Below are 72,089 nucleotides of genomic sequence, written 5' to 3'. Positions count from 1 at the left end.
ATTTAATATTCCCAATCTAGTGGAAAAATTTTATGGAATTGTAATATTTAAGGTAAAGTCAATTTCCGAATTGGTAATACTAATTAAAATAATTCATTATATTATACGAATAAGTATTTATTACCACTAAAAGAATACCTGAAATATTATACAAAAGGACATAATTCTGATGAGGATTTTATTGCCAAAGTACAAAAGAAAAATCTTTTATTAAGGGTAAGATGGACATTTCATCCAAGGTCGCAAGTGAGGTCGCTGGTCGAATTAGGTTAGGGTGTTGATAGCTAGGTTGGGTTGCTCGAGCCTGACCCGTAAACTGATCCGGACAGGTACAGCGACGAGGCAATGCTTAGTCAATGCATGAGGGCTCCAGAAGACGGCACGTGTCGGGTTGTGGACTTGGTTAGGTCCTATAAATACCCCAAGCCATATTGAAAGGAAGTAACTCGAGATTCCTTATCTTAAGCTATAGATTGAGATCACACTATTTTTCTTCGACCGCCAATTAACTTAAGCATTGGAGGGTCGTAGTCGGAGACGTACCCGACTAACTTAACCTATCTGTTTTTATCCTCAGGCCCTATATCAGATTTTGGGAGGTGACGTGGCTTAGATCGTGGTCATTGATCAAAGTCGCACACAATCGAGTCGGATCAGTTTGGCGCCATCTGTGGGAATTTGAGGATATAGCAAAAAGTAGATATAGAAGGAAATTTAAGAGGAAATGTGCCAGAAATTGAGGGTGCACCAAGAACAGATGAGAGAATGATTCAATTAACGCAAACAAAGTTACAGCGAATGATGGAAGAGGCGGGAAGGAATGTTATCATTGCATATGAGCGGAAAGCTACTACACCTGCGGAGAAGGAGACTACAAGGAGAAGAATAGTTAAAGAAAGGGAGGTAGAGAGAATATCGAAAGACATAAGTAGGAGAGGTCTAGAAACAAGACGTATAACAGCTTCTTCAGAGGTGGGGTGGAGTAGTTAATGTGGAAGTCTGCGATGAGAACTTGTAATCTTGCGAGCTGAAGTTGATAGTGTGGGAAAGCAGATTCGAATGTTGGGAAAACAGATCGACGAATTGAAAAGAAGTGAAGAATTAGTGTCACACAAAAAAAATTCCCCATTCTGTAATAAAATATTAAAGGAGGTGGTAAAAACAAACTTCAGGATGCCTGATCTTCCAAAATATGATGGGACTAAGGATCCGCAGGAGCATGTTGCTGCTTTTGATTTAGTGATGAACCTGTATGGACAATCTAGTTCCATTAATGCAAAGTTGTTTGTCACCACACTCACGGGAAAGGCTCAGGAGTGTTTTACCAGTCTACCGCCCAGTAGCATAGAGTCAACACAAACAGTTGGTACAGAAATCCACCTTTCATTTTGCAAGCAAAAGAAAGCAAAAGAGATCTGCTACCTACTTATTCACCATCAGATAGAAGGATAATGAGACGTTGAAAAATTTCATGGGAAGGTTCAACAATGAAACCTTGGAGGTGCAGGATTTGAGAATAGACATGATGGTTAGTATTCTGATCCATGGTCTGAAGAAGGGGCCGTTTGCCTTGGCATTAGCAAGAGATCCGCCGATGGACGTGGAGCAGTTGATGCGGTTGGCATAGAAATATATTGATGACGATGAAATGAACGCGATGAAAGATGGATAATGGCAAGGCAATGCGGATAGGGGTCGAGATCGAGATCGCTTGAGAGGTGAAGGAGATAGGAAGTAAAAATTTGACAAAGCAAGAGATCTACCTTATTAACCGAAGTATCACAAGTACACCCCGCTTAATATGACCCGAGCTAAGGCCTTGTTGATGGTAGAAAAAATAGATGTCTTAAAATGGCCTCGACATACATTGTTCACACCCGTGAAAAAGTACTCTAGTAAGTACTGCAGATTCCATAAAGAGCAAGGTCATGATACGGAAGATTGCTTTAAGCTAAAGGACGAGATTGAAAGATTGGTTCGCCAAGGATATTTCAAAGATCAAATTTTACCAGCTCGTGAGATAGACAGAGAAGCTCGTAAAAGTGGATCAAGGAGTAGGGAAGGAGGACAGGATAGAGAAAGAAATGAAAGAAAGGAACCAAACACGCGAGATAATGCACCGGCGAAAGGTGTAATTCATACTATCGCGGGTGGTCCCAAAGGAGGAGATTCAAGAAGAACAAGAAAGAGAACTGATAGAGAAAGAATAGAACATAGGGGTCAATTTGTGATGAGTGTGGAAAATGAGGAAGAAATAGTGTTCTGAAGTAAAGATGCCGATGTAAGGGTCGGGTCGCAAAATGACCCTAGGGTGGTTAAGATGGATCTTGCAAATTTCACTATTCATAAAGGACTGGTAGATAACGAAAGCTCAACTGATATTATTTTCAAGGACGTGCTAGTTAAGACAGGTCTGGATAATGCAGAGTTAGAACCCGTGCGAACACCATTGGTGGGTTTTGGAGGTACAAAGATGGAATCGCTAGGAACTATCGAGTTGCCAGTGTCGTTAGGAGAAGAACCTAAGCAGAAAATGTTGATGGTGAAATTCTTGGTCGTGGAAACTCCCTTTGCATATAATGCCATTTTGGGGAGACCAGGGTTTAATTCTTTCCGGGTAATTATCTCAACGTACCATCTCAAAATGAAGTTCCTTACCAAAGGTGGAGTAGGTGAGGTCGTATGTGATCAGAAAGAGGCACGAAAATATTATAATTTATCTTTGAAGAAGAACGATTGTAATGATAAAAAGCGCAAGTTAGAAGATTCGGGCGAAGCTAGTAAGACTGAAGCAAGAAAGCTTGACAGAATCCAACCGGTAGAGAGGCATAAAGTGGTGGAATTGGTGCAGGGAGATCCCACTAGAACGACTAGGATTGGATCACAAATGAGCGAACATCTTGAAACCGTGGTGATAGCATTGTTGAAAAGTAACACTGATATATTTGCTTAGAGCCCATTAGACTTTAAAGTGATAGATCCAAAAATGATAGTGCATCGCTTAAATATTGATCCAATCGCGCGACCGGTACAACAGAAGAAGAGAACATTCAGTTCGGAAGGAGAATCAGATCATAAAAGTGGAAGTGGACAAACTAGTGAAAGCGAAATGTGGTAGTGGTCCCTAAGCCATCAAGTATGGCGTACGTGTATTGATTTCACTAATCTGGATCGGGCTTGTCCGAAAGACCCTTACCCGTTGCCCCGAATTGACGTTCTGGTGGGCTCAACGGCAGGATATGAGTTATTTTCAATGATGGACGCCTACCAGGGATATCACCAAATCTTATGGTAGAGGCGAATAGAAACAAAACGTCATTTGTGACTAAATGTGGAATATATTGTTATAACATAATGCCCTTCGATTTGAAAAATGCAGGTGCTACATATCAAAGATTGGTGAACAAGATGTTCAAGGAACAGATCAGGATATGAATGGAAGTTTATGTGGATGATATGCTGGTGAAGAGTTCGAGATCAAATGATCACCTGCTGTATCTTGAACAGGATTTCATGATATGAGAAGTTGCGGGATGAAGTTGAACCCAGCCAAGTATACTTTCAGGGTAGCTAGTGGAAAATCCTGGGGTTCATGGTTAGCGAACGAGACATAGAAGCGAACCAGAGAAAATAGAGGCAATCCTGAAATTAAACTCGCCAACAACGATCAAGGAGGTCCAAAAACTCATGGGTAAGCTCGCGTCTTTTAATCGCTATTTCCAGATCGACGGATCGAAATTTACATTTCTTTAAGGTATTGAGGAAGGTCAATGAATTTAAGTGGACCGAAGAATGTGAGCAGGCTTTCCAAGATCTGAAAATTTATTTGCGTTCGCCACTATTACTAGCTAACCCAAAGGAAAATGAGACACCATACCAATACTTAGTTGTTTCCGAGAACACGATGAGTTCAATTTTAGTCAGGGAAAGTGAAGGTGTGCAGAATTCGGTATATTATGTGAGCAAGATGCTACAAGGGGCTGGAAAAAGGTATGTTGAGATCGAAAAGATGACACTCGCGCTGGTGGTAACTGCTTGAAAATTGCAACCATACTTTCAATCGCATCGTGTAGTAGTCCTGACGAATCATCCGCTGAGAAATGTATTGGCGTGATTGGAAGTGTCAGGGAAATTAGTGAAGTAGGCGGTTGAGTTAGGAGAGTATGACATAGAATATCATGCAAGGACGACTGAGAAGACACAGGTGTTAGCAGATTTTATGATTGAGCTCTCAGGTGAACTAAGTCAGGAGACAGAAAAATGGATGTTACATGTGGACGGATCTTCCAACGGTAGCAATGGTTGGGCAGGAATTTTGATTCAAGGACCTGCTAGAATAGAAATTGAGGTAGCGGCAAGGCTATCGTTCCTGACAACTAATAATGAAGCTGAATACGAGGCTTTAATCTTGGGACTAGAATTAGCAAGAGAGGATGGAGCAAAAGTCTTGGAAGTATACACCGACTCACAGCTTGAGGCACTGCAGATTGAAGGGACTCACGAGACCGAAGAAAGAACTATGGTATTATATCACAAGAAGGCTAGGTCGTTGATGGCACGGTTTAACAAATGTTTGGTTCATCAAATTCCCAGATGCGAGAACGATAAAGCAGACTCTTTGTCGAAATTTGGAGCCATTCTTTCAGGAATCTGAGATCGGTAGATCACTGGATGGTCAGGGATAAATCAACGATCGCAGAGGAGGTGGAGGTGAATACAATAGAGGAACCATCTACGTGGAAGGAGGAAATAGTAAAGTACTTGAAGGATGGAATTCTACTTAGCGACCTTATGCATGCGAGGAGACTAAAATGTAAAGCAGCTCGCTTCATGCTGATTGATACATAGTTATATAAGCAAACGGTAGAAGGACCGTTATTGAAGTGTTTAGATGGCGAAAGAGCTAATTATGTCATGAGGGAGATCTATGAAGGATGTGGGAATCATTCTGGCGGTCAATCTCTAGCTCAAAAGGTGATAAGACAGGGTTTCTTTTGGCCCACCATGGTGAAGGATACTAAGAAATTTGTATGGAAATGCGAAATCTGTCAAAAATTTGCATCTCAAATACATGAACCTGGAACCCCGATGGAACCTGTTAAAGTCACGTGCTCGTTCGACTAGTGGGGGATAGATATTTTGGGACCTTTTTCCCGGGCACGAGCGCAGAAGAAGTTTATTATTGTTGCGGTTGAGTATTTCTCTAAGTGGGCAGAAGCAGAAGGCTGTTGCGAAAATTTCAGAGGGAGGAATGATTAATTTCATCTGGAAAAACATCATATGTAGATTTGGGATTCCGAAAATCATAATCTCGGACAATGGTACACAGTTTCAGGGGAAAAGGATCATAGCATAGTGTAAAGAATTAAAAATTCAGCAAAATCTCACAGCTGTGGATCACCCACAGGCTAATGGGAAAACTGAAGTTACAAATAAAACAATCCCTTCAATACCTAAAGTCTAGATTAAGTTCAAAAGGATCATGGGTGGATGAGTTGCTAGGAGTACTGTGGGCATATCGAACGACCCTGCGATCATCGGTAGCTGAGACTCTATTTTTCCTAGTTTTGGTTCTGAAGCTTTCATTCCTATAGAGATAGGAGAAGAATCCGAGCTAGTAGCAACTTACGATCCAACAACTAATCTTGAGAAATGAAATTTCGATCTGCTGGCGGTAGAGGAAAAATGGGATGTTGCGTATGCAAGGATGCTCCACCACAAAGGTTTGATGTGAAGAATTACAGCAAAAAACTCAAGCCAAGACAGCTGCAGGTAGGAGATCTAGCGCTAAAGAAGGTAGAGGTCTCCAAGTATGTGGGCAAGCTCGACCCAGGATGGGATGGACCATACAAAGTGGTAGAGTTCAAGAGTAGGGGCACCTATCAGCTTCAAGATATGCAAGGTGAAGATCTCCCGGGACCAGGAACCTCAAGAAATTTTACACTTAATCATGAGCCTGAAAAAGGCCGCGTAATGTAAATTGGTTTAGGAGTATGGTTTTCTTTTTTATGGAACCTGTGAAAGGTCATAAACATTTTGAACCTAAAAAAGGTTGGATGTGAAGATGTATTTGGAAAAGATCATGTTTATATTGTAATATAGTGTTGCAATAATTTTTAAGTACTCGTAAATTACATATTATTTAATTTGCGAAGCATAGTTTAATATGTGAAGGATAACAAATATGTGAGAGACCATTTGATCTAAAGAGATCATAGGATCTAGAAAAGATCACCTGATCAACTAAAGACTGTAGGATTTGTGAAAGATCATTCGATTTGAGAAACATCGTAGAATCTGTAAAAGATTATTCGATTTGTGAAAGATCGTAAAATCTATGAAAGATCATGCGATCTGAGAAAGGTCGTAGAACTTGGATACAAAGTCTTAACAAGTAGTAAGTTGATTTCGAAAGGAACACCGTATATAGGCTAAGTCAATCACGGGAACATTTGCGAAAAGCCACAAGTCTTCTAATAGATCGAAAACCGTCTAACAAAAGTTCAAGCAAGAAGATATTCGATCTACATCGTCAAAAATCAGAATAGAAAATTCAAAAACCTAATTGTCTAAGCTTTCTATGTACTCAAGCAGACTTGCGAATTCATCATTTTTAATAGCGGGCTCCTCCCCTGGGGCGTAGGCCTCAAGATTTTCGTCCAAAGTGGGATCGAGACGAGTCTGATCAAATCCTTTCGCGAACCCTTGCAGCTTGTTGGTCTGGGCCCAGCACTTTTCGAAGCCATCACTCAGCAAGGTCGTTGCTTTGATCTCTAATGCAACCTGGAAGGTGGGGGCCTTCAAAAAGTCACGAGCACTTTGAAGTCAGGTATCACGAACTCGAGCAGCGAATTTCTCGGAGTTGAGGAACTCTTCACGACCCTCTATGGCCCCTTGGATCTTTCCAGCGGCATGCCCAGCTAAAAAGCCTATTTCTTTGCCCTCTAACAGTGCTACCTCGCGAGCCTTCGTGACCTCAGAAGACAGCAGCTCTTCAAGTTCTTTGTTGCGAACTTCCAAGGCCGCTTGTTCATTCTCCCAGCTTTCCTTCTATCCACTGAGGTCTACAACTTTCGCCTTCATATCATGATTCTTGCATCTGTCATCACATGTCTCCTATGAAAGCCTGTGCACTTCAGGGAGAGGGCTCGCATAAAAGCTGTTGTTTGGAAGGAGATGAATTAGCCCGAATACAAAATGAAAAAGAACCATTAGGAGGACAAGGAAGATACCTGCACCAAAGAATGGGTGCCGTGTTCCTCAAGTAGAGTATGTGGGGTCGTTAGAAGGGCTGCTTGGTCGCGGGGTAAGCAGCCCGCGTTGAAAATCTCCCAAGAATCCTGGCCTGCATGCGTGTTCAGCACATTGCTAAGGTCGAAGATCTTCCAGTCGGGAATTTCACCCCTTAACTTAACAGTTAGGTGGCTGTCATTCCGCACCTCGTTATGATCGATCTTTCACCACTCTGTGATTTCTTTTAGTAGAGCCAAGTTTTTTTCTTCTTCTGCTCGCGCTGTAGCTGCAGCCTCTTCTTTTGATCGCTGTGATGATCGCGATCTATTGTGCTTGGATCGAGATGAGCTTTTGCTGCGATGCTTTTGTTTCCTCGACCCACTTGTGTCCGCAGCTTCGACCTCCCTTTGCGGAGTGTCATCCTTGGAGCCCATTATGTCGATGCCGGGGGAAGGGTTCCTTACTGCTGGGTTGCGAGAACGAGTTTCTCCACTTACGACTTCAATTAGGGTGGCAGCTCTTAGGATTTCCAGGGTGGGGGTCGCATACGTATCTGGCTCAGGTCGAAGAAGAGTGGCCTAAGCAGCTGCAATCTGCTCTCTCTGTTCGCGCCGGTTCTAAGGCGTTGGGCTGTGCGAGCTTGCATGACGCGATTATCTGCGAACAAGAAAAGGTAGAAAATTGGAGATAAAGAATTCAAGGAGATAAGAAGAGAAAATGTTCACCTAGTGAACCCCTAATGTGGAGGGGTGTTGGAGAGAGATGCGCGAGCGAAAGCACTTCTTTTATTAGAAGTTTCTTAGGGTCGTACCGAGTAGAAGTGAGGATGTTTATTTGATCTCCTTCCAGCCCCCCTCCCTCATTAACTGGCTCTGATTTATCTATACTCCATTCGCATTTGAAAGGCCACTTTTGACCCAGAGGGGGTCGCACAAATACAAACTTTTGTTTCCAAGGACCTACATTGGACTTAAGGGTATTTAGGAATCTACAATCCTTTCGAGCAGAGAGATAGAAAAATCCTCTATCTCTCGATCTCTTAGAGGTGGTGAAGGAATACAAGGACCAAAAATTATCAAAAGACGGGTCGAATATGTGAACTTGTATTATTACAAGAAAAAGGATGATATGGTTGATATAGTTGGGGGACAACTGTATAAGGTTTAATTGCAAACCTTAAGAATGTTAGCTACAGGTGGAGCTAAGGGTAATCGTAGTCCAGCATCAAAATGATGGAGTGATAGCGAACAAAATCCTCTAGTAGGCATATGCATGCAATCAAATGAACGGGGAATAATGACCTCAAAATCATTGGGAATAAAGTATTTTTCCTTTGTGTGATGAATTTGTAGTTTTACATTGCTCACTATATCGGCCCAAGCGTTGCGATCTAACATCATTTGGAACTTAACATGCCTAGGGATTTGGTCGTCTGATGATACCACTGGGCGATTCGACCTTAACCTAGACCTAGAACTAGACTTAGCCCTGGATGGACCCTCTGCAGGAACATGGGTCGCACCCTTTACAGGGGAAGTCGCAGAAGCAGAAAAGAATTAGAATTAGAAGAGTTAGAGGAAGACATGGTACCTTATAGAGGTCGAGAGGGCACATGCATCGATCTCAGCAGGAGGTGGAGTCAGTAGAAATTTTTTTAAAATGGGGGGTATATATAGGAGGTGGTTTGGAAAAGCGCGCTTGAGTAGAGCCTTCGGATAGACGACACGTGTCGCCTCACAAATCGAGGAGATCAGCGACACGTGTCACCCTACGAATCAACGCGACCGTTGGATCTAAAGAAAGCAACTGTTCGACTCCTAGAGAAACCCTAGGGTGACAGTGGAATCACGAAACTCAAGGCAACCACACAATCTCGATAGGTGAAGTTGTTCGACTTCTCCCAAGGTAATTAATTACACTTGAAAAAAGTTGGGAAATTATGATGAAGATTTTATTGCCAAAGTACAAAAGAAAAATCTTTTATTAAAAGTAAGATAGACATTTCATCCAAGGTCGCAAGTGAGGTCGCTGGTCGAATCGGGTCAGAGTGTTGATAGTCGGGTCGTTGCTCGAGCCCGACTCGTAAACTGATCCGGACAGGTGGAGCGACGAGGTAATGCTTAGTCGATGCATGAGGGCTCTAGAAGACGGCACGTGTCGGGTTGTGGGACTTGGTTAGGTCCTATAAATACCCCAAGCCTACTGAAAGGAGGTAACTCGAGATTCATTATCTTAAGCTATAAATTAAGATCGCGCTATTTTTCTTGGACCGCCAATTCACTTAAGCATCGGAGGGTCGTCGTCGGGGATGAACCCGACTAGCTTAACCTATCTGTTTTTATCCTCAGGCCCTATATCAGATCTAGGGAGGTGACGTGGCTTAGATCATGAACGTTGATCAAAGTCGAACAGAATCGAGTCGGATCAAATTTATTTGTCACATCATTATTTAATTTTGGCAGAAGTGCATCAATTTATTAGTCCCTCCTTCCTAATGTTCGAGTCAATTTTTATTTGTGAAATTGATTTTGAGCGTCATATTTGAATAAATACAACAATTTATTAATTTTTCAAAAGTGATTCAATAATTTTATATATTTAATTTTTGCATATAAATTCTTTAATCCTAAACCCACTACAAGAAAATGAATCAATATTTTACGAAATCTTTTTATATTAAAATCAATGAAGAGCTAATTATCAAGTAAATTCTTCGTTGTTAATCTATATTATTTAATATATATTTTTAAACAATTCCTTGGTAAATTCATTACTGGATAACTTTTCATTGCTGAATTCATTTACAAACAAATTTTTTGTATTAAATAATATAGATTAACAACGAGAATTTTACTTATAAATTAGTTTGACGCTGATTTTTTATTGTAGCTATTAAACTATTTTCTTATAGTGACCTTGAGTATAAAGATTTTCTTGTTCATATTTTGTATTATAGTCACATTTAAAGAAAAAGATTACTGAATTTATTGCCCGTCTTTTATTTATATATTGATAAAAAAAATATTTACATTAAGATAATTTATTATTTACTTAAATTTTTTCTTAAAAAATAAATAAAATTTGTAAATAAATTACTGAATATAGATACAGGAAAATCAAATTAAATGAGTTAGGTTGTTAGACTTAATCAACCTCTAAAAAATTGACAAAATTGTACCGAAACTTGATGAATATCACACGTAGTTAACGTGCAATCTAAATTTATAGACGTTTTTATTGTTAATTAAGTGTGAGGGGTCTATAGTTTTTATTGGTTGGTAATATGTGTGGATTATATATGTTTAAGTATACTTATTATTCAGGGTCTATTTGAAATTAATTTTCTATCAATATTTTTATTTTGCACATATTTAAAGTTTATTTGATTTTATCTGTTTTAATTTAATTAAATAGATATAGAATTTAAATACATGGATCGAATATGATAACGTTGGATATGCAACCAATATAAATTGTATCACTTTCACAAGATTACATCTCAATAAAAAAATTTTATGTACTCGAAATCCGATAACCTAATATACAATGACGTATGCTTTTATAAGTTAAATTACGAGATTTAATCGATTTAAACACGAGGTCGCTTATGATAGTGGACTTATGATTTGATTGTGAGGCGTTATTTTGATTCATTTTGCATCTCGATGGGCCTGTGTGACGAGCTTATATTTTGGGTAGTAATTAAAGTATAGATGGAATATTTCACAGTGATGCAAAACTCTTACGGTCACACTCAAACAGGATCGTTGCATTGATCGTCCACTCAAAAATAGCTATGATTCGAATCGAATATTCATTGCAAAACAGATTTCTTTTAGTCCCACTCAAAAGAAGTTGATATGTTGATAATTCTTTCCATCATCTTGTCCACCAAAACCAAAAAATGCAACACCGACGGCGTGCTCGTACACCCAACTCACGCCGATACCCAAATTTGAACATAGGACCTCTCGAATAAAATCTCAAACCCAAATCTTTGGACTCTCCCCAAGGAACTTAAGCATTAGTCTAGGGCATGATTATAGAATTCCGAACCACTGTAATAAAATTTAATTGTTATTATTACAAAAAAATATACTCGATATCACAACTCTATTAAATTGACGATTACATAAAAAAGTCCATTATAATATGTGATTGATTCAGGAACGACTATTGTACAAGGACCACGAAGCCCAACAATAAAGATAAGCAATTAAGAAGTATTAATAAGACATGATAACTAGTAGTAGATACTTGTCTATAAGGTTTTATATATTCATATATCTTATAGAATGTTTTGAGCTTATAAAAAATACTAATCTTACTTTAAAATAAGCTATCGAAGTATTCATATAAAATAAAATTATAAAATTTATGATACGCCACTAAAAATAAATATATAATAAATTTAAAATAAAAAAAAATCAAATTTTAAATTTTTTGAAATAAGTCTGAAACTCAATATTTCTTTTAAAGCAACTTATAAGTATTTTATTTTTTTAAATTTTTATAAGCTCATTATTTTTTAAAAAAATAAAAGATTATCAACACTTTGCGTCTTATAAGATTTTTTAAAGAGCTTATAAATTCACCCGACACCGTCTCGGAGGTGGATGACACATAACCCATACTTATATGGACCGGAGTGTAATTACCCTAAAAATTTGAGGTAGTTTTGAGATTTTTGGTTGGTGAATGTAAGTGGGGAGGTAAATTCGGAGAGTCTGCATTTGGGGGCTATGGATGGAAACAAAAAAAACGAGGAAATGATTCTTTCTTTTCTCCCTATAAATAAACCAACTCCAACGGCATAAGGAGGACATCCAGCCAGCCAATTTTTCCCATACTCTCTCTGTTTTTTTGCTTCAATCGCACCTCGCTTCTAAGAATTTCTTCAATTTTTTTCCTGGTTTGCGGAGATTAAAGGGAGAGAGCCTGGTTTGAGGGTTGAGAAGAGAACTCTGTTTCTCGATCGATCTCCCTTTCCAGCATTTCTTGGAGTGAAGTGGAGGTGAAAGAAGAAAGTAGGAAGAGAAGAGAAGAGATGGCTTCTTCACAACCCAAGAATGTGGGGATTCTCGCAATGGAAATCTACTTCCCTCCCACTTGTATTCAGCAGGTAAACGTTTTACATGAGTTGAACCGAAACGTCGAGCCCACGTGTGCAGGAAGTTGGCTTTTCGTGCTGCTTTAGCTCTTTTCTGTTTCGTTGTTTTTGGTCGTTTGTCCATCTGGGTTTTTGGATAAATTCTGTGAGAAAGAGGAATGGTGTAGAAAGGAAAAGAAAACCAAGAATTTTGATGGGTTTTCTGAATTTACGTGTTTGATTTTTGTTTTTTTTCTGGGTTATAGAATTTTGTAGAATGGACCCACCTAATGATTTTGATGTTCTGTTGCATGGAACCTTGACTCTGTATGAGCGCTCAATTTGTAGTTTAGCTTCTTTCTGATTTATGGGTTTTTTTCTTTTAATTTATCTCAGATTCAGTTCGCAAAAATCTTCTTTCTTTTACGTATTCTGCTTTTGTTGCAATTCAAAGGAAGCATATTTTAGCACCTTTTAGTACAATTTGCTGTTGGTTTTTACAGTGAAATGTTTTAGATTTATGTGTCTGTTCATTTGGAATTTTCTCTTTCTCAATGGATGCTGAATTTGTGCTGCAGGAAGTGTTGGAGGCACATGATGGAGCAAGCAAAGGGAAGTACACAATTGGGCTGGGCCAAGACTGCATGGCCTTCTGTACTGAGGTTGAAGATGTCATTTCCATGAGGTAAATTCACTTGATACTCTTTTACTGTAAATGTTTGTAGATTCTCCGGAAAAGCCAGAGGAAAGGGGAGATTAAAGAATCTTTAACACTGCAGAGGTTTGGTGGATTGCATGTCAAGCCTATTGATGTAGTTATCTGCAGAGATTGTTGGAATCTTTTGTCTGCACAAAATTTTTGTATAATTGCTCAGTTAAATTGTCTGTTTTTTATATCTGATCCATAATTTGACTATCTAAAACTTTTTAAAATGATCTGAAATAAGTCCTTTGAGTTAGGTGATATAGACCCGCAAGGTTTCTGCCAATATGAACTTCATTTTTCTGAACTTTGGAAGATAATCTGTCCTATTTACTTTAGTCATTAGTCCATGAGATTTTTATCAATTGCATGCTTTGTATTTACTCTACAGTGTAAATACTCCTGTGTGGTTTCGGGCCGCTTCTCCGTTTCTATAGATGTTGTTTTAAGGCTGTGATGCTACGTGAAATCCTAAAACTAATACCCCTACCTTTCATTTCATTGTAGTTACTCAATTTATCTTTACTCACAATGTATATAGTAAGTGCTTACAAGTTTCTTTCCTTTTTTCACCCCCCGAGCAATTGTTAACTCTTTGATTTTCAGTATGACAGCTGTCACTTTGCTTCTTGAGAAGTATGGGGTTGATCCCAAACAGATTGGTCGTCTGGAAGTTGGAAGCGAAACTGTACTTGATAAGAGCAAATCCATTAAGACATTCTTGATGCCAATCTTTGAGGTATTGTGGTGTTTGCATTTTTTTTTCTCAGCTCTTCTGGGCTTATTGTCCATTTCTGTCTGTAGTGGGTTTTATCCCGAAGCTTTATTTAGCAATGATTGTCGTAATATGATTAACTCATAGTAGAATTCACTGTACACTTGTTTTTGCTAAGTCTTGAAATTATGATTGGTTCTCTCCAGTAGGCATGCTTATTTCGTTTACTTATCTCGCTCAAGTGCAAATCACTCTGTTATGTAATATTCAGAGTGACGCAAGAGCTTCTTTATTGTGACATAAATTCACATATGTTACATTGATGGCTATCACACCAGCTTATCGGCTGTTTTCGAAAATTTAATTAAACATTGTAACAGATAATTATTCTTCTTTTTGTGAATAACCAGAAACATGGAAATACCGACATAGAAGGTGTTGACTCAACCAATGCGTGCTATGGAGGTACTGCTGCACTATTTAACTGTGTCAATTGGGTGGAAAGTAGTTCATGGGATGGACGATATGGGCTCGTTGTCTGCACCGACAGTGCGGTATGACATCATTTTATATACTTCTGTTCTTGTAATTAATGTTCTCTGGAAACATGACGTAAGCGAACTTTCCTCATTCATACATTTTGGAACTTTACTTTCTGAGCTGCACGGGAAGTTGGAGCATGTAATCTGTCTTCTTTCTGTTGATCAAGCTGGATCTTTCTTTTGTCTTGATTTAATTAAAGTATAATACATGCCTAATTTCTGAATTTCTTGATGGAATTCTTTAGTCTTGCGTTCATTAAAGTGAGAGTTAATTAAAATTCTACAAAAGCTTCTTTCCGTATCTGATTCCTCCCTAACTAGCTTCATTTTCCAGGTCTATGCCGAAGGACCAGCTAGGCCTACTGGGGGAGCTGCAGCTGTTGCTATGCTAATAGGGCCAAATGCTCCTATTGCTTTCGAAAGCAAGCTCAGGAGCAGTCACATGGCTCACGTTTATGATTTTTACAAGCCTGATCTTGCCAGTGAATATCCAGTAATCCTCTTAACCCATTAGATTTCCGTCTTTGTTGTTTCTTACAAATGCCACAAAGCCCTAGATCAAGTGGAGCATATGCTTAATGTTTCATTAATAGCTACAATCAAGATCTAGAGTTTCGGACATGTTATATATTGCTACTTACGTGGTATATTTGTGGCGTTTAGGTTGTTGATGGCAAGCTTTCTCAGACTTGTTACCTCATGGCACTCGATTCTTGTTACAAAAGCCTATGTCACAAGTAAGCTCCTCTTGGGAAACAACTACCTTTTGTCTCTCTAAACTTTACCATTGGGTTTTCATACTCTTTTTCATGGGATAGGTATGAGAAGCTAGAAGGAAAGCAGTTTTCAGTTGCTAATGCTGACTACTTCGTATTTCATTCTCCATACAACAAGGTAATTAGCGTGGAACAGGAGCACCTCACAGATATTATTGTATTTGAGTGTTCCGCTATCTCCACTTTAAATATTTGATGTCAGATTTTTGTTAACATTGTCCTTGCAACTTGCAGCTTGTACAGAAAAGCTTCTCAAGACTCTTATTCAATGACTTTTTGAGCGGTGCTAGGTGAGTATTCTCTTCATTGTTACAGTACTAGAGTGTTAAAAAGTGTTTCCACTAAATTTGTCTTTTCTGGTATTTACTACAGCTCCATTGATGAGGCTGCTAAAGAAAAGTTGGCTCCTTTTTCATCACTAACCATCGATGAGAGCTACCAAAGTCGCGACCTTGAGAAGGTTACTTTTTGAAATATTTTTGTTCATCCAAAGTAACTTCTTTAATGCTGATAACACGTCGATTTGCCAATTTTTTGATAATCGTTATAGTCTATATCCATCAGTATATGGACTAATTTATTTGAATCTACAGGCGTCCCAACAAGTTGCGAAGCCACTATATGATGCAAAGGTGCAGCCATCTACCCTGATACCAAAACAAGTCGGGAACATGTACACCGCCTCACTCTACGCTGCATTTGCATCCCTTCTTCACAATAAAAACAGCACTTTGGTAAAATTCTATACCTTGTCATTTCAGTTTTTGGCTTTTCTAACGTTGACGAGTCTAAGGCTTCCGGTTTTCTGAACGGTATTTTCCCGCTTCCTTCAGGCTGGACAGAGGGTGATATTGTTTTCGTATGGAAGTGGTTTGACAGCCACCATGTTTTCTCTTCGTCTAAACGAGGGTCAGCATCCTTTTAGCCTGTCGAACATTGCAACCATAATGAATGTTTCCGAGAAGTTGAAGTCAAGGCATGAGGTACATCGGTTTTTGTTCCCCATTTTCTTCTTCAGTTGATAATAAATATTTACTGCCACTAAGCAAAAACGAAATAAATAAAAGTTTAGAGTTATGCTGTTTAGAGGTGTAAATCAATCGAGGCGAAACGAACATACTAATTGTTCAAGCTTGTATGAATTTTTTGTTGGTCTTCAAAGATTATGTGAACTTGTTCGAGTACTAATTCAATCAAACTTGAATCAGCTTTAATTGAGTCGAACATGAGTTCAGTTTGATTCTCTCGCTAATGAGGTGAGCTTGAGCTGAGCTTCAAAGCCTACGGAACAAAAAATTGTGTTCATGTTCTTTTGTTATACTCAACCGATTAAACCTCGAACAAGCTTTTATGTATCGACCTTGACTTGAGTATCAAGTAGTTTGATACTTCTGTTTGGATTCCACAACATACTAGTTGGATTCATTTCTTCGGTAAAAATGACCATTTCAAATGTTCTTCTCTACAGTTCCCTCCAGAAAAATTCATCGAAACAATGAAGCTGATGGAGCATAGGTATGGAGGAAAGGACTTCGTGACAAGCAAGGACTGTAGTCTTCTAGCAGCCGGCACATACTATCTAACCGAAGTGGATTCCAAGTACCGAAGATTCTATGCCAAAAAGGGTAATGAGAACGGTACTCTCGCAAATGGTCATTGAAGTTGGTCTCCACCATGACAGTGCTGTGAAAATAACTATGTTTTTCATTGTCTAGCATAAGCTTCAAGTTCTTTCCGGCGGATAATTCTTGTCTGCAGTCTGTAAGAATTTCTCATTTTGGTTTTCTGTATGTCGAACAGAAGAATGTTGTAAAAGAAATCATGGCTGCATAGCCCTTTATCCTAAATCGTAATGAAATTGTTGAGCATCTCGCCCCGACAAAGTCCCACAATTCTTATTAGGGAAAATTGCATAATACCCCCTGTGTTATGCTAAAATTGCACAAAACTTACCTATGTTAAATAAATAGCCATAAAAGACCTTGTGAATTTTGAAACCCTGCAAAAAAGACCCCCTCCGTCCAAAACTGACGGAAGGTGCTGTACACGCGGTGGAAATGAGAGTAGGGCTTTTTTTTTATCCAATTTCAGCTTTTTTGATAGTACAATAGTCCAAAATACCCTTCTCCTTCATTATATATACAACTAAATATCCCCTCACAAACATACTACAAAAATAGGATTTTAAGTGAGCAAATTTTCAATTTGTCCCTTTTGTTTGAATATAAATAAAAATCATATATTATAAATTAAATAAAATTATTATTTAATTTAATATATTTTCATATTTATTTATAAAATATACTAAATCAATATAACAATCCTACAATTATATCAGATTTTCTTAACTTTTATAAAATGTTATATCATTTATCAAATTAAACTATTATTTAATTTAAATGTATTTTAATATTTATTTTAAAATATACTAAATAAATATAAAAATACCTAAAATTTATATCAATTTTTTTAACCTTTATAATATTATATTAAAACTATTAATATATATTTAAATTAAGCATTTACTATTTTTTATTATTTTAAAATTTTATTAAATTAAATACTTTACTAAATTATTATTTAATTTAAATATATTTTAATATTTGTTTATAAAATATACTAAATAAATACAAAAATACTTAAAAATTATATCATTTTTTTAACTTATATAAAATATTATATTTCAATTATTAATATATATTTAAATTAAACATTTAATATTTTTTATAATTATTTTTTTATTATTTTTAAATTTTGATAAATTAAATAATTTTTATTAATTTTTATTTATTAATTCTTCTCCGTCGTCTTCTCCGACGCCGACGAGTCGCCGGCGGTGATAAAAATGGGCAATCTTGGTCTCATTGGAATCGTCTCGATGAGAGGAGTCGAACGGTGGTAGTTTCAGGCCGTGATTCGTCAAGACGGCGGCGAATCGACGCAACAAACATCACGGCAGAAATAAATTTAAAAGTTTTGGATCTCAGCAAAAACTTGATGAAAATGAGAAAGGTTGGTCTCGTTCGAATCTTCACGTCGAGGCGAATCTATTGGTGGTGGTCCCAGGCCAGAATTCATCCGGACGACGACGAATCGAAGCCAAGAAGCTTTGACGGTCGTGCTCAAAGCCCAGTCTTTCCGGTCGATGAAAGTTCAAATTGATGGTATGGATATCTTCGTCTTGAGGAGAGGATTCCAATGGTATAAGCCATGGTCGAAAATTCTTTCAGACGAAGATTGAATCATAGAGAGAAGATTCGGAATGAAATAGTATATATAATATATATACGATATATATAATGTATATATAAATAAATATAAATAAAAATATATTTAAATGACTTAAGATCTGGACCGTTTATTTTTTACATTCAAATATTAATGGTTGTTATAAGAAGGGTATAACGGTCAATTTAGCAAAAATTTAACGCTGTTAGGGTTCATCTAACGGAATGGGAGAGTATGCAACAATTTGAAAAACATAGGGGGTTTTTTGCCTATTCTTTTAACACAGGGGGTTTTTAGCTAAATTTTAAAAACACAGGAGGGTTTTATGCAATTTTCCCTTCTTATTACAATGATGATGTAGTGTTTGTTGATGAGCATAGCCTTCAGATGGGACAAATCTAGGCCTCTACAGGGAAAGATTGGATGGCAGTGACAAGTCCATAATGCTAGACATTACTTATCACTTATCACTCCATTGGTGGAGCTGCGGTAATCAATTTCGGTAATATTTAATCGGTGATGGTTAAATTCACTTAGTTGTGGCTATTTTGGGTAATATTTGATCGGTGACGGGTAGATTCACTTAGTGCAATAGCCGCAAGGAATACATTCCAACTTAATTTTGGTGAGGAAAATGAAAAGGTTGGTAGGATACAAAACTTAATTTAGTTATAATTTAAATATAATAATAACAATTTAAGGGGAAAATAGAACTTAGAGTTAGAGATGTTCACAGTTCGATTAAACTGGTTGAACCGAACAGAATCGAAAATCGAACTGAAAATTTTGGTTTGATTTTTGTTTTTTTTTTTAAAAAAAAATTGGTTTTCAATTGTTTTAAAATAAATTGTTACTTTTTATTTGTTATTTGTAGTGTATTCAAATGTCAAATGAAAAAAGAAAGATTGGAGGATAAAGGGATTTCAAACACATCTCAACAACCACAAGAATCACAATCACACCACAAGAATCACAATCACACCACAAGAATCACAGTCAGGGTAATATTGTGTATCACGTAAGTCGTAAATAGTGATTTTTTTTTCATACACTCTTATAATTTTATTTGTCGTTTGTTTTATAATTTTTTTTTATTTTGTTTCTTAGGTGTAAGTTGATGGTCGATGCTCAATGGCAGAACTTTAATTCAATTCGCTATATGTAGTATTTGGATATTGAATACTGTAGTTGTACTATTAAATTTGAATTTAAATTAAATGAATAGGTTGTTATTGTGTTCTTTTCTTTTGATTTGAAATTTTGAATTGCATTTTTCATTATATATTTTATTTTTTAGATTTTGATACTTTAGTACATGTATTTTTGGACAAAATTAGAAAAATACTAAAAATTATATATATATATATACATTTAAAAAAAATCAATTTTTTCATGTAAAATACCGAACCAGTTCGATTTTCAATTTCTGAAAACGGTGAATCGAATTTTCGATTGACCGAACCGAAAACCCCTACTTACAATTATGCTTCCTGAGATACAAACAAAATACTGGATGTACTATAATTTTATAAAATACTAGGAGTGTTAGTGTAATTAGATCTTAATCTCATATAATTTACCGAAACTTATATAGTCAATGTTTTTGAAGCAACTATCTACCACAGAGTGGAAAATGCTCATCCAAATTGGATTTTGTTTGATCGACTAAATTACATGACAAATATAATTACAGTTTTACTATAATAAAAAAGTTAATTATACTTGTGTTGGTCATTCTTTCTTAACTGTACTTACCATGTGTTTGCTGGAATTAAAATTAGGAGATACGGGAGATAATTAGATGAGATTTGGTAGGCATTATTCGTTCTGAATTGTTAGATCTATTTAAGGATAATTACATGTATACTCCTAACTTATGATCTATTTACAAAAATTACTCATGACTTTTGAGAATTACACACATCCACCAAAAGTGTCATAAATGACAGATTACCCATATTTTTAAAAAATTATACATACAATCCTAAAAAACTGCAATGTCTGATAAATGAGTATTGCATCTTAGTGAAATCAATTGAACTACAAAGTTGGCATCACATGTACAGCAGTGGCATAAAAGGAGAAAAAAGTGAATAAAACTGGCCAAGAAATTCAGTCAGTTAGAAACCTCATAAGTCATAACCATGTTAAAGAGAATAAACTTTTCAGACAGAAAGACTTCAGGCAACATTCCACGTTCCATTAACATATATCAGGACAACCCTTAGTATGTGCAGCAAACTCTCAAGTTCGTTCAAAATGAAGTGATAAAAGGATATGAAAAGGATTGAGGTGGGCTGTAAACACAGTAATGTAACATTTCTATCTCATTTATTCAATGTTGCAATTAATACAATACAACATTCAGTACACAAAAAAAAAAAAGGAAATCATGCATGTAATATTGGAACAGAATTGCGTGAGAGAAAATGAGACGGTCCACATGAAGGAAGACAAGAAACCGTAACAGCTGGTGAAACTAATCCAAACCTCTGATATTTTTAGGCTACAGGGGTCTTTCGGTTGGGCTTGAAGACGTGCTCAATGAGAGAATCCTTGATGGACAAGAGTTCAGGAAATTCTTGCTTTAGTTTGGTGGCATCGAGCTCGTTGTTACTCCTTGGGGCAATTATCACCTTAGCCTGCTCCTCAAGAGTGAAGTTTGTCCAAGTGAAGTTTGGGTCTATATATTCACGATACATCTCTAAAATCTCGTTATGGCTGACGACTCCCGGATTTGTGAAGTTCCAAATTCCAGTGAGATTTCTCTTAGCCATCTCAATGGATATGGGAAGAAGTTCATCTAGGATTGTCATGGAGTTGGGTATGTTGACCACCTTTTCATACCTCGCTATCTTTGTGATGAAATTACGCGGATTGGAAAGATCGGATGAGATGGGCATCCTGACTCGCAACGTGCAGACATTCTCATAGTTCTTTAGTAAATCCTCAACCTGACAACACGACAGTAGAAAAAAGTACAGATGAGGACTCACCAAACGAGAAATGTAGTACATGAACACAACACCACTTCCTTTCACCTTGTCTACACAGAAAACCAACCCACCACCAAACCATCTAGCAATTCACGGATACTTCCAATAGAGGAAATAACCTCATAGGTAGTAGCAAAAGCCCACTAAACGAACCTACATGCAGCTAGGCAAGCACATGAACAGCAAAAGGGTGATCTTGACTAATATTAACAGTTGCACAAAAAAGGAACATTTAACTTGATTGACTCCTTAAAGCATCTCAGATACAAATTCTGAAGAGAAAATGCTGCTACATAGTCATGCAAATTTTATTTCTTCACATCATATAACAGCCATAAGATCTCACATTGCTAGGAATGATGAATCACTAAATCACAATTAGCATAGTTAATCACCGCAAATATTCTCGAGTCGTTGAAACGTTGCAATAACAAAGAACAAACTTCACTCTCATGTTTGCAAGATTTGTAATCTAGATGCACAACCAACGACAAATCATCGACAGGCAATAAAACTTTTTACTAACATTCCTTCCCGTATACTTCCACAAGCTCTTAATTAAGTAGGTAAAGATTTCGATGCCTTCATTTACCATTTCCTCTACAGAAAGATACTTCACAAAATATACAATGAAATAAGCACACATTATACTCAATTTCAAACTCTTCAAACCAATAACACTAAATCACATCATTGTCATCATCAACAACATTAAATACTACAAAGTAGACTTTGACACAAATCAACAAACACTAAACAAACAAAGATCTACCACTATTACCACCACACTCACACAAATGACAAGATTAAAGAAAACCCACCATTGCTTTGGTCTTGGAGTAAAAGGATCCGATGAAGTTGGGCGTGTCCTCCTCCTTGAACCCGATACCCGACCCGAGAGGATGCGCAGCATCGTACTCAAAAATACACCCCGTGGCATAGTTAATCAACACTAGACCCTTCTCCCTACATACGTCGGCAAGCGTCAGCGTGCCGACAACATTCGTGCGGATGGTCTCCACCTTGTTAGACTCGCACCAATCGACGTTGGGGCGGCCCGTCACCCCTGCGGCATTGAAAACATGCGTCGGCTGGGCCGATTCGATGTCGGCCTCCAGTGAAGCCCGGTTCTGGAGCCGGCCCGACCCGTATACGTAGTCGATTTTCTGGGCCTCACAGAGCTTGCCGAGCAGCCCGCCAATCCATCCTGTTCGACCATAGATCAAGAACTTGAGAGGTTGAGCGGCTGACCCGTTTTCTGTGGCGCCCATAGTAGAAATTCAGTGTGTGTTGTGTGTGTGTGTGTGTGTGTGTGTGGGAGAAATGAGGAGTAGTGGGTGTAATTGCTGCAGTATATAACAATGAGCTCTCTTTCTTTCTTTCTTTCTTTTCTCGGATCTGAATGTAATTTCTTTATTTTAATGTATGCACAACTTTTTTTGTCCCCTGCACTCTTCTTCATACCTGAATTGACCAAATCACCCTCACAAATTTCAAAATAGACCATATACACTCTCTCCCAATAATCCTCGAGGTAACATTCACCCTCCTAAAACTGATAACTGTAACGTCTACTCGCTACGACTAAATATTTGGACAAAATTATCCATATTTATATATATACATATATAGTATAAAGGATTTTTTTTAATTTTGCATTTGAAATTCAATTATATATATATTTAATTAAAGAAAATACATTTTACTTATAATAAAAATAAAATATAATTAATATAGTTAATAGTTCAAATTTTATAGACTAAAAGTTAAGTGACGAATGGATGCAATAAATACGCAAAACACTTTAATGTAAAGAGTTATTATTAATTTGGTAAGAAAAATAACTATTTATTTTTTTTGGATAAAAATAAGGAATTATATATTTTTTAAATATAGTTTCTTTTGAAAAAATAGCAAAATATATTTATTCATTTTTTTTTTCTAAAAGTGTTCAATTTTGGGCTAACTTTATTGTCAAGTTATTTTCCAAAATATATATGATATATGTGTTGTGTATCAATTATATTAACCTATTACTTTGATTTTATTTAGAATCCATTTATTAAATATTTTTGTGTATGTTAGTTGAAAAATACGTTTTTAGTTAGAAAATAATTTGACGATGATTTAATGTGTAAAAATACTGAAATATACAGAGAATTATATAATCGTTCATGAGGGGTAATTTTATCCAATTAATTAAATTTAGGGAGTGAATATTACAATTATTAAATTATCGAGAGGGCAAAGTGTATTTATCGATAAAATTATAAAAGTTTATTATAATTTTTAATTATTTCAATGAAATTATTAAATTTTCACTTAGTGGGATGGAGATGAAATAATATAATTTGGAGAAGAAGAAAAAAATATGAGAGACAGAATACATAAAAAAGAAAAAAATTAAATGTGGTAGAAATTATGTAAGTCGACATAAATGAAAAGAGAAAAAATGGGTCTTAGGTTGGAGTGGTGGGTATATAATTTATTTTTAATAGAGGTGTTATGTTTTATTATTTTTAGTTGATATATTTGTTTATTTAAAAATATTAATTTATTAAATTAATATTTTTATTTGAATGTATTGGATAGTGTAAAATGATTCGATTTTATAAAAAACTGAAAAAATTGGAAAATGTATAGATTCGGGTGGTTGATCGAATTCGATGCAAGAGAATTTAAATTTGTGAAAGGGTTAATTACATTTTGTCACTCGAATTATAGTTGTTTTTATATTTTGGAATCTAAATTTTTTGTGTCAATTTTACTATCTCAACTTTACGAAATTTTGAATTTTACTATTTATAACTATTTTTTAACAAAGTTTTTGTCGAAAAAAAATCACATGCAGTGTAAATGTGATATTTAAAAGTGATGTGATGTGATATTTTCCCAATACGTATAGCATATGATGTTTTTTTAGGTAGAAAAATTGTTAAAGAAAAGATCGTATAGGGCAAAGTGTAGATCTTACAAAGTTGAGATGATAAGTTGACATAGAAAAAAAAAATTCAAACGGCAAAATCTAAAAACAGGCATAATTCAAATGACGAAATGTAATTTACCCTTTGTGAAATTTTGGGTCTTTCTAGAATTCGATTCAATATTTAACTAGTAATTAAGACTAGATTCAAATATACAAAACAACAATGCAAGTATCAAAAATTGTTTTTTTGAGTGAATCAATTACAATTACATTATAAATTTTAATTAAAATAATCATTATATGTCAAGCGTAAATATAAAAAATATAAAATTATCCAACAACTACTATTACAGTAGATAAAATCCACACTATTGGGGGCCTCGAACTCATGACCTCTTAATTATAGAGCCTCAATTTCGTCAACTAAACTAAGCATCATTATCAGCATCAGACATTGTCGTCAACAATAATTAGTTACTTAAATAACTACACTTGTTTTTTGTTCGTTTTTTTCCTCAAGGAGGAATCGTAATTTCAAATAATTCGTCCAATTACTAAGTCTAGATTTTCTTTTTTAATAAAAAGAAAAAAAAATCTATAAGAAAACATAATATTCGTTTGAACGATATGTTAATAGCTTGTAACACTTTGTATTTTAAACTGATCAAATCAATTTAAACTCGACTTCTTCCAATTCAGACCTAAAACCATTTATTTAATTTTTTTTCTTAGTAATTTTTCAAAACATTTACAACTAAATATATAAACTAAAAAGAAAAATATGCCCAAAATTAAATAAATTTTTTTTTTTTGAAAAATTACGAAACCTTTCACAAAAACCATTAAAGATTTTAGCAGAGGTCAGTATAGTCCATAGACAAAGAAATGGAGTGGCAAAAGCAGGAGATGGAGTGGAAATATGAGTTTTGAAGAATTTTATATGATTAGATTGGATCTAAGGGTGTGGGGGTGGGGACTGTGGAATTTGAGGTCCATTTTGCTCTCCAACTTCCAAAAAAGAGGGTAGTTGCACTTGCACACTTCTCACCTTTAGGGTGGTAAGTTTGGATAGTGATGGTTTGCTCACCGTTTTTTATTTATTTATTTTTATTATTATATTTAATATAATTATAAATATTTTTTTATTATTTAAAAAATTATTAGTATATTTTTAATTTAATGGCCGTCTCACTAACAATTAGCGCAGTCAATGAGTCGTTGTTAGGTTTTCATCCATTTTTATGGTGAATTGACCAAAATACCATTGTGGAGTACGGATTAAAATTTTTTTATGGATCAAGTATATAATATTTTCACAATTTTTCAAATTTTTCCTTTTTTTAATAAATTTTTATTTTTTTAAATATAAAAAATACAGTATAGGGTAAAGTTGACAATTCCATACCCTCATCCAAGAATTACATAATGTCATCAAACACCAGGAACGCATTGTAATTTTTCAAACAAAGGGTATTTATAATTATGTCAAAATTATTGAAGCTCGTCGTATTTTATCATTTTTTAAAATTTTTATTTATCTTTTTTGATAATATTTAAAATCATAATAAATTATGGCATTTCATGACACAATTTTTATTTTTTAACTTTATAATCTTTTTTCAGTAGAAATTTCAGATCGAAACCTAATATAAGTCTGGCTCTAATTTGTGTAGTACATAACTAAGAAAAAATAATTAATCGACTAATATAGCATTTTCAGAATAATTTTTTTTAATTTTTTTAATTTAAATGTAATATTGTATTTGAACTTATAAATTTAATTTAAATTTTCAACTCCTATATTGACTTAATATTATGTTGGATTTAAAGCCATTTAATATAAAGTCATATGAGATCGTTGGTAATTAAAGACGGCTAATAGTGATTGCAACAACCGATCTTCATTAAGGTATGTTTAAAATTTCTTCGTCAATCATAAAACATAGTACACACTTAAATAATCAATACAAGCGTCAAATCAAAGAATATATGAATAACGAATATTTAGGAAAAAGTATAATTTTAGTCCGTTAAATATGCCTAATTTTAATTTTAATTCGATAACTATGTCTATTTTTGTTTAAGTTCAGTAACTTACGAAATTGCTTACTTTTAGTCCTCTGGCAGATTTTCGGATAATTTTACCACTATGCAACTTTTGAAAGGCAGTTTTAGTTTTCATATGCACTCATAGTGGTAAAATTATCCGAAAATTTGCCAAAGGACTAAACTGGACCTAACAAAAATAGACATAGTTATCAAATTAAAATTAAAATTAGGCATACTTAACGGACTAAAATTATACTTTTCCCGAATATTTATGACAAAAAATGCAAGCAACTTTTATGTGATATTGCAAATAAGCAAATTATCCCAATAAAAAAAGAGCAATTTGCCCCTATGTTTTTTAAATTGAAGCAATTTATTAGGATGGTGAATTGCTTCATTTTAAAAAGCACAGGGGATAACTTGTTATTCTTTATCATATAAAAAATAATTTATTCATTTGTAATATTACATATATATATATATATAAGGAAAAAAGTTTAAAACATGTTACATTAAACACGTGAAATCAGTCAACGGATGTTAAATTTGTTCATAATCATGAGCACAACTGTCGGAATGTGACTGCACTACCTAAAGTTGTGTTGCATAATATTGATTTTTTTTTTTAATTTTAGTATATATCTATGCTTTAAGATTAAATGAGAGCACCCTTTTAATATTTTATTTTTTTGGTCTACTTTTTTTTTTTTGGTTTAGGATTATTTCATCAATTTTATTTAATTTTTTCCCTCTTCTCATAACCGTGAAATAGTTCACTCTTTGCAACTTTAGCTAACTTTTTAACTTCTTCAAACTTTCTTATTTTTTAAAAATGTTTTTAATTTCTTTAATTAAAGCAAAATATAATTTTAACATAAAAAATATTTTTTGAAGTTTTTTACTTAATTATGAACACTCAGTTGGGTGTGCCACACACATTATTTAATTATTTTTTTTTATGTACGTGCATGGTTAGTGCCACGTTCAAATGGAAGAACGCACCCAGTACACACCCAAGGTTCGAATACGAAATTTTTCATAGAAAAGTTTTGTACTCGAATCATTGGATTGCCTCCTTTGAGGACTTTTTATGTTTTCGACTATTGAAAATACGCCTATGTTTAAAGGATAATTACATTTATACCTCATAATTTATGGTTAATTTATATAAATTACCCTTATTTTATGCATAATTAAAGAAGCCACCCTAACAACAAAAAATATAAGTATTTTGTGTAATGATGCTGATGTTTTTGGAGGGTATTCTTGCAATTTTCTAAAAATAGGGTTGATTTTATATAAATGATGTTAATATTTTGGGTGAATATACGTGTCATTATTCCAAAAATCATAAGAGTTGTTTGTGTAAACCTAATCATAAATCATGGTGTAAATATAATCATCCCTTTTCTATTTTAATATATATAATTTTCGACTAAGGAAGTATCCCATAAGGAAGAGTTGTTGATCATCTATCTTGTGAATCCCCTAATTGGATATTATATTGCTAACCAACTAATTAAAGTGGAAATAATATCATAATTGAAACTTTAGAATTTCAACTTTTTCTCATATTACTAAGGGATAATTCAACTTTTTTGCCTAATTAAAGTTTTGGTCATAGTGATTGATCGATGAGGGATAGATTTTCTAAATCGAATCAATAGAGTAAACGTGTTCGAGTTTCAAGTATAGTTGCCTAGTTAATGATGGGAACCATCGCCCAATTCCATGTCTTAGACTAAGGCCCCGAGATGATTGACAGTAGGACTGTATTCGTACGGATTCGAAGCCTAGATGTTCACACCGCTATTCACCTAGTCTATAATGCCATGGACAGTTGGTAGACGGTCATCCAAGGTAACAAGCTAATTTCGATTATGGGATAATAGAAAATAATTAATTAATTGGGCACACACGTCCAGTTCTAGCTAAGCGTGAACCTATAGAGTCACACTCTACCACTATAATGGGATGCAATTAATTTGGAATTAATTCTAGAAGATTCGGGTTAATTTAATTAAATTAAATTAATTATTAGAGAGAATAAATAATTGGATCATTTATTTAGACCAATTCATTGAATGAATGGCTTGAAATTTAATTAATTGGATTAATTAAAATTTTAAGTTAACTATTAAAATTAATTAGATTAATTTTATTGGGTTTGGTCCGATTTATAAATTGAATTTGATAATAAAAGTCTTGGATCCTTTAATTGCATTAAAGAATATTTTAATATTGGGCTTATAAATTCAATTAGATTTGATTTAAGTCCATTAGATGTGCACTACAAAAAAACACGAAATATGGGATGGGTTTTGAAACGATTTTCAGAACACAAAACTTATTTGGAGCAGAATTTGGAACAATTTTGGAATGGATAGCAATTTGTCCTTACAGTCGGTGTTACAAAAATTTAGGAATGATTTACAAAAAATTATTCCAACTTGGAATGGTAACTGTAACGGTCATTGCAAAAGCGTTCCTAATGTCGAATTTGTCCAAAAAATTTTTAATTTTGGAATTGGAATGGTTAGAGACAGTTTTTGGAGCGGATAATTTATTTTTATCAATGAATTTTTGGAACGGACTTTTGTAATACTCGTGCATGAAAAATCGTTAAAATTTTATAAAAAATGGCTATTTTTTTAAACAAAAATTGGGAGTTTATTTTTTTAACGAAATTGGGGAAAATTTTTGTAAGAAAAAATGGGTGAAAAAATGAAGAAAAATGTTGAAAAAAGAAGAAGAAAAAATGGTGCAGGGGGAGGTAGAGAGGAGGAAGGAGGGACTTACCTCATTCTTACGGTGGTAGAAGATGGTAGCGGTTGAAGAAGGCCAACGGTCGCGCAAGGAAAGAGGGAGGAAGAGGGAGGAAGAAAGAAAAAAAATATGCAAAGTGTTTTATATATATTGATTTTTGGAACGGGCTTTGGAACGGTCATTTTTAAAACAACCGTTTCAAAGTCCGTTCCTAGTGATCAAAATGACGACGTTTTTATTGACGGACATTTATTGAAAAACCATTCCTATATCATAACTGTTCCAAAAAATCGTTCCAAATGAAACAAAATGATGTCGTTTTTGTATAATCTTAACTAGACCGTTCCTAATAATTACAAACTGTTCCTAATTGTGTCTAAAAATTATTTTCCCAAAAAAATCAAAAAAATAAAAATATCCAAAAAACCGTCCCAGATATATTAATGATCAGAAAAAAGTAGAGCATCAAGTAATTAAGGCCATAATGTTACGAATAAAATTGATAAATATTGAAAAGATCAAGTATATTTGTATGTACAGAATTATTAGTCTTACATAGATGTAAATAACATCTTATACTGTTGTATTGGATCGCGTAATCAGACCGTTAGATATTATTAAATCGATAAAATACTACATTCGATGATGTTTCACACATTTTTATTATATGGATGCCAAGATATCGTATCTAATACACAATTATCGATGTTAAAAATGATGCAACTGTTCATCAGACCATTTGATTTTAGATCAGACCGTTAGATATATTCACATATGGTAAGTATTGTTATACATTTAAATTTAGGATTAATCAGGGTCTCGGATGTAGAGACATTTTTAGGGACGGTCACTGGATCAGATTTAGGGACGTGAAGAATTAATCATTTTAGGAACAGATATATCGACACATTTAGGAACGACTTTTTTAAATTTCAACTTTTGGAATGGTGAAAAATAGAAAACATTTCTAAATTAATTTTCCCTCCAGTTTTCCTTTTGGCACGTAATTAAATTTGTTGGAACAGTTTTAGGAATGGTCAAAATTAATTGACCGTTCCTAAGTTTTGGTTTTTTCTCTTTTTTTTTTTTTTTCAAAGTATCCATTACAAATAGGAACGCGTAGGAACGATTTTTGAATTTTTGACCGTTCATAATTAGAAAAATATTGTGTTTTGTTTAAAATAAAAATAAGCTTGAAAATTATACTTCTTTAAATTGCATAAATTATACTTCTACTATTTTTAAAAATACGGGTGCAAACATTTGATACAGAAACGCTAATTAATGTCAATCATAATTACTGTTTTCTTCAGTTTCGTATTCCTCGTCAAAGCAATATTCGTCAGAGCCGTCATCAGATTCACAATCCACCGATCAGGATGTACCTATTCTTTATTGATTATCAACAGAAAGATCAACGGCTAATTGAATACCATTTGAATCATGCAAGTCATAATTATGGTTGTCCGTTGCAACTTGTGGAGTAGGTATTGACTCATCCTCTTGAAACGCAACTTCGGTCCACCGCGTTTCATCAATGACTCTTCTGGCTCTTGTTTTGCAGACAACCATCCAGTCCATTTTGTCTCTCTTCATGCTAGAGTACTCCATGTAGTAGACTTGTACTGCTTGCTGTGCCAGGATGAAGGTTCGTTCTTTTGGTATACTTTCTTGAAGTTTACATCAACAAGGTGATAACGAGGATGTACCTTCGTACCATTCAAGGGGTCGACCTAACGACATTTATACAAAACAATCTGCATGTTCGGAATAAGTGGATAATCCAACTGATTATCTTTTCGAGATTCCTATAGAAGTCGCAACATGTCTGTACATGATGAGCTTTTAACACACACCCCGCAGTTCATAGGTGACTTGCCTTGTGCACCTCAGTATGGAAATTGTAGCCATTTACAAAGTAGCACGGGAATATTGTGACCTCAACTGTAGGACCCCAATAGTGCAACTTCAAAAGCTCGTTGTCCGTGTAATTCAATTTGGATTTAACCTTTGTTGAGAATATTAGAGAAACCATTTATTGACAAATTACAGTTGACACAATTAAAAACACACAACTTACACGATGTTTGAACCAATTCTTGAATTGAGTAGCTACTAGCTCATCAATAATAGCGTCATATGTATGACGGTGCATGTAAAGTTCATTAAAAAAGGACCTATTCACATACAAATCAATTATACATAGGTTAAAAGTCCAAAATAATAATGTGAATACAGTATATAGATAAAATTTACACTTACTCGTAGTGTGGCGTGACTACTTCACAGTTGGTCAATATATATGTCTCAATTATGTGGTGTTCTGATCCACTAAGATATCTCTTCTTTTGATGCACCACTACCTCGACTAGAGTAGTTGAAAACAGACTGTTGGATACTAGTGTCGTTATTTCTGCGTGGCCTGTTTCGTTTATAAGGAATCTGGGGTTTAAAGTAGTGAGAAGTAAAGAGACTGATTTCTTCTACAAGGTAAGCCTCTACAATTGACGCCTCGGCTTGTGTTTTGTTTTTTACCTTCATTTTCAAGTCTTGAAGAAATCTGATAACCGAATATTTATTGAAACATAATGACACTACAACTATTTTAAAAACTAGAATACCTCGTGTAACAATCACCTCTCAAATGGATACATCCACCTGTATTACACAGGCCCTCCCACGCACGCTTCATATGGCAGACGGACAATTAGGTGCTCCATCAAGTCGAAGAAAGCTGGCCGAAATATTTTTTCAAGGTTGTACAAGATGGTTGCGACACTATCTCCAATTCTTGTACCTTTTTCACATTGAGCGTCGCTGAACATGGAATCTACAATAAAAGGCTGACCTCAGTCAATGCACTCCACAACGGCTTAGGAAGCATTTCATGAAAGGCAATCGGTATCAAATTCTGGATGATATATGACAATCTTGACTCTTCATGCCGTGAAGCCTCAGTTCCTTCATGTCAACACAACGGAACAAATTAGATGCATAGCCATCAAGAAATTTCAGATGGCTAATCCATTCACATATCCTCCTCTTCTGCTCTTGGGTTAGGGTATATATGGCTGTGGGCATCACGTTCGGCTTTCTATCGTCCACCTTAACCTCTGGTCCATTACATATGATCTTGAGGTCCTTCCGTGCATTTAGAATATACTTTGTTTTTCCTTTATATCAGATTGTGTCGTATCAGATGGGTCGACCAGTAATCAAACTCCCAAAAGATGTTTTTTTTGGTCCACTTATACTTTGTACCGTACCCGTCCGGGAGTGACAACAACATCTCAACTGCAGGACTAAACTCTTCAACCCATTCACGGACCTGTTCTCCAGTCAATCTTGGCCGGCACACCTTCCATTCTACTCGATTCTTAGTGAATGCTTTCTTGTTCCGACGGTACGGATGGTTTGGGGGGAGGAATTGTCTGTGGTAGTCAAAGTAGCATGCCTTCCTATCATTCTGCAGGTAGAATGCACATGTGTCTTCCATACAAACTGGACGACCCATAACACCAGCGAAACTCTATCCAGATGCCATCCCATAAGTGGGTAGGTCGTTCACAGTCCACATCAATGTTGCGTGCATTGGGAATGACTCATTCTTCGTACTGTCGCGCATCAGTACACCCACATGTCACAAATTCTGCAACTCCTCGATTAACAGCTCCAGGTAAACATCGATGAGTCATCTTGGATTGGTAAGACTTGGGATCATCATCGTCAGGAATATATACTTAGAACTCATGCACATTTTCGGGGGGAGATTGTACGGGGTAAGTATAACGGGCCAACACTAGTACCTATGAACGTACACACAAACCCAGTCTAACATTACCATGGATCCCTCCTTCGTCTGATGAACATGCCATGTCATTTGCTCGGCAGTCACTTCTGAAGCATACATCCTTTGCAGGCGAGAGGCAATCAGCGAGTACCTAAGAATGGCATATGGCGTCTTCTTGTAATTAGGATTTTATTCCCTAGTCGGCTTGTACCAAGCTTCTCCACAAAACTTGCAGTAGTCCAAATCAATGTTGTCCTTCCAGTACAACATGCAACCATTGTTACACGCATCAATCTTCCCAACGGGTAAACCTAAGTCTCTTATCAATTTCTTCGTACTATAGTAATCCTGGGGCAGGATGTGGTCGTATAGCAATATATGATCAACCCAATGCGATATTCGATCATATATATGCTGAGAAATATGACCCTCAACTGTGATATTCTTTTCGGCAGTATGCACTACATCGTGAATCCGATCTGCCAGCCCAGATACATCGTGAAACCGATCTGCCAACCTTTCATAAACAGGATCTGTGATTTTGAAAACTTCATTTTCGCACTTTCAAAAAGAACACTTCATTTTCTCACCATCCATATATGCATGTTGAGATTTTACCCATTCTATAAGTCTAACAACACCGTCCTGAAACTCCGGAGTAAGACTCACCCTATTTGAAAGGTTCTTTTCATACATCCATCTCCTCAACTGTCTGAACATGATGATTAGTCCTACACAGACACACACACACACATATATATATATATATTATTATAACATTAAATTTAATTAATTAACAAAATTACAATAGATATAATCAATTGACAAATAAAGAATTAAAGTTGTTACCTGATCAAAATAACTCTAAATATCAATGAAAATTTGAGATAAAATTCACGAAAGAGTACAAAAATATTAGTAGGATAGTGAGAGATTAAAAAAGTTCGAGAAAAATTGAGAAATTAGAGAGAAAATAAAAAAAAATAGAAGAAGATAGTGAGACTAAATGGAAAAAGAGGAATACATTTATATAAAAAAATTTGGAACGGTCTTTGGAATGGGTATAGGAACACATATCTAACCGTTAAAAAATAACCGTTAATTTAGACTTTCGTATGGAACTTGAAATATTTTTGGAATGGTCATCTAGACCGTTGAAATATAAATGTTGTATATCATTTGGAATGGTCTCAGTAACACAAAAAAAATAAAAATAAAAAAAAATCGTTCTAATTTGCACCAAGTATTGGACGGTTTTAGAAACATATAGCCTCTTAAATAAACTCATAATTTCGAACGATTTTTGGCATATTTGATTAAGAGTGTACAAGAATCCTTCCAAATTGTACCTCATTTTTTAAATAGATTTTCAAACTGTCATTTTTGGAATATATTGCAACAGTTTTTTTTTTCGGTAAATTTAAATTTCATTAAGAAAAAATATAGTCGTACAGTACAATAGTGCTCAATGTATGGTTTCTCCCTCGATAGGCCAAAGGATAGCCATAATCTGTATAACGCGCAAGAGCTAACAAAGCGAGATAAATCAACACTAAGTATCCTCTGACTAACATCCTCCACAATAATCAAGGCAAGTGTGTTTGCCGTGCATTCGGAATGCTCAAATCGCCTCATATTGCGCTCTCGCCAGATATGATACACACAAAAAGTCAATAGTGTCCGATATGCCATGTTAATGACATATTTTCCCCTCCATTTAGTTGTTGCCGAAGCAATATCGAGTGGCCAAGTGCGGTTAGGCCAGGCAAATCATACTAATCGTCTTATAGCTTGTGAGCACATGCGAGAGTAACTACATCTGAAGATTAAATGATTGTGGGTTTCAGTCGCTCCATCAACACATAAGACACATTTACCAAGGTAAGAGAGCCATGGTTATTAGCCATGGAAAGCTTCTCCAGGATGACGAGCCATAGTATGAAGTTATGTCTCAGAATCTTAAAGGGACCCAAAAGTAGTGAAGACCAGCCTACCTTAGGTCTTGGTGGGGTCTAGATATCGAAAAATAGATACTACAATAGGTAGACAATACTTATAACGCCATATAATAGAATCATTCCCTCCATGGATTGTAGGTAGCGCCTGTAGGATTTCCAAATACTCAACATAACGCGGATTGATGGGCCGGTGCCATTACCCATCCTGAATAATGCGGCTGAGTTTCTCCAGAACGCCTACCCAGTAAACGCGACCCTCGTGAAAATCGGTGAATTAAAGGCCAAGCTCATGCCACAGATCCTGCCAAAGATAGACAGAAGACCCATCTCCAATATGATATTCCACCATCAACCTCAATAAGGAGGTATCGAAGGAGCTTCCTCCATCCCCACGAACCCCCATGGTCTAATACTATCCAAATGGACGTCTCTCTTAATCGTCCCTGGTTAAGCCATTCCACCCAAATGGACGTCCTATTACCCCGGATCACATCACAAAGCTTTTTGCACATTAATCCTCAGTTTAAGGTAGCAAAGTTACGTAAGCCCTGAACTATTTCCTCAATTGGCCTACATACATCTCGCCACGCTACTTGGCATAACCACTGTTCGTCGTACCTTTCCACAGAAAGGCTCTCACTCGCTTCCCAATTTCACGGACAACTCCCCTGGGCAGAATAAATGCTGAAGCCCAATATACACTCAATACCGTGAGGGCATATTTGATGATCTGGATACGTCTTGCATAAGACAAAGCCATACCTTCCTATCCCATAATACGTTGATCAATCCTCAATAACATAGGCTGGCAATCAACTCGGGATAATCTAGCATATAATGCAATAATTATAGGAACAGTTAGGTTGTGACCATTCCTAAATCTAATATAATGTTTCAAACTGTGTTCCAACCTTTCTTCGTTACTATTTTGGCACGGACTTTGGAACGGGTTTAGTAATTGTTGTGTTGGAACTCTTCTTGCAACGGTTTGACCATTCCGAATTTATTAACCCAAAAAAAATATTGCACCTGATGTCATGTTTCAATATTCGCTCCTGAAGTGTTCCAAAGCCCGTTCGAAGATGGAACGGGTTTTGGAATGGTTGGTCTGGCCGTGTCAAATTCCGCCTTTTTTGTAGTGGTGGGCTTGATTTAATCTTAATTAATTAAGTTCGGTCCATTAAATACAAGCCTAAGGCTTTGGTTAGACCTTGGCTAAGTCTAAGGAGGATGTTTTTGGGGAGTGTTGGCTGATTTTTCTTTAGGAAATTTAATGCAATAGGGTGTATGGTTAGGGTTTTTGATGTTTTGAGTTAGGATTCCTTGTCTATGATGTATGACTGGGTCATATATATATGTACATAAAACCGTAGCCACACACAGAATACACACTATTCTCTACATTTTATAAAATTCGTCTCTCTGTGTTTTCTCTCTTCTCCCCATCTCAAAGTTCTTCTTATGGTCTTAGAGATCAAAGAAAAATGGTAAGAAGATTAAAATACATTAATTGATAGCGGTTGTTTTGATCTCCACTCTTTCGTGGTCATTCTTACCAGCAAGAGAAGGCCACGTCCTTGTAGTTGGAGTGTAGACGATTTAAGAGAGTCTCATCCTTGAGATCTACCCGTGAATGGATCCAGAGATAGGAATCAACACTTGTAGCCCTACGAGAAAAACAACGAGGGTAGTTTATATTTATATTTTCGTCCCTTTGTTTTTCTTGTGATTCTATGGCCATGATTTATTTTATTTGTATACTGAATGCCCATAAAAGATCAAGGGTACACCCCTTTATCGAGATATTGCACGCTTTAATCGTATTTTTTTTGCGCTTCTGTCGCACTTCCCTGGCTGATCCACTCCATTCATTAACATGGTTATGATTAAGTTTGAGGTCCCATGAGCAAGTTTGATTTCATGGATTTGAGTTCTATGGGATATGTGGTACTTTTATCATTTTATGTGAGTTATTGTAATTTTTTATCGTTGTTCGTCATATTGATGAATTGTTCAATGTATAGAGATGCGTTATTGTAAGTTATTTACCGTTTTCAGTAATTCATCGTTATTTTATTTCTATATCTTTTTTTAAGGTAAGTTACAACCACATTCTTTGAAATTTGGCATAACTATAAATAACTCCTTATTATTTAAAAAAATTACAAATACAATCCTCATTTTAATGACCCTCTGACAACGAGACCATTTCGTTACTTTCGTTGGATTTTCATATATCATTTTTTTTTGGTGAACTAACCAAAATTCCATTTTGGATGAATTATAATTTTATATATTTTTTAGCATTTTCTAAAGTACCCTTATGTACTAGTATTCCCTATGGATTATTTATTTTACCCACTTTTAATTTTTTTTTATATTTTTTTGAATACATATTTTTATTTTTTAATAAATTTCATAAATGGTAAAGTAGTAATGCCCACATCACCGTCTAGGGGCTATATAATTATTTTTTATTTGATGGAGTATTGTAATTTTTAAAATAACAATGGACTATTCAAAATTATGACAAATTTTAAAAGAAATAACTGTAACTTATCCTACATTTTTTTCAAATGAAAAAAATAAAAATAAATTTGTACTATTTATAAAGTACTAGTTCCCTATTGGTATGTTTTCATTTGATATTCTAAATATATCCTCGTTATTTTCTATCAGTTACACCGTCACAAGGTTTCATAATTTGTAAAGGGTTAAATAGGTTTTACATTGCTAAAGTACGTAATCCTCATCAATTAACCCCCTAAACTAACTAAACTTTTACATACCCTTTCTCTTTGAGTTAATCTTTTAAATTAAACGAGAATGAACAAAAGTACTCTTTATTATTAATAATATTATATATTCATTTTAATAGCCTCCATATTTAAATATGTCTATTCATTTGAAGATTTTATTCAACTACGATATATATAGATTAAGGAAAAAATATAAGCTATCTCCCTATAATATGGGTAATTGCAAAATACCCCCTTGTGAAATAAAAAAAATTAAATTACTTTTGTGTTTTTTAAAATTAAGAAGTTTACCCTCTTAGAGGGGCGTGTGTAGTACACTCGGCCCTCTTGCGACTAGACATAATTTTTTTATGAATAAAATTAATAATGTACATATTTTTTTTTTTTTTAAAAAAAAGAGAAATCCAACCCCATCCCCCTCATCGAAAACCACTGCTCACGCGCTTTGCCCCCTCAGTCCACTACTCAACCTCTACGCTCATTGCCTCCCTTCACCCTAGCCAACGAACGCCTGCGCCACCATGCCACTCCCAGGCCTATAGCCACCCCCTCCCCTTTCCCAACACACACCTTGGCGTCGCCTCCACCCTCCCCTCCCAAAAAAAAAAAAACAGTTGCCGGCCTTGCTAAACCAGTCACCTCGCCCCTTCAAAACTAGTTGCGTCGTTGTCGCCTCGCCCAAACCACTACCCCTTCCACTTCCCATCGCTGTACCCAAACCTCCTTCCCCAACTCCCCCTTGCCACGCCTCCCTCCCCCACACCTTTCCCCATTACATGCTCATACCACCTCCCACCTCACCGTTCCCGCACCCAAACCCCTTCACTAACTTGCAGTCGTCGTCGGTTTTCTCTCTCTCTCTCTCTCTATATATATATATGTATATGTACATTTATATATATAATTATAATTATATATAAATTCATTACATATAATGTATTTTAAATCAATGTTTATGTAAAATATATTAGGTAAATTTACAATTGTAAATCTAGACGGTTGATTTTGAATTAATAACGACCTAAGTTGTTGATTTATAAATTAAATTTGGACCTTTGATTCAACTTAGATTCGATTTTTAAAAATAAAAAATTAAAAATAAAAAATTAAATAAAAAGCTTGTGCACTACACGAAATTACGTGAGGGGTAAATTGCTCTATTTTCACAAATATGGGGAGGTAATTTTGTATTTTTTTTCATAGGGGAGTAATTTATCCATTTTTTGATATCACAGGAGATAATTTGCGTTAAACCTATAAACTGAATTAATATTAATTAATTATATACCAAATAATTTATTTCAAATTTGAGTGTATAAATAATTGTATTAATTTAGCAAAAGTTTATAAATTCAATAAGTTTAAATTGATGAATAAAAATGTAGTTTTTGATTATGAAAATTTTATCCAAGGGTTCTTTAGGGTATAGGCTCTTCTCATACACAAAATAATTATTACAGTAGGTATGTATTCATGTTTGGATCTAATATAAAAAATATTAGGGATGAGTTTGTACATATAACTATCAAAATGAGTTTGGGTCTAGGTATTGCCCACCAATTGATAGGACTAACATGTTGGATCTAAGGTTAGTTAATGGGTGAAATAAAGTTACTACTTGAAAAAAAAAAATTACTTCATTAACCCGCAAATGATCTCACTTGACATTTGGGGTGCTAAAACATGTTTTAGATAAATATAAAAAACTATTAGATTTCATCCAAAAAAGATCTTAGCAATATTATCTAACAACGTTTTGGATAAAAAAATTAAAAAAATATTGAATTTATCAAAAAGAATCTTATCAATATTATCTATCAAGTTTTTCTAAATAAAGAATAAAAAATATTAATATTTTTACAAAAAAAATTCTAATCAAACACGGAGTAGGAAAAATCTCTATACACGACAAATACAAAAATGTGTATAATTTAAGCTGTGAAATAATGAATTTAAATTAATATGATAATGATAAAAAAATATTAAAAGATATGAAAGTAAGTTTGAATTTTATATTGTATTCCTAACCAATTAAGTTAAATAAATGTGTAACTTTTTTGAATAAATTTCTAAAAGACACGGGAATATTTTAAAAAGTTAATGAGTTACTAACATTGTTGCTGCTAAAAGATGGACTCTCAGGAAACTCCCTCCTCTCTCTCACATACTTTCACACCTTCCCATACACACAAAAATAATTCTTTAACCGGTAGTGGAGATGACGGCGAAGGGACGGATGGCGGAGATGATGACGTGGAAGATGGAGAATGGTAAGGAGAGGCCATTCGAGAGGAAGGCGAACGTTGCAAAGCGGTTACGGTGGAGGGGGTTCAGACGGTGATCGGTGAACTAGTGGAGACTATTGCCGGAGAATTGAATCGTGACGGAGAAATTTGGCGTGTGAAGGATTTCAATATGCGTGAATTCCTCCATCTTGCACATCGGGTTGTTGGTGAAGGAGATGATGTAGCCATGGATGCGTTAGAAGATTTAAAACGTAGACGGGAGGCCAAGATTGGCCGTACCCCAGCGCCGCCGGTTATTAATCCCGTCGCCACCCACCCTCTAGCGAGAAGTTTGCGAAAAGCTTGTCGAAGATTATTAGCCACAGGAACTTCTTCTGAAAATCTTGAGCCGGCTAGGAGGCAATCGGGTTCTATGGTCCGGACTTCTGAAGCGAGATTGCTGCAGCAGAATTCAGATGATATGATGCAGAATGTGATGCAGGCGATTGAAAACTTGGAGATGATGGCTGAAAGGCAAGGGATCACCATGGAAATTGTACAGCATCACCCATTGAAAAATCAGGTAACGGAATCTGTCTCAAAATATCAGCATCTGTGTGTGGTTCCTGTAAAAAATACAGCAGGTATTGATGAAGGATTTCGGGCCGAAAAGTCGACGAAAACGATGGTTAACTTGTTGGACAGTACACTAAATCAGCCGACATGTTTGCTGGATGGACGTGGAGAGATAAACGATGAGTTTGGCATGACGGAGACGATGGAAATTGTTGATGTTCGGCCGATTGATATGTCGGGAATTGCTACTCCAAAACAGCAATTTACAGCCCCGGTTTCTGTGATTTCATCGGAGTTTGGCCGGAGTTCTGAGCTTTGCATGGACAACCAAAATACGGGGATATTTATCGATACGGTTCCCTTTCGCTCTTCGAAAACAACTGAGTCTTTTACGGATAAATTTGCTGATGCATTCAACAATTCCAATCGTCGGACATTGAAATTTATTGAACCGTGCACACAAAATGAGGAAGTGATAATTCGTCCGACGTTCAATATGGTACGAGATGGTTCAAGACCATGGAAATACACTGCGGTTGGTTACTTTCTGGGTAAAAAATCGTATTTTCATCACCTTAATGAATTTGTTCGATCTATATGGCATAGTGAAAGATGTTATTGCTACATCTAATGGGTTTTACTTCTTTCAATTTCACACATTGGCGGCAATGGAGGAAGTTATTGAGGGTGGCCCTACGTAAGCATAAACATACGAAGATTCCAGTGTGGATTCGACTGCGGCATCTACCGATTAAGTTTTGGACTAGCGAGGGACTTAGTGCAGTCGCTAGTGGCGTGGGCAAATCCTTATATCCGGACGCTATCACACGCGCATGTTCGAGACTGGATTTCGCTCGGGTATGTGTAATGCTTGATGTGTCCTCCAAATTACCGAAACACTTGGTATTACTTATGCCAACGGAGGATGGATCTGAGGCGCCTTGTAAAGTGGATGTGGAGTATGAATGGTTACCGTTGAAGTACCGTACATGCATGAGTTTAGGTCATGATGCTAAAACATGACCAACAACCAAGAAATCGACCCAAAATGTTCAAATATTCGTGCAACGTTCCCAGAAGGAAAAAGTCATTGAGAAAGAGGTTGATGACGTTGAACTACCTCCTTCCTGTGGGAATGCTTTAAATGATAGAGAAGATATAAGGTGTTCCCCTGTAGGTGGATCACAAGGAGGACGAGAATAAGGGGTGAGAGGAGTACGTCACCTCTAAGTCGGAAGGGTAAGGAGATAGTTCTATATAATACCTTTGCACTTTTAACTGATAATGAGATGTGTGCAGCTGCGCAACCTGAGGGCCCTAATAGATGCAGCCCTTCTACGGGGTGCTCATGATACCAGCAGGTGTATGGAATGTACGGGGACCTAACAGTAGGGATCATCAAATGGCAGTTAAGGAGTTTATTCGGGTAAACATATTATTATTTCTTGGTATTCTGGAAACTCGTGTAGCAGTTCATAATATTGCAAATATTCAAAATAATATATGCCCAGGATGGAACTGATTTACTGATTGTAATACCATTAGCAATCGTATTGGCTTACTTGGAATGAAACTGATGTGGGTGTTGAAATTCTTAATGTTAGTGACTAATTAATTCATTGCCGAGTTACTAACCGTATGATGCATGTTCAAAACTTGATTACTATTGTGTATGGGATGAATGATGTGAGTAGTAGGAGAACGTTGTGGCGTGATTTGTGTGACCTATCAGAAGAAATTGCTGAGGAAGCGTGGTTTGTGATGGGAGATTTTAATGTGGTACTTGATATGAGTGAGGTCTGTGGTGCCTCGGGAGATATCACGCAGGCAATAGAGAAGTTTCAATCATGTGTCATGGAGATGGGTCTAATTACACTTCCTATGCAGGGAGAAACATTTACTTGGCATAATTGCAGTAGAGATGGTAGAAGCTTGTGAAAAAGACTTGACAGAGTATTAGCCAATGTGGTGTTACACAAGTGGCCGAATGCGTATTATAGGTGCCTTGCCCCTACTACTTCTGATCACTCTCCGCTATTGTTGCAAGGTGGCTCTCGACTAAATTATGTAAGTCCTTTCCGATTTGATAATTACTTAGCATCATCTTCCCAATTTTTGGATGTTGTTAACTCGGTATGGATGCATGAAATCAAGGGTACTCGTATGTATGGGGTTACTAGAAAGTTACGTGCTCTTAAGCCCATTTTTAGGTTGATGTGGCAACAAAAAGGGGATTTTTCTCTCAATGTACAACAAGCCAAGGAATTCCTCGCTACAGCCCAGGAACTCCTTGCTCACGACAGACATGATGAGACATTGTTGTTATTAGAGCACTGTTGTAAAATTGTGCTCATGAAAGCTGTGAAGTTAGAGCAAAGCATGCTCCGGCAACGGGCTAAAATGCAATAGCTGAAGGAGGGTGACCAATGCTCGAGGATCTTCTTTCACAAAGTCGCCACCCGACGAGCAACAAAACGGATCTACCAAATAAAAGTGCCTGATGATAACACGACCAACGAACAGGAGGATATTGTTGCGGAATTTGTGCACTATGTCGAGACCTTATTAGGTGGTGTTCGCCAAGAAAGGGAGTTCAACCTAGAACATTTGAGGTCAAGGGCCACGCATGTGTTAACGGAGGAAGAAGGGGACATGCTTGTAACCCAAGTCACCGGATATGAAGTTAAGAGGTTTTCTTTGACATTGAGGAGGGCAAGGCACCGGGGCCTGATGGTTTTTCGACAGGATTTTATAAACTTGCATGGCCTATCGTTGGTAGGGAGGTCACAAATGCAATACTGGAGTTCTTTCATCACGGTCGGTTGTTGAAGCAAATTAACTCTACGGTTATTTCTCACATCCCCAAGGTATATAATCCCTTATCGGTTTGTGATTTCAGGCCTATATCATGCTGTAATGTGCTTTACAAAATTATTTCTAAGATATTAGTCAAGAGAAATCGGTTGGTGCTTGATAAATTAATTAGCCCTGCACAAAATGCCTTTGTCCCGAAACGTAGTATTGGGGACAATGTCTTACTCGAGCAGGAATTATTTTCAGGTTACAACCAACAATGTAAGCCCCCTCGGTGTGCGTTGAAGGTTGACTTACGAAAAACTTATGATATGGTGGAGTGGGATTTTCTGTTTGCGGTTCTAAGGCTATATAAATTTCTAGAACTCTTCATTGGATGGATACGTGAATGCATTACAACCACAACTATTACTATTGCACTGAACAGTGGCATTCATGGATTCTTTCGGGGGGCTCGAGGGCTTAGACAAGGAGATCCCTTGTCTGCTTATCTATTTGTGTTGGTTATGGAAATTCTTGGCCTTATGATCCAACAGAAAATTGAGGTTCAAGGCGGATTTGTTTATCATTGGCAATGTGAGCAGACAGGGCTCTTCCAGCTATCATTTGCTGATGATTTGCTACTCTTCTGTCGTGTTGATGAGTCCTCTATACGGGTATTTAAAGAAGGTTTGGACGACTTTTCTGCTTTATCTGGTCTTCATACTAATGCTGCTAAAAACCAGGTTATTTTCTCTAAAGCCGCTCAGCCGCTTAAACATGCAATTCTAAGCATCCTCGATTTTCAGGAGGGAGAATTGCCAGTTACATATCTCGGATTTCCACTTATGGCTTCTCGGCTTTCCATCTCTGATTGTAATCCTTTCCTTATTAAGATTGATAAGAGGTTGCAGGGTTGGGCTTCCATTCAGTTATCATTTGCAGCTAGAATTCAACTCATTAAATCAGTACTCATGTCACTAAAAATTTATTGGGCTATGGCATTTGTTTTGCCAAAAGGAATTATTAAGGAGATAGAGAAACGATTCCGCAAGTTCCTGTGGAAAGGTGCATCAACCTCTAGATATCCGAAGATTTCCGGGAATCAAGTGTGTCGCCGATGGAAGAAGGAGGACAGGGAATCATGGATGTAGCAGCCCTCAATCGAACTCTTATGAGTAGACATATCTGGAGAATAGTAAGCAGATCCAGCGGTTCTATATGGGTAACATTGATTTGCACCATGAGACTTCATGAAAAATCTATATGGACAGTTGAGGCTAATTCCGAGGCATGAGGTTGGCCCAAATTGCTTGGACTATGACATATACTACTGCCTCATATCCATTATAAAATCGACAATGGGGAATTAATATATATATGGCAGGATCCTTGGCATCCTATGAGTATCTTAATGACTATATTTCCACATGACCCCTATCACACCCGCACATGGGCGTACGTGCTCCTTAAAGAGGTTATTAACAATGGAGTATGGCATTGGCCATTGCCTCTCACCACAAACACGGGTGGACAATATGATGTTGGACATCATCCAAACTTTGCCTCCACTACAAGGCACACAAGACTCGATCGCTCTGAGGGGAGGCCCGTACACCAATCAGAGGGTGTATGACATTTTTCGTTCTTTAGGCCCGAAGGTAGGTTGGTATTCACTCCTTATGGGCCCATTCAAAATTTCCAGGAATTCGTTTATCTTATGACTAGCTCTACATGAACGACTATCCACTATGGATCGTCCATGGTTACAACATCTTAATAGGGATTGTGTTCTTTGCTCGAGGGGGACACTGGAGACTCACCAATATTTGTTATTTTCGTGCCCTTACTCAAAACAGTGTATTAGAATCTTATGCTGGGAGGTCCTGTTTTCATGGACAAACAGAGGATGGATGATTGATGTGATGATTGTTGCACGAAAGTGGAGGGGCAAGCACGTGGTTACGCCGCCTATCGCAACCTTTTAGCATATCTAGTATATCACATTTGGCAGGACCGCAATAGAAGAAAATTTCAGCAATTGGATCGAGACCCTTCGGCAGTGGCTAAGATTATTCTAGACGAAATTAGATTACATATACTTAGTGTAGAGTTGCCGAATAAAATTAGTACGATAGCCTTGTATAGATTATGATAAATTTCATGGCATACAATATCAGTCATATGACTGTACATTATGATTTTTTCTTAATGCAATTTATCTTTACCGAGAGAAAAAAAGTTAATAAGTTACTTATATTTTATTATCATATAGTGATAATATTTTGTGTGTAGCAATAATATTCGATAGTTAAGTGATTTAAGTTAAGTGATATAGTATAAAACACAAGTCATTATATATATATCAAATCTTAACTACTTTGTCATTTGAATTTAAAATAATTTAAAAAATAAGACGTTTGTATCATTATAAATAATGTGCCTGCAGAAATGAATTACAAAAACAAATCATAGAGTTGTGAATCTACCCTAGCATTGAGAATTCTCTTATTATTCCTGTTTTTTTATTTTATTGATTGAATACGAACACATCATATTATTAATTTAATTTTATCTGGTAGTTTTCTTCCATTTAATGATTTAATGAGATTACTTTTTTATTCCTTGAATTTTGTGATTTTATCAATGATTATGTGTGATTTTGTGATTTGCAGGAAAAGAACGACAAATTACATGTATATGTAGCAATGCACTGGAAATTGACACATATAAACGGATTACCAGCAATAGTACAACAGGTGGAATCATTGTTGCTTCTTCTAAAGGATATCAAGTAAAGCCATCAATGAAAAAGCCGACGTCAAAGAGTTCCATAATATTAGACGACTGAAATATTTGTACACTTATATTTATCAAGGTAAATGATTTTATTAAGTATTTGAGAAACACGAATAATGTATACAAGGAAACCTTAAAGTGTTCATTTTTAATCATTCTTTTTATATAATCAGGTTTTTTTTTAATAATATAATCTATTTTTTCTAAGTATATAAAAGAACATGTTTATCCAGAATATATGTATTTATCCAACAAATTAAAATTCCTTTGATTCGAAATATCATTAATATAAATTTAGTTATTATTCATTTTATCTAATAATACAAAACTATAATATCTTTCGCCAAAAATTTCTCCAGCACAAATTGCGATGCACAGATAAAAATTCATTTGTTTCGAAATATCAATAACATATATTCAGTTATTATTTATTATATATAATAATATGAAATTTGTAATATCTTTAGCTGAAGATTTCTCCAGTACAAATTACGCTACACTGGCACGATAAATGCGCTTTCCACCTTCACAATTTTCTCTGTACTTAATAAAAACTGTATTAAAATAAGTATCAATAAAAGATATTGTCATGGTATTTCAAAACTGATGAATCCCTCTCATTTGTCGTCTCTTTTTTTCATTCATTCTACCTTTGAATTATTTAAAATACTAATTCTGTTTTAAAATTTAAATTATCTATAAGTCTTATGTATTTATTCTTAAAACACATGTTTGCTTTATAGTAGTCTTCTTTAAATTTTATTTTATGACTTAATGAAATGAAATGATTTTTTATTTATTATTAGTAATTATGTACCTTATTTATTTTTATTTTGAAGCACATGTTCCTTATTTATTTTAAAGTATGTATTTCTATATTCGAAAAAGTAGTTCTTATTTTAGGTAATTAGTTAGTAAACAAGTTTAAGTTTAATTAACTTTATATTCAACACAATTTTCTATTTTTATACTTATTTATTACTTTAACTTTAATTTTAGATTATTTATCGTCAATTTATTTTTATATTTAAAAATTTTATAAAATTCATACATCTACTTGTTATTTAATTAGAAATACATATCTTCTGTGAACTGGCGAACTTGTCGTTTAGGATTTCTTAATCATTGTAATTTTTTATTAATAAATTTTAAACACATATCTTTTATGACTTGGCGTAAAGAAAATAATAAATATTTAATATAAAATAAATAGGGACAAATCCTAATATGCTAGAGCGGAGAAATAGTGTAAATGGATGAGTTTTCACAATTATTCCAGAATTATAATGCTCTTGGATTTTATAAGATTTATCTATTTTTTGTTCTAGATATAAGCTCACAATTGAGTTTAAGATTTTCAGTGGTGGTGCCTGCTAGGTATACGGCGAAAATACCCGAAATGCCCTTCATTAAGGGTATTTCGGTCCTTTCACCCGGGATCCGCGCCTTTCTGCCGGTCGGGTCGGAGCGTACCTGACCCGGATACTACCGCCCGCTCGAAGATCCAGACAATTGCAGCCGTCCGATTGTAGACGCAAGCTAGCGGGATGAGGCCACGTGGCCTCAGCAACAGTGCCCCACTATGCCTTATAAATATCCCTTGACGCCATATTTCGAAGTAATTAATGCTGAATTCATTTGAGCTACTTACCGGATCGCACACTTTTTCCTCGATTAGCCTAACTTGAGCGTTGGAGGGTCATTGTCGGGGACGTGCCCGATGAGCTCACCTTGCTTATTTATTCTCAGGAATCCCAAACTTGGTCCTGATCGGAGTCGATCGTCTGCAGTGAGGTTGCTCATCCCAGGTCGAAGATTTCGAACAGGATCAGTGCCCAATTCATCATTTTTGACAAGGAAGTGGAAAAATTTATAAATTGAAGTGTGTTATTTCTGCTTGAGATTTCTGATAAGGTAATTAATGATTTAAGAGCAACATAATTCCACATGCATGTTGGGTTTTAATATATGGTACAATTTATTTTATTAGTTTTACTTAAATAATCATAAGCAAGTGCAAATTACAGATGGAGAGCGATGTGAAGAAATTGTGCTTCAGACATTTGATCAACTCAGATTCTCCAGATTTATTTTTCAAGTTAAAGTTACTAAGTTTACGAGTATGCAAGGAAGCAGAAAGTTTATAGTGGAATATTTTGTGCAATGGTGGGATGTGTATTGGATTGCTGTGTGTTTTCTTTTCATGGTTAGTTTTATTACAGGGATGTGTTTGGTTCTTATTCTGGAAGAGTGAAATCAAATAAAAAATCAAATGTGCAATACAATGAGTAAACTATGGTGGGATGTAAGCTGCATTTATGTTGATTTTCCGTGTATTTTTTGGCACGCTTTCTGTTCTTGATAAAGTAGCTTTAATTTTGGTTTCAATGCCACACACTTTTAATAATAGTTTTATGCTATGTTGGACATATTGAAGGTAAATTGCACGATACTTTATAAAGACATTTTTGAATAAGTTAGTTATTTTATTATGAAGACATTTTTGACTTTATAAAAAAATTAGGGTAACGGTGTCATTGTTAGTCATTTGTGAGTGTGGAAGGACTTTTCATTTTATATTAGTATAGATATAGATAATTTTTATTCAACCTTATAAGTATGCATTATTGAGTATTTATTATTATAGTCAAGATCAAAATTGAAAATATTTTCCGTGCCTCGGCATGGATCTTGTACTAGTTAACATCATAATTGAATAAATTTGAAGTCAAATTGATTTATATCTATTGAAGTGAATATATCATATTATCAACAACCAAGGTTATTTTTGTCCATTTTTATTTTAAGGGTTAAATATAATTACCATCCCTAAAGTATCCACTCCCACATCAATTACCTCCTTAAAATATTAAAACCTTAAAAAAAAAAAAAAAACCTGACCTATTACTTGGTTTAATAAAAAAGTGAAGTAAAATAAAATGGCCAGTAGGATTATAAAAATAAAAAGAGTTCGATGAACAAGTGAAACTAGAATTAGGCAAAGGTTTGATAAAGAATGATTTTTTTGACATTTTAAAAATCTCTTTATTTATTTTTTTCACAAAGCAATATTTATAAGGGTAAAATGAACTTTTAAAACTCAAGAATTAAACGTCAGGAATTTTTTTTGAAGATTTTAATACTTTATCAAATAATTGATGTGGGTTGAATATTTCAGGGATGGCAATTGTATTTAATCCTTCATTTAATTTAAAGAATTATCACAAAAATAGGGAGGTAAGTTAATGTTTCTTTAATTTAGGGAGGTAATTGATGAGAGCGGCATATTTTAGAGTGTAAAATATATTTAACCCATTTATAAATTATTTATATTTTACACACATTTGAATGTGTCAGCATGAAGCGAACTTTGCTTTTGTTTGCAAAAAGCGTATTCTTGAATCACACATTTAAATCAGCAGAAAAATCAAGAAATTAACAGAAGGAACAAAAGATATGAGGCATTGAAATGATCACACTACCATTCATCAAGAGGTGCTACATAAAAGTATCTTACAAAGTCCCAATCACCAATTCATAAATCAAAATTTGGACAAAAAACCAGTCACCAAGAACTAGAAAATGGGCATCAGACAAAATCTGCTGTGATCAGATGGTAAGATTCTCTTGAATGCCTGTAAATGTCCCGATTATCTTGCCGCCCATGTCTGGAAATGTCTCGCTGCCAGGAAGAGGCCTAACCTTTCCCGTTCTGTCGACTTCAACTGGATACTTGAGCAGGTGGCCTCGCATTTCGCTTACTTCATTTGCTGCAAACTGTTTCCAGTTCTGCTCACCCATCCATCTTACACGTCTCATGCACTCCAGACTCTCTGGTTGCTCAAAACATTGCTCTAGAGTGCCTGTGTGCTCTGCCCAAAGCGACATTCTATATCCATAGATCTACAGCCAAGAAACCACATCGTTAGATATGGAATGTAGTTACCTCCAGTTGACGTCAGTAGAGAATATCAAGTAAATCCATAATACACTAAGCTCCCAGCAACCAAGACAATCTCCGAGAAGAGTACAAGTTATAAATATTTTGTGTATGTTCGTTTTCCAATATCTACTTGGGTAACATGTAACACCATACATCCTCAAATGAGGTCTACAACTTGATGTATAGCTGCATTAGGACCAGATCAACTCGACCATAGACATAAATACAGGGGAAAAGTTTTATCTAGGATGCCTGTTTTGATGCATTATTCACAGAATAATCTCTTTCCATCTCTATGCATTAATTGGAAAATAACAGAAAATAACACCTATATAGAATATGTTTGGAATTTACTATGACATGTCACTTGCATTTCTGACAACTGAGGGAACTATCTACTCATTTTTGTCCGAGTTAGCAGTTCGAGTATGTAAAATGTCAAGTAAGCATTACTTAGTTATTAGATCGAAGCAACTTGTCAAAGCTAATATGGTAAGTCTTTACCTGCCCATGTGGATTTCCATGTCTGTTTGTCCATGTATAATGAGGCTGATATGCACCCATAGCAATTTCAGTGTCTCTGGTTCCTTCTAGAGAGCGTTGGTTGATGTTAGCGGAGCCTAATATCACATATTCATCATCCACTATCATTCCCTTTGAGTGAACATAGATCATGAACCGCCGGTTTTTCCGAGTGAGCGCCTGGATTGTGACACCACATATTCAAAAGTTAAGAACATGTTGAAAAAGCAAGGTCAACATGGAGCATATGAACGTCAAATCATAAGAACTAGTTAAGGTTCAAGAGAAAGTACTTGTGGGGTATTTCCATCCGAGCCTTTTGTGATGGGCTTGCCGCCACTGTCTTCAGCCTCACGATTCCCAAGGCAGAAGAAATTCAAATAATCCTGCGGTTCATACTCTTTCTCTAGCCCCATCTCTTCTAAAGCCTTGTAGATAGTCTCGTACATCATTTGCATTGTATTATACTGCAGACATGCAGAATCTTAGTAGTGCTTACAAGAAGAGAAGCATACTGCAGCATAAGCAAGAATTTGAATTTTTCATCATTGTGATTACTAAAAGCTACTTGCTTACCCCAATGGGAAGAAACATCCTACAATATTGATCAGATTAATGAGATGGCGACCCAAGAAATATCTCAGTTTCCTACTTACCGTAGCATTACATGAAGTTGCGACGTTAATGTTTTTATGAACCTTTAGAGGAGCATGCTTAATGAACTAGAAAATGCCACACAAAGATGTAATAGCTCTTGTTGCTTTCTTATTGTTTTGGATTAACAGCAGCAGTCTTGATTAAGGGAAGTAATATGCAAAATTTGCAGTTTTGTTTCCTGATCACTATTTCTTTCTAAGGGGGCTGATACAGACGTTATCTTGCATGAAATGAATAGAGGAAGTACAATCCTTAAAAGAGGGTGTAAAATCTACCTGCCAAAACAGGATTCTCTGAGTGGGAGTACTGGTAGGAACTCCCTCTGGCCACATTGGAATGATAATGTAAACAGAAAACCTTTCCCTTGCTCTGATTTTATTAGCAACCTTGAGAGCAATTTCCATAGGGATTAAATTGTTTGCACCTGACAACAAGAAAGCCATTACTTATGTCGAGGAGAAATGAAAATGTGCCCCTCAAAGCCACAGCAAAGTAATTCTTATTCTTTTTAATTGATTAAATAAAGTAGCTAGTTATTAGATACTGCAATTCTCTCTTTTACAGTGCCAAAGACATCTGAGTCTCCTCACCCAAGTCCTTATAATTAGCCCAATTGAATGATGACCCAAGGAAGTACTGGTTCTCGATGTAAATGAAATGTTGAGCTGATCGGATAGCCTTCACATAAGCAGTATGTATGCTCATGTCAATCAGTATGTTCTTCCCACATACCAGGTTCTGTTATAATGCAGCGAAGTTATTAAGTTTCACAAGGATCAGAGTATTGAAACCTGTCTTAAGATCTAAGAGGAAAAATAGATATTTACCCTGTTTGGAGCTTCTTTTGGATCCTTGGGGAAGCCTTTAACTGAGTTTGAGTCAATTGAACGAAAAACCTACATTGTGCATTAAATTTAGCCCCGAAATAGAAGCAAAAGTTTTAGAACAAGATTTCTTTCATACCTGAACATGCCAACCCTCTGGATCACCTTGTGTCTGGTTGGCAGCCTCAGCTATCCCCAATACATCAGCGATTCTTTCAAGCTTGAGTAAGGAATCATCATAAGAAGCTTTCATTTTCTGAAGCCCGTGGCGCTTTGAGGCCTTCAACCAACGCTCTTCGAAATTGGTCAAGACATCGTATGCAGCTGGACCATCAATTTTACAGTGTAAATCATGCCATGGCTCTCGTGGACAACCAACAGCAGGCCCCTGATTCGGTTGAAGATATATTCAAGAAGAGATAAAGATAGAAAGATAAAAAGAGAAGGCAGCATCGAGTTTATTTCCTACATTTGAAAAGTTCCACTTTTCCTGCTTATTATCAATGTCCTTACATTCTTTGAGAATATGATGGGTTCACAACGCTCCACTACTCGTGTCATTGAATTCTTCTAGATGTCACATGTTATTGGCGACAAACTTATTATTTATTGTGACAGAAATGATAACAAAACAATGCACATGAGAGAGAAATAGATCATATGCCAGAAAAACAAACTAAAAAACTTCATAAAAGAATTACCGTGAAATTGGGATTATGATAGTCATCTTTGTGAACAGTTTGCAATGTTCTAAAAATTGGGTGCTTTTGGGTATCATATCTTCCCTTGCACAGATCAAGGCCCCCAACAAATGCTATGATCTTTCTCCTATAGTTACCTGCATCAGCATCTACTATCACACTTTTCTGATGATGAGTATAGATTGTTCCAGTTTCCTGAGGACAAAGGAACAATTAAGTGACTGTTAACTGAATCCAAGAAAATAACATTGAAGATTAAGAAAGAAGAAGTAGACAGGCTACAGACATCCTCATGTAAAATGAAATCCTGATGCACACATATAAGAATCCACCTTCTAGCTTTTTCAAGGGAATTAGATCCCCTTATAGTCATTTTTTTTGACAGTAGAATCACTTTTCTAACATAAAGTACCAATAATTATATTCCAAACTGTGATGTTTACAGTTCAAAAATGCCCTTCTGATTTCCCACGATTCATTAGCATTCTGAAGCACATCGAGGCGTTCAAGTTGTGAAATTGAGGTACCCTTTTCAGAAAGAAATTATTTTATCAGGTTTTCTCTAAGGAGAAGGTTATGAAGCCAACCTGCTTTTTGGCCCAGCTACCTTTCTTAGCACTCCGTGGACACAGCAGCACCTGGACAGATGAATGCTTGAAATAACGCCGTGTTTCTTCGTCACTTGTATTCATTACGCCTTCCTGAATGTTATATGAAGTAGGAAAATGTTCAGGTAAAGATTTTCACCATAGTTCATCCGGGAAAAGGCTATAGCTGCTGATTAAGACATTTGCAGCTAAAAGTGACATTGCAAAGATATCGAGTAAACAAGAGAAGGCAGTTATGATCACAACTGATATTCGGGATTTCCTTCGTTAGGTCCTAGCAGCCGTGAAAATTAGAGGCAAACTAAACTGAAGTGGCTAGCTCTTATTTGAACTCAAATTCATTGACCATTGAAACTAAATTCCCTCATACTTTCATCAATTTTTTAATTGGAAAAAACAATGAAACACCATACAAGAATGGCAAGATGGTTCTTACAGTCTTATACCCCAATATGCTTGTGGAAGTAGGATCATCCCATACTAGGAGCAGCACCCGGACACCTTCCTGGGATTTCACCTTCAAAAGCTCACCTAATGTACTATTTGTTACATTAGGATCATCCCTGACAAGTTGAACTAAGTGGTAAACAGACCACCCTGTGATATAAATTAGGCGACGAGCCTGAGATATCGCATCATAAATATCACGCCAACAGTGTCCATGTTGATAGAGTCTGCCATTAGCCAGCCACAATTTTGGAAGCAAATCATCGTCGGCATGGGCGTCTTGATACAGTGTGACTGTTCCTCCTCTCCGGAGAGGGAAATAGGTACCAGGTACACCTTGATAAGAAAGGTCGCCTCCCACCCCACCGTGATATAGGGGCACCCTATCCATTGGTATATATTGAATTGAAAGGCTCAACTCAGCCCCTGGGTTGCATTGCTTCCCACTTGCACCAATTATGGGATAAGTACCCTCAATTCTTGCACCTGAGATTAGTTGCTCGACTGGGATTCCAACAGCCCCCATAATCTGAGATCCCACAATATCACTGTCTTTAACCACAAAATGCACTTCGGCACCATAATGAGCCACTGGAACGTGAAAATGCTGGTTCCAAACAGGGTTCTCACTGTTACTTATCACGAAAGTCCTACCAACAACGGCATCAGACACCGTAATAGTGACATAAGGATCACTTGTTATCTTGGTAGGCGTGTTTCCTTCCACTTTACTCATAAACTTCCCAGACAATCTCCCAAACATATCACCTAAACTCTTGTGGAATAAATCCATATTCGGAAGATTCCTGGCTGCCTTCACCCAAATATCCAAATTTCCATGCAACAACAACACCCTGAGTGACCCTGCAGCAGTCTTGAATGGCACAAATTGCACACCTTGACCGTGCTGCGAGCCCCCAGACATTGAATCAGAGTAAGTTAAGTGAGCCATCTTCCTGTTTCCTTGTTACCTCACACTAGAAATCTTAAAAAGAGACTTTTTCTTATCTTGAAACGGGATAATTTAGCACCAAAGAGGGAACCACACAGAAAGGTCAGGAAAGCTAACAGATCGGACAAATAACAGTAATTAAACGTATCAAGATTCAATGTCTAAATTAATCTGTAATATCAATAACTATACAAAGAATGCTCTCTGATAATCACAGTAAAGTCAACAAGAGAAAAAACAAAGAATACAATGTATCTAGTTTATGCTCAAACTGCTGGAAACTAAAGAACGAAACGAAAAGTAGAAACAAGAACAGATCAAGGATCAAAAACAATTCTTCAAAGAAGCCAAAGGACCATCCAGAAGTTCTCAAAAAAACTTGAGAAATGGAACCCAAAACTACCCAGGTACCAATCTGAACCAGAAACAAACTCCAATTCTTGTAGCTCAGACTTTTAAAATAAAAAAAAAACAAAAATGGAACTGTGAAACTGGTTAGCAGTCTTTCACAAGAAATTTCTTCTTTAATAATTGGGTTTAATACACAAAGTAGGACGGGGGAAGAGGGATTAGAAGTCAATGAAAAGAGATGGGTTGACTTGGTAAGAAATATCAGCAATGCGATCTCATTAAATTTTTCAAGCCAGCCAATTGGTGGGATATTCAAGAAGTGATGGCACCAATAGAATAGACACCCATAAAGACCAATCAAAAGTTTCTTTTTCCCTCTTGTCATCAATGTAAAAACAGGAAAACGTTTCTACAGCCAGCCCACAAATATAAAAATATTCAAGCAAGTAATTTTTCTTGATAGGTAGGAGGCAGATTCCGCGAAGCAACCAGGTGGGTAAGCACACAGAGCAGAGAATCTAGCGAGTGGCGGAAGCGCCATTCGATACGTTTTCTCTGTGTTCTAATCCTTCTCGGTTTGTTCGCCAGCGAAGACAATGATAGCGCGGGCAAGAAAATGACAGCAGCGAGAAAAGTCTGCCGGCTACTAAGGAAGAGGTTGTTGAGGGGCGTCGCTCTACAAGCTAAAATCTGGTTGTTGTATTTTAGCCCCAAGTTCTTTGATAATTATATTTTGGTCCCCTCATTTTTTCAAGCTATTCAAATCTCAACCCATCAAGATTAGTACTTGTCAAAAATTAGAGGATGCATCAATCTGGGACTGGCAACCGAAGAAAGGGGATTCTCCACTCCTTCAACGGCTTGCCGAAATCCGCAACAGGATGATCACCGAATTTGGGTCTTCTGAGGCAGCGATTGAGCAGTTGACGAGATGGTCCACCCTAAAGGGACTCCAGACGTCGAAAGCCTATGAGTACTTCAGGCCAAAACTTGCGAGGCAGCCTTGGAAAGCAGCTATTTGGAATCTACATTTATTGGTAACTCGACATCAATCCAAGAGATGTTTAGAAGGGTCAGTGAGCAATTCACTGCCATGTTCCGGAGGAAGGCTTTCATCCCGCCGAAGTACTCGTTCATCATGTGGCTTGGTCTGCGCAACAGATTGGCTACACGGGACAGACTCGAGTTCCTCCATGAGGAGGACTTATGTTCACTTTGCATCAACACCAAGGAATCGGCCAAACACCTTTTCTTTGAGTGCCCGTTTAGCAACTACGTTTGGTCACATATCCGAGTATGGCTTGGGATCAACCGACGTATGTCCACCTTGCACAGTGGAGTGAAATGGCTCAAGAAGGAGAAAATCGAATCCTCCGTTCATAACAAAGCACGCCACCTCGCTTTGTCATGCACAGTTTACACCCTTTGGCGGCATCGTAACGAATTCATCGTAACCTCGCTTTGTCATGCACAGTCATGCACAGTTTACATCATTTATAAGATTTTTGTTTTTTTGAGTTAGTCGGTTACAATTACATCATAAATTTCAATAATTAATATACGTCAATGATTAATATTAAATGTGTATAAATAACCAACCAACACCTAATACGACTATAAATTAATGCCCTCAATACTGGACATTAACTTCACCAATTAAGTTACGCCTCATTGACACTTATAAAATGTTTTAAAGAGTTGCAGTATGTTAAATTTTATTTTAAAAAATAAAACTTTAAATTGCTTGAATAAATAAAATGTTAAAATTTAGAAACAATTAGGTTGTTTTATCATAATAAGCTCATTATATCGTAATAATGAGCAAAAAGAACTACTAGATTGTTAGAATTTTAAATAATGTAATATTTTTTTCGACTTGGCCCAAAATACCAATTATATGAAGAGTAAAAGTGAATAATAATAAATAATAAGGGTGTTTTGTCTCTTAAGATATTAAAATTAAAACGGTTAAAAGATATTATAAGAAAATACTGATTGATTTTATTTTTATGGAGGAGCTTATAAAATCGTATTAAATATTTTATTTTGAGATCTTATAAGTTCTTTAAATAAAAAATAATAATTTATTTGAGCTTACAAAATTTTGAACATCTTATAAGATTTTTTGACAAGTTTATAAGTTCAGTCAAAGAACGTTTTAGTCCTTAATTTCTTTTTCTTTCCCTTTGAAAAGTTCAATTTTAATTTGACAATTAAATCATATATTGTAAAATTAGAAAATAAATATTAAACAAATCATGAAAGGTGAACTAAAATCGCGTCATTTCATCAAATAAATATATGTTGCAATTTCAAGAATGAAATGTAAGCTTGCAGAATTATTCAAGAAGGAAAAAAACAACCACAAGAAGCGGTTGTATAGCCACAGATTATTCGAGTTTCCGTTACAGCAAAGGAGACTCAAGTCTTCCTTCTTATAAACAGGGAAGCAACTAACAGGATAAACTAACAGACCAAAGAAGAAAAAAAATAGAAGCGTGCTAGCGCTTTTACAATAAAGGAGAAGACTCCCAACGGTTACAAAGAAACGCATTTTCACTTAACCCACAAAGCAGAAAGAAAGCGCCGTTATGCGGAAGTGCGAGAATGACCACAGCAGCTCAGTTCTTCTTGCTCTGAGATTTTCTGCAGCTGCAACCTTGAGAATCACTGTTGGGTTTCATCACCCCCCTCGCAAGTTAAACTTGGGTGGAGATTAACCAAGTATAACTTGGACTTTAAGTGAAGAAAGGAGTTGGCAGGTAAGGGCTTTGTGAAAAGGTCTGCAACCTGCTGCTTCGAGATCACATATGTCGGTTGAATTACTCCTTCTTTGTATTTGTTCCTCACTATATGACAGTCTATTTCGAGGTGTTTGGTCCTTTCATGGAATACTGGGTTCGCAGTAATGTATAAAGCAGCCTTATTGTCACAGTAAAAGGGGATTGGTGTTTGGACATCAACTCCCATGTTCTTCAAGATGTAGATCAACCATGTAACTTCACAAGTGGTGGCGGCCATGCTCCTGTACTCAGCTTCAGCTGATGATCTAGCCACGGTCGTTTGCTTCTTGGTTTTCCAAGATATAGGTGCGCCTCCCATGAATACACAGAAACCAGTCAGCGACTTCCTTGTCAATTGGCATGTGGCCCAATCTGCATCACAGAAAACCTGAAGTGAGAAGTCTGAATTTGCAGGGAAAAACAAACCTGTGGAATTGCTCCCCTTTAAGTATCTGACAACGTGAATGGCAGCATTCCAGTGTGCTTCACAAGGATGTTGGAGATGTTGGCTCAATTATTGCACAGCGTAGCATAAATCTGGCCTTGTAAATCCCAAGTATAACAATCTCCCAATCAACCTTCTATATTTTGAAGGATCAGCAAGCTCTGCTCCTGTGTTTTCTGTGAGTTTCAGCCCTGGAGGCAATGGGGTAGTGACATGTTTGCCTTTATCAAGCCTCACATCAGCAACTATGTCCTGTGCATATTTGTGCTGGGAAACTATCATTCCTTCTGTAGAACGAGCTATCTCAAGACCCAAAAAATATTTAGCACTTCCTAAATGCTTGACAGTGAACAATCTGTCTAAGTAGTCTTTGACCTGCACTATTGAATCTTCAGAGGCAGAGGTAATTAATATGTCATCAACGTATACAAGTAATGCAATCAAATTCATTCCAGAACCTTTCACAAATAGACAGTGGTCATGACTGCATTGGACAAAACCAAATTCACTAACTTTCTTTGTAAATTCCTCATTCCACTTCCTAGAAGCTTGCTTCAAACCGTATAGTGATTTTTCCAGTTTGCACACTTTCCCTTTTGGGATTTCATAGCCTTGAGGGGGTTCCATATAAATTTCCTCATCAAGGTAACCATGCAAGAAAGCGTTGTTAACATCAAGATGGTGCAGTGGCCAATTCTTTCCTACAGCCACAGCTAGGAAAAGTCTTACAGTGACTGCTTTTGCCACAGGAGCAAAACAGTCATTGTAGTCTTCTCCTTCAATTTGGCTGTAGCCTTTGGCCACTAACCTTGCTTTGTACCTCTCCACAGTCCCATTGGGATTGAGTTTTACCTTATACAGCCATTTACATCCAATGGCTTTCTTGTTAGCAGGTAGGTCTGCCAACTTCCAGATTTTGTTTTTCTCAAGTGCATTGAGTTCTTCTTGCATAGCTTTTTGCCACTCCATCTTCCCTCGTGCTTCTTCGTAGCCCTTTGGTTCCTGCATGTTAGAGAGATTTTCCACAAAGCAAGTGTGTGCTTGTGTCATATAACAGTTATTGGTGCTGTCAGCGTTATAACATTCATAATCCCTCATCCAGGTTGGTTTGTTATGAATTCTGCTAGATCTCCTAAGTGATGCAGTGTCTGTTCTTTGTTCCTGATCTGGTTTATCACTAATTTCACTATGGGATTCTATAGGCTCTTCATTGTTGATGATGTCACTAACTACAGGGAGTGGACAAATTAAATCAGCATCATCTTCATTGTGATTAGAAAAAGGGAATGTATTTTCATAGAAGATTATATCCCTGCTTACATGTATATTGCCAGTGCTTAATTCCATGACTTTGTAGCCCTTGGTACCATGAACAAATCCTAGGAAGACACACTTTAAAGCCCGAGGTTCAAATTTGTTTTTAAAAGGAAGAGTGTTAGTGATAAAACAGAGACAACCAAAAACCTTGATATGCTCATAAGCAGGTTTCTTTTCATAAAGAATTTCATAGGGGGACTTCCACTTAAGAATTTTGCTGGGCAATCTGTTGACTAAATAAGTGGCCATAAGTAAGGCATCAGTCCAGAATCTTGAAGGCATATTAGCATGGAACATTAAGGCTCTAGCGATTTTGAGAAGGTGTTGATGTTTTCTCTCAACAATACCGTTTTGTTGGGGTGTGTGGACACAAGTCCTTTGGTGTATTATGCCTTTGCTATAGAAGAAGTTCTGGCATTCTTTATTAACAAATTCCGTTCCATTGTCGGTTCTAACTTGCTTGATTTTGGTATCAAATTGAGTAGAAACCATGTTATAGAACTGTTCCATTTTAGACAAAGTTTGTGACTTGTGAAGCATTAGGTAGGTCCATGTACTCCTACTAAAGTCATCGACAATGGTAAGCATATATTCATAATTTTCAACACAGTGCCTTTTATAAGGTCCCCATACATCTATGTGAACAAGTTCAAAAACAGATTTAGTGCAAGATTCACTTAATGAAAAAGGCATTCTAGGTTGTTTTGCCAAAGGACATATCTTGCATTCCAAGTGTTCAGTGTTTTCCTTGCAAAGTTTCATCCGTTTCAGGACATCTAAGCTTGTGTGTCCAAGTCTATTGTGCCACAAAGGTTCATTACATTGGACTTTACATCTATTTATATTGCATACATCAGTGTGCAGGTTTTCTTCATTGGCAGGCATGTTCTGTTTAGAGGTTCTTGTCATTTGGTCTTGGGGTCGTCTTTCTAGCACATAGAGCCTGCCACGTTGTCTACCTACAGCCAATATACCTCTAGTCCGAGGGTCCTGCACAACACAAGTTTGGTTTGTGAAGTGAACATTAAGATCATCATCTCTACATAGTCTACTAACAGAGAGTAAATTGTGATTAAACTTAGGGACATATAGAACATCTTTCAAGACTATGTTTTCAGTAATGTGAACTTCTCCCGCAATCTTAACATCATAACTAGCACCATTAGGAAGTTTAACAGAGACTAAGTTATCAAGAATATGAGCATTTGTAAAATCATTTAATGAACTGCATATGTGGGCTGAAGCCCCACTATCTATAATCCACATTTGAGCATTGATTATAGATTTACCTGCAAATCCATGAAAGTCTGAGAAGTTGGAATTTATTTGGCCAGCGCCTTGATCTTGGATGATTTTGAGCATCTCTTTTCTGATAATGTCTGTGATGTTGGCATCTAGATTTCCATTCAGGTTTGTCTGAAGGTTGTTAGCTTGGTAATCAACACTTGAATTCATGGTTCTTACAGTCATTGGTCTACTTCCAACCTTCCTTTGATCCATCATGTTCTTGTACCACTCTGGGTACCCTATAAGTTCGAAGCATCCCTCCTTCACGTGCCCCCTTTTCTTGCAGTGATCACATTGTAGATGTTTCTTGTCAAGTGTCGTCGCTTTCTTGAAGTTCATCCTTGCATTTCCTTGCCTTTTAATCTCTGCAACTTGTACAGCCATAACCCCTTCTCGATCAATTTCGGAGATCCCAGAATTTACAGCCATCTGTTTCTCAATTCTGTGTACCATGGAGTAAGCCTTAGCAGCTGTGGGCAGTGGGTCCATAAGCAATATCTGATTTTTCACGTTTTCGTATATATCACCGAGTCCCATAAGGAATTGTATCAGCTGCTGGGATGTGATTCTTTCTGACATTTTCTTGCTCGCTCCACATGTGCACACAGGTAGAGGATCTAAAGTTCCTAATTCATCCCAAAGCCTTTTGAGCTTTGTAAAATAGACAGCAACAGTGGAATTTTTCTGGGCAATGGAGGTGATCTCCCTCTGAATTTGATAGAGGAGGGGGCCGTGCTTTCACCAAACCGTGTCTCCAGTTCCACCCACAAGTCCCTGACAGAGTTGGTGTATAGGAATGCTTCTGCGATCCCTTTCGACATGGAGTTCAATATCCATGAGACTACCATGTAGTTGTTTCTTTGCCACCTTTCAATGGCTTCTTTGTCATCAGTAGGTTGCACATAGGATCCGTCAATATATCCTAATTTTTGTCTGGCTCCAAGTGCTATCTTGACGGATCTTGCCCACGTTAGGTAATTATTCCCATCGAAGCGCGCAGACACAAGGGATAAGTTTGTGTTTTCATTTTCTTGCATTCTTGTGCTTGGGTCATCTGCAGGAATTTTTTCTTCTATCGTCTCTTTCCCTGACATTTTTGTTTCAGGATTTGGATGAATTGTTGTGGACAAATCTTCAGAGTTTCAAGTTGCTGCAGCGATTATACAGAGAAGGTTATTTCAGATCTTTGCCTGCTCTGGTGCCATGTTGCAATTTCAAGAATGAAATGTAAGCTTGCAGAATTATTCAAGAAGGAAAAAAACAACCACAAGAAGCGGTTGTATAGCCACAGATTATTCGAGTTTCCGTTACAGCAAAGGAGACTCAAGTCTTCCTTCTTATAAACAGGGAAGCAACTAACAGGATAAACTAACAGACCAAAGAAGAAAAAAAATAGAAGCGTGCTAGCGCTTTTACAATAAAGGAGAAGACTCCCAACGGTTACAAAGAAACGCATTTTCACTTAACCCACAAAGCAGAAAGAAAGCGCCGTTATGCGGAAGTGCGAGAATGACCACAGCAGCTCAGTTCTTCTTGCTCTGAGATTTTCTGCAGCTGCAACCTTGAGAATCACTGTTGGGTTTCATCAATATAATAAATTCTAATTCTACAACTATGTATAAATAGTGGTATTTTTCAACCAAAAAACACACCAGAAGATTGGAGTCTCATGAATAGGTTCGAAATTATGAGTTCGAGTCCCAACATTTGTCTCACTTTATGTGAGTTTATTATAATTTATTTACAATCGTATGGATGTATTGAATGAATCGAGAGTTATTGTAATTTATTGTTAATTATTCTTAGTATATTGACGAATTGATTGAATCATTTTTTTTATTTTTTTAAAAAAAGACAGTAAAAAACACAAGAAATCAAGTGAAAATACAAGGTAATGAGCACTAAAGAAATTTCAAAACCCTCTCTAGGAAAATTCAACGAAATATGTAATATTTAAGACAAAAATTAAGATGTTCATCGTAGATGTCATCAAATTTCAATGTTTAGTTCATGATTGGGGTACGAAATCCATGAAACACAACCCAATTTTGATAGAAGATTGAAGCATTGACTTCACTAAAAAAATACCCGAATTCAAGTATCATTTTTTCAAATTTATAGCATTTAAGTCGAAATAAATCGGGATATTGAAAGCTCAAGTCTAACGTGGAACTATATACAAGCAATCACAACCATGTTTTTCCATGCTAACGTACCTCATCGATTTCAGATAGTCAACATTATTTTATTTGAATACGAGAGTATATATGAGGTGCTAAATCTAAGGAAAGGGATTGAAATTAAACATAGTAGCATTCAAATTTCCAACAAATTTACATGTCAATTAAATTGAAGAATGATTAGAAATACTTACAATCCTCAAATCATAATTTCCCTTAGAATTATTATAAATATTTTATTAAAAGTTTTTACGACTCAAAAAGTAGGACTCTTATTGTAAGTCCTATTCTCGAAACATGACTTAATCAAAATCCTCAAAACAGTTTCTATTCACCAAATTAAAACCTGATAACCAGAGCAACTATGAGTTTAACCATTCTGTCTTCTTCCTAATCACATTGATCTCTTTCTTAGGTCAGCAAACTCCTGATTTGATCAATTTATCACCTGTATCTGGAGGATGAAATTTAATTATATAAGTAAAAGTTTCATGAGTCCATGAGTGGGTTCACGTAGAAGAAAAATAATTAATAATAGAAAACACAATTAGAATACTTAAAACACATCATATTGACTGACAACAATAACAATCGAACTTGTGAAAACTATATCAGACAAGGACCGAATCTTATGCTCACCATCTTATATCTCCTCAAAGACCGTTTATTGCCTTATCCTCCAAGCAGGGAGTGACCCTACGACTGCATAGACTTGGCCAGCCTAGATACATGGTGGCGCCAATTACACATAAACAACCTCCAGCTTGCAAGTGAAAGGATACCCAAGTGGGAACTGAACGGTGAAGCCTCCACTGGCAGCCTAATGCTATCCCAGCGTGCCCTACTAACCGTCCAACTCCGAGCCCATTGATCGTTTAGCAAGAACCATATGATTAAATCCACAAAGTCAGTCAAACGATGAAATAGAAAATAGACCATTTAAAAACCACATGCATATCCAATATTACGACGAGCTGAACAATATCAAGATAAATGAGATTTTTTTGACACTCATATGAACTCTAGAGGTGACTCCCAATGAAAGTTTATGACGAATACCAGAATACCACATGACGAAAAAAATAATCACGTTGTAGCATTTAGCTCTATAGAGCTCCGAAGGCCCATTCAAATCAAAACAGACAAACATTTTCGTTTATCAATGAACGATTTCAAGAAATATTTTCCTCAAGTTTGTAGCAAGAGAAGACCACTTTGATACATGTATATAAAATGCACAATAGTATATAATATCCCTCCAATTTTACAAATAACAAAATAATTTTAAATATCACTCACAATAAAGTCTATTAGCTAGCTCTAATTTACAACTGGGCCAGTTCAAGGGATCATCTCTTATATAACATCTGAACTAAATTTAATCAGTTTATCAAATATTATTATGAAATTTAAGTGCTTATATTCTTTTAACTAGATAATTAGTCATGTTTTATCAACTTAAAAAGAATTACGACGAAACTGTACGTCTCCCAGCTTTTTGATTATTATAATCCAATTGAGTGAACAGATAAATAATTATGCATTTCATTGAATAACTATTATTTTGAACAATATTCTAGCTAATAAAAAATCATTACTAAAAAAAGATTTGTCCAATAAAGTATTAATCAAATAATTAAGTCAATTAACACGATATCAAATTAGCCAATCAAGATTAAAAATAGCTATTTAAATTAATTAGCTTCAACGAAATGATGAAAATACATTAATTGATTAATCATTAATTAATAAATAAATTAATTTAAGTAACCCACCAACTAAGAGAAGGAAGAAATGATTCTCCATTATCAGTTAATAAGTAATTAAATTAGTTAATAGAAGTAATTAACTATTCATTTTCATCCAAAAAAGAAAAGTAAATTAAATAATTTCAGTTCAAGTTTAATTTCTCTATTGATCATGTTACTATACTTGATTAAGAAGTATTTAATAAATTTATAAATTAGTAAACAATTAAATTAATTCAATCAAAAATTAACAAACATAATATAAAAGTGTTGGAATAGGTGACCAAAAAGTCAATTGGATTGACGATTTTGAGAATTATTCAAACAATTTTTATTCAAGTAATATTGCTCCAATGAGTATGGTAAGTATTCATCTTTCGTATATGTGTTCATTGTGCTTACCAATTATGTTAAGCATTGCTTTAACGTTATAATAGATGCCCACAAACCATTTAGACAACCGTGCAGTTGGACCACGCATTAAATCAACTGCTAAGGGGGTTGGTTTGAAATGTTCCAAGTCGAGAACCTCGAGATTGGGCATTGAATGTCCTATGGAGACTTGCACCAATAGTTGCATTCATTTGATGAGTGCCGTATCTCATTGACGACAGACGTGAGACGTCTCTACGATCTTAGTGGGTTGATTGGCTAGGTATCGAATAGACTAAATTGACTGGTGGGGACTGCCATATGAAAGCCTTGGAGGCTTGGTCGGTATGACTTGAATTCTCGGCTCAGATAGTACAGGAGTAATCCTCAGACTTGAGGAACCATAGCAGTCACATGCACATGATGACTATATCTTAGATCTGTGTGAGAGGTAATTGTGTCACAGATATGATAATTATAAGCCTTGTCCAGTGCAGTCAGAATATATAGTGAGGACTATGGGTTCCAAGAAGAGGATTCTTCCCCTATTAATATATAACAATGTATCTCCTATACACATAGAGACGCGTTCACGCCTTATGAACCTGCGGCCACAGTAGTTGGTTGAACAGAAAAGAGAGGTTCCTATATTGAACAATTAAGCGTAACACGGTCTCAAGTATTAAAGCATAAACGCCTAGTTTAGAATGAGAATCGATACCAAATTCCATGCCTTAGACTAAGGCCAGGGGTAGACGAAAGGACCGTACCCGTATGAAATCGGGAGCCTAAATGTTCACACGGATATTCACCTAGTCTCTAGTGCCATGGACCCGTTGCTAGATGGTGAATTTAATTAATCAGCACTAGTGGACACTTGAACCTAGCTGAAAGGTGAACCTAAAGAGTCACACACAAATCACCGAGGAAGAATAAGGAATTAACTTGAAATTAATACCGTAAAGTGTAAATAATTGGATTATTTACACGTGCGGTGATCCACTGGATGGATACTCCAAGATTGAATTAATTGGATTAATTTAATTGGGCTCGTCTTAATTGATTAGTAAATTGAATTTATGAATTAATTAAGATGTCTTAGGCTTATGCATTTAATTGAATTAAATACATATTGGGCTCAATTTAATTGAATTTTTATTAAATTGGATTTCACCAAGAAATTGCACTTTTGAAAAGTGAAAGTTTGCCCATAATTAGAACCCTCTTCATATGGCATGATTGGATCATACCATATTAGACGCAGGATTACCTTATAGATGAGTGAAATATATCTAGAAACATTTTGACTTATCTATACGAGGTATATATATATATGAATTGCGTATAATTATTTAGAAAATAATTAAATAATATACAATAACACATAGTGAATGGTGTAGAGAACACATACTCCTCTCCACTCCTCTCTTCAATTCGACTGCCCCCCTTTTTACTCTCTTAGTGATGGTTTGGCTTTGATCTCTTATAGCAAAAAGATCATGGTCTCTTCGTACTAGTGTGGTATGGACTTTGCTTTAGATTATTCCTACATAGGGATGTTGGAGTGAACGATTCCAGGTTGGAGACTTGAACCGAAAGAGGTCTTCTCATTTTAAGTTTATGCATCTCTTTCATTTTATTACTATAGCCTCGTATGAATATTTTATTCTCCTTTTTTATATTATATCGAATGTCTGAAAACACCAAGGGTACACCCCTTGGTGTGACCGCCTTTTTTTTACGCTATTATTTCTTCTTTCGCTCACGCTAGTGAGTTCCAGGTGTATCTGCTTGTCCTTTCAAGTGGTATAAGAGCCCAATTCGATGTAGAGACTATTGGTTTTCATGTGTCATTTATTTCATGAGCACAAAAATGTGTTTTATGATTTTCTAAAGCATGATTTAATTGCTTTAATTGTTGATTATTATATGATTAGATTAACTTGATTAATTTTGTGATTATTTGGATTATTTGAGTATTTAAGAAAAATTGAATTTTTCTGTAAATACTTCTATTTATTTCAGTTTAATGTGCAGAACAAAAAAAAATATTAAAAGTACTGTAGTAGAGCATTACCGGTCGGCATTGCACAGTGCGAACGCAGGTGAGAGCTTGGCCACTGCGCACTGGCAGGGGATGTGTGGATAAGCTAGGCATGCTACAGCTTGACGGCGCCGTTTTTTCTCTATTATTTTTTCAAAAATTGAATTTTCTGAATTCGGCAGAATTGCTCACAATTGCTGAAAAGTATATTTTAGAAGAGGAAATGAAAATTCTCAAAGAGAATGAATGGAAAGTATAAGCAGCAAAAGATGATCAAAAGAAAGGTAGAAAGGGAAGGATAAGGCAAAGGTAGATTCTAGGAAAGATCCTGCGCCAAAATATAAGAGGTTCCATGAAGTTGCCCCACTTACAACTATGCAAGTTGAAACCTTGATAATATTGGAAAGAGAATTATTACAATGGCAGCCCGAGACCAGGCCTAACCCTGCGAAAAAGAACTCCAAGCTATACTGCAAATTCCACAAAGATATAGGTTATGATACTGAAAATTATTTTTAGTTGAAAGATGAAATCGAGAGGTTGATCAAGTAAGGTTATTTGAAGGAGTTCATTGCAAAGCAAGAGAACAAAAAACACGAGGAACACAACCCTCGAAGGAGAAGAAGCAGATCCTGAAGCCAGGAACGTAGACTTGAAAGTCTAAGAAGAAGACATGACCTTAGTGATGACAACCAACCCCGAAGGGGGGTACTTAACACAATTTCAAGAAGACCTTCCTGTGGAGACCCTGCCAACCAAAGGAAAAAGTATGTGCAATCATACCAAAGTCAAGAAGGACGTCCAAAATCTTCAATGTTATCAATCGCTACAGATGCTATCGTCATAACTTTTGACGATCGAGACCTTGCAGATATACTTGAGGATCGCATGGTACGGCCCGGGAACGCGCTAGCAGAAGCGGTAAATAAAAAGGCATAATAACAAAACTTAAAGCGCATAAATACAAAATTCAAGGGGTGTATACTTAGAGTTCTCGGGCATTCGATGTATAATAGAATAAAACGTAAATGGGGCTGATGTGGAATCACTAAAACTGAGCCTCAAGTGAAGAGCATTACCAGAGATGAATACTTACTATATTCGTTGGGACAATATTACTTAAATAAAGATTGTTTGAACAGTTCCCAAAACTGCAAACCCTAATTGGCCTTTTGGTCATTGATTCCAACAATCTCTCACTTGACCTTAAAGTCAATTTCCCATGTTTTCCAGACTAATGTGATTATGAGGAATCTGCTATGTTGGCTAGGTCTTATGGGTCTACCGTAGTTTCTCCTTATGTTCTGTGGTCAAACCGTATATTACATCTTCCTATCATCGCTCTAAGTAGATGATGGTGTCTAAGATTTTTTCTTGGACCTGTGATGAGATCTCGGGCCTTTTTGGCTTGTGCCATAGCCTAGTTTTCATTCTCCAAGGTGACCACTGGCACGGCTATTCCAGGTATCATGGTTAACAATCGAGTGTTGTTTTTCAATCCTAACCCCTCTTAAATACAACTTCAAAAGTTGTCATACATTTAATTTAAATGATGAGCTCCTTGTGGTATTCCCACTTGGAACCTTTCCAATATTACCACATCATCATTAGAGCTTGAATGTACGGTTGTTTTGAGATTAAAAGTTGTTCATATGATGCTGGAAGCTACTATAGCTATAGCCTTTCAAAATCAACTCTCCATTAATATGCGTCAAGAGCTCTTCTTTAATCCTTATTCACGTATTAAACATAGCCCTTCAACAGTTGTCTGTTGCCTCACCGGTGCACAATCGATATCCATTGTTATGCTTAAAAAGCATAAGCAACATCGTTCTTAGTGCACCGAACAACATATGCTACTTACAGCAAAGACATAAGGGATATGAAACTTCTAAGTTCCTTATCAGTCTACCACGACTGAATTTGGATAGCTTGTCCCTAGATAGGAATCCAATTCCTATATGTAGAATTTTATGAACAATAATCGTGTTTTAGAGTTTCACAACATCTTTCCGTCATTCTAAATGATCAAGATGTTTTTAACATCTAAAACACTAGGAACACGATTGAGCTACCACTGACCTTCCACCTTGTTCTTGACCGAGTCACATACCTCATGAATTTGTCAAAAAAAAAATATTCTAGATACAAGACGTTCCAACCTAGATTGAAATCCATAGCAAATATTATGGCTCCAAGCCATTTACCCTAATCGAGTCTTACATTGTTTCTCCTTGTTCGATTAGATTCAAAAACTTGTACCTTTCATGTAACTGGCGCTTTCTCATCATCCTTTGGAGAACTTAAATATAGTTAGAGAAGTTTTCATTACAAATAATGTATGCATTATTTCATAACCAACCTGTATAAATCAGACTCCAAAGTCTAATTTGCCTCCTACTAGTGCCTTGACGTATCCAGGACCATTCTTTATACTCAAGACCTTCTGTAGGATATAGGCTTCCCAATCCATATCAATTATGGTGTATGGATTATGACCTTAAGAAAGTGTGGTGTTTATCAACTTGACGATTTTTGAAAGTCCACATCCAGATGGGCTAGGTAATTTAGTGAAACACTGATCGAACCATCTCCAATCAAGGTTCGATTTCTTTCTCACTAGAGACAGTTCAACATCATCTCTTTAGGAAGGATTTCATTGAATGAGAATCTCATTCTCATTTGGAAATTTCAAAAACTCCCACTAAATATACACCACCTTGATCCAATCAAAGAGTTTTGATTCTGTGACCAGTTTGGTTCTCCACCTCATGTCTAATTCCCGAATTTTCCAGAAGACTTGTGAACCGTCTACTGCTTTTTGAGTATTTAATAACTTAAAGATGTTTATTTGGATCTAATCTAATAGATCATTTTGACAAGCATTCTTTGTCCCATAAAGTGCTTTTACGACTTTCTACCTTCTTAGGAAGGATTTCATATCTTAGTAAATTCAAATCTATTGCTAATCAATTACTAGACTCTTTGAATCTGCCAACTTCTTATCCTAACTAGAGGAATATGACTTATCTTATGCATGCCATTCTCTGTAAATTTTTTGTTTTGGCTATTCTTTTGGTCATTTGTTTTGAGCATACATAGTCCAATTATGGAGTATGACAATTTATAACTTAGCAGACCCAATATCAAATGAAAGAATCTTTCATTCATCAAATTTATAGTCTAATTTGTCCAACAATTGACTAAAACTTGATCATGATGGGTTACATATTTTATACTATTTTAACATGGATACTAATGGCTAAGTTTACTTAGACTTATAGCTTTTGCATTAATGGCCTAGCCATCGCCTAGCTTGAAGACTATGTCTTAATGTTCTAGTCATTTTCATTTCAAGAAACCATTTGCAGAAAGCACCTCGAGTGCAAGTGTCCAACACTTGAGAATAGAAATAATAATCATGTTTGCTCAAAAAATTCCATGGCTTGGGTGGAGAGGAGTTTAGGATACTCCCTCTTTCAATGCCCCTTTGGCAATTTATGCAAACATCATATGTAAATCTTAACTGCCGAACCATCTTTCCATTTTCTTTTACCTTCAACCATCGAGGTGACAGGAGCGCTCAAAGCGCTTGTAGCGGCTAACTTCACTCCATCCTTATTCCTCATTCGGTGTCCAACAATCTTGCTTTTCGCTCTTGAGGTCGACGCCTCCAAGTCCAATAGCGATAGTGCAGATTCTTCAATCGTTGCCTCATAGTAGTTCAACCATTTTATCAACTCATGAATGATCTTCTCAAGTCCATTTAGATTTAATCATAAATTGGTCGAAGGAGGGACTAAAGGATTGCATCAACGTACATAAGCCCATTCACATGGAAAAGGCCTTGTCGGAAGCACCCAATGCCATTCTCATTCCATGGGATTTCCAAGATATTTTGCCTCACCTCTTCACATGATCCCAAGAACTCCAAGCGAATCATGCTACTCGGTCTTAAGGCCGACCTATCAACCAAATGTTGCCTCCCAAGACTCATGAGATAGGGAAACAACGAGCGTGTTCCTTTGATCATAGCAATAATGTGGCTTGCCTTCTATTCCAAATATGCCACGACTCGTGAGACCACATTTGGATAGAGGTAGCTTCCTCATGATATTGTTATGGATGGAAGGCTTGGACAGACCGAAATATCATTTAGATCCAAGTCCATTATGGGCTTAATATTTACTTGCTGTTGGGCTCAATCTCACCAACCAAATCACATCTCAACTGGTTCCCTCACTGACTCGTGGGACAAGAAAACAGTGAGTGTGTTTCTTTGCTCACAATAATGGTGCAGCTTGCCTCTATTCCAAATGTTTCATGACTCGTGAGACCACACTTGGGTAGTGGCAGCTGCCACACCACATTATTGTGGATGGAAACTTTGGACAGTGATGGGTGTCGAGACCAACAAAAATAATTTCTACTAACACTTTATAGGAGTGGGAGTAGGGTCGATTCCACAGGGACTGCTGTTAAGTTGATTTCAGAAAAAGGAAAATGATTTGGGGGTTTTGATTGTAAAGGAGGATAATTAAAAACTAAATAACTAGAAAGCGAATAAAATTAAAAGATGAAAATATGAGAAAGGGCTTTTCTGGTTAATGTCAGGTTCATGCTTGATTCTGTGAGTTGATTATCAATGCAAATATAACACTTGTATAAACAAATAAATCAGTTATGGTTATTGGTACGACCTAACGACCCCACCTTTCCTTACCTTTTCGTCAGTCAAGGTACGACTGTTGACGAGATCCCTAATTAATAGACAACAGTAGGAACAACCACAAGATTTAATCTATTAACAACATTAAGAATTAGAAAGCTCTGATTCTAATTAACAAATTCCTACGAGGATAATTCGATTAAATTAGATCATGCATTCCCCATAACGTAACTAACTGCTTTAACATAATTAAGTATGCTACATTGCTACTAAGTATTGAACTAAATAAACAATTACACAGATTTGTATAGTTCAA

The 72,089-nt window shown here is 36.1% G+C and overlaps 3 protein-coding genes across 3 annotated transcripts; 1 reads left to right on the top strand and 2 right to left on the bottom strand.

Annotated features, from left to right (window-relative positions):
- The first annotated feature begins 11,972 nt into the window (after positions 1–11,972).
- LOC105157353 (hydroxymethylglutaryl-CoA synthase) lies at positions 11,973–16,926 on the top strand. The gene is made up of 12 exons (XM_011073765.3): positions 11,973–12,355; positions 12,901–13,007; positions 13,632–13,764; positions 14,151–14,294; positions 14,617–14,775; positions 14,946–15,019; positions 15,101–15,176; positions 15,293–15,348; positions 15,431–15,518; positions 15,652–15,792; positions 15,892–16,041; positions 16,527–16,926. Exons 1-12 carry the CDS (start codon positions 12,281–12,283, stop codon positions 16,716–16,718), a joined length of 1,395 nt encoding a protein of 464 aa, XP_011072067.2. The 5' UTR covers positions 11,973–12,280; the 3' UTR covers positions 16,719–16,926.
- A 3,669-nt stretch (positions 16,927–20,595) lies between these two features.
- Positions 20,596–22,657, bottom strand: NRS/ER (nucleotide-rhamnose synthase/epimerase-reductase). The gene is made up of 2 exons (XM_011073753.3): positions 22,104–22,657; positions 20,596–21,240 (listed from the first exon to the last, which is right to left on the bottom strand). Exons 1-2 carry the CDS (start codon positions 22,551–22,553, stop codon positions 20,788–20,790), a joined length of 903 nt encoding a protein of 300 aa, XP_011072055.2. The 5' UTR covers positions 22,554–22,657; the 3' UTR covers positions 20,596–20,787.
- Positions 22,658–49,380: 26,723 nt separating this feature from the next.
- LOC105157338 (phospholipase D beta 1) lies at positions 49,381–55,566 on the bottom strand. Its single transcript, XM_011073740.3, has 10 exons — positions 53,615–55,566; positions 53,158–53,271; positions 52,571–52,765; positions 52,009–52,257; positions 51,873–51,941; positions 51,636–51,783; positions 51,321–51,469; positions 50,682–50,855; positions 50,371–50,568; positions 49,381–49,826 (listed from the first exon to the last, which is right to left on the bottom strand). Exons 1-10 carry the CDS (start codon positions 54,575–54,577, stop codon positions 49,533–49,535), a joined length of 2,553 nt encoding a protein of 850 aa, XP_011072042.2. The 5' UTR covers positions 54,578–55,566; the 3' UTR covers positions 49,381–49,532.
- Between the last annotated feature and the right edge of the window lie 16,523 nt (positions 55,567–72,089).

The sequence above is a fragment of the Sesamum indicum genome, linkage group LG1, assembly GCF_026168435.1.
Source record: "Sesamum indicum cultivar Baizhima isolate 11 linkage group LG1, ASM2616843v1, whole genome shotgun sequence".
Classification (NCBI taxonomy): domain Eukaryota; kingdom Viridiplantae; phylum Streptophyta; class Magnoliopsida; order Lamiales; family Pedaliaceae; genus Sesamum; species Sesamum indicum.
Note: the sequence above shows the minus strand (reverse complement) of the source record. Positions and strands in the feature narration are given on the sequence as shown.

Bases quoted from the DNA above. Each gene is read 5' to 3' on its own strand.
- LOC105157353 (XM_011073765.3), top strand. From the start codon at position 12,281: ATGGCTTCTTCACAACCCAAGAATGTGGGGATTCTCGCAATGGAAATC. The intron at 12,356-12,900 runs GTAAACGTTTTA...TTTGTGCTGCAG, and splicing joins CTCCCACTTGTATTCAGCAG to GAAGTGTTGGAGGCACATGA. The intron at 15,177-15,292 runs GTAATTAGCGTG...TGCAACTTGCAG, and splicing joins TTCATTCTCCATACAACAAG to CTTGTACAGAAAAGCTTCTC.
- NRS/ER (XM_011073753.3), bottom strand. From the start codon at position 22,553: ATGGGCGCCACAGAAAACGGGTCAGCCGCTCAACCTCTCAAGTTCTTG. The intron at 21,241-22,103 runs GTGGGTTTTCTT...TCGTGTTGTCAG, and splicing joins ACTCCAAGACCAAAGCAATG to GTTGAGGATTTACTAAAGAA.
- LOC105157338 (XM_011073740.3), bottom strand. From the start codon at position 54,577: ATGGCTCACTTAACTTACTCTGATTCAATGTCTGGGGGCTCGCAGCAC. The intron at 52,766-53,157 runs GTTGGCTTCATA...CTTTGTCCTCAG, and splicing joins GTAGCTGGGCCAAAAAGCAG to GAAACTGGAACAATCTATAC. The intron at 50,569-50,681 runs GTACTTTCTCTT...GTCACAATCCAG, and splicing joins CGGATGGAAATACCCCACAA to GCGCTCACTCGGAAAAACCG.